At 45.6% G+C, this 72,089-nt stretch overlaps 1 protein-coding gene across 2 annotated transcripts; it reads right to left on the bottom strand.

The window, feature by feature from the left end:
- Positions 1-34,678: 34,678 nt before the first annotated feature.
- On the bottom strand, positions 34,679-57,071 carry INTS5 (integrator complex subunit 5). Of its 2 annotated transcripts, XM_068260183.1 has the most exons (4): positions 57,000-57,068; positions 53,370-53,483; positions 50,225-50,304; positions 34,679-37,516 (listed from the first exon to the last, which is right to left on the bottom strand). In XM_068260183.1, the coding sequence occupies exons 3-4, from the start codon at positions 50,263-50,265 to the stop codon at positions 34,741-34,743; spliced, it is 2,817 nt and encodes a 938-aa protein (XP_068116284.1). In that variant the 5' UTR covers positions 50,266-50,304; positions 53,370-53,483; positions 57,000-57,068; the 3' UTR covers positions 34,679-34,740. The 2 variants fall into 2 exon arrangements, with proteins under 2 accessions (XP_068116284.1, XP_068116283.1); XM_068260182.1 differs by lacking the exon at positions 53,370-53,483 and having other exon boundaries at positions 57,000-57,071.
- Positions 57,072-72,089: the final 15,018 nt, after the last annotated feature.

Raw genomic sequence — 72,089 nt, 5'->3', positions numbered from 1 at the left:
TTGAGCGCAAGAGGAAATTGCCAGCAAATGACCCCCGGGCCGTGGCACTAACAGCCAGCATAGCCAAGCTTCTGGCCTGCGAAATGCTGCCATATCGAGTGGTGGAGACAAACAGCTTCAAGGGCATGATGTCAGTGGCCATCCCACGTTACGTGGTTCCCAGCCGCTACCACTTTGCGCGCTCTGCAGTGCCTGAGTTGCATGAGCACGTGGTCAGCAAAATAACCCGAAGCTTGAAGAATGCCGTTGCCTGCAAGGTTCACCTCACCACTGACACCTGGACGAGTGCGTTCGGCCAGGGTCGATACATCTCCCTTACCGCGCACTGGGTGAACCTTGTGGAGCCTGGCAGCAATTCCTCACCTGCTACGGCGTGGGTGTTGCCCACGCCGCAAACAGCTGCACCGCCGTCCCTCCCACTGGATAACAACAGCAGCACCTACCTCTCTGACTCCTTCTCCTCCAACGCATCTCAAAGCTGTACCTCATCCGGAAACGCTAACCCAGCAGCAGTAGGATCGTGGAAGCAGTGCAGCACAGCTGTTGGCATGCGTCAGCAAGCGTTGCTGAAGCTGATCTGCCTTGGGGATAAGCAGCACACATGGGAGGAAATTTGGAGGGGAATAAAGGAACAGATGGATTTGTGGCTGGCACCGCTGGACCTGAAACCGGGCATGGTTGTGTGTGATAATGGGAGTAATCTCATTCGCGCTTTAAGGTTGGCTAAACTGACACACATCCCTTGCCTGGCGCACGTGATGAACCTAGTAGTTCAGCGGTTCCTGAGGACATACCCAGGCGTGGCCGATCTTCTGTTGAAGGTGCGACGAGTGGCCAAACATTGCAGAAATTCCAGTACTGCTTCGGGGGCACTCGCCAAGATGCAGGAGCGCTTCAATCTCCCCCACCATCGCTTGCTGTGTGATGTCCCTACGCGCTGGAAATCTACGCTGCACATGCTAGCCCGCTTTTGCAAGCAGAAGAGTGCAGTGGTCCAGTACATGATGGCGCAGTACCGAGGCGCATCCGGACAGCTGCCAAGCTTCTGTGGATCCGATTGGGCCAACATGTTGGACCTCTGCCAAGTCCTCCAAAATTTTGAGCAATCCACGTTGCTTGTGAGCAGTGACAACTCTTCAGTCAGCATTACCATACCACTGCTGTGTTTACTGAAGAAGTCAATGTTGAAAATCAAGGAAACAGCTGTCATGATGCAACTGGGGGAATCTGAAGGAGAAAACAATCAGCGTGATGATACCAACATCAGGCCATCTGCTTTAGGAAACGCTGGCCCCAGCAGCTATGACGAAGAAGAGGAGGAGGAACAGCTGGAGTTGGAGCAGGAATTTCATGCCACCACTGACGAGGGCCAGAGCGGTGCACGTTGGACTTCCACAATTCAGCGCGAATGGTCAGCAGAAGCAGACCAGGAAGAAGGTGACGACTATGATGCATCACAACAACTATCACAACGCTCACAAGAGGATGATGAGGATTCTGGCAGGACTCTGGCACACATGGCTCAATTCATGCTAGACTGCATTGAACGCGACCCACGCATTGTGCGCATTCTGGACAACACCAATTACTGGGTTTATACCCTTCTGGATCCACGGTACAAACACAATGTTCCAAAACTGCTTGAAGAAAGAGTCAGACAGGTCAAAATGGAAGAAAACCAGCAGGCCCTTGTGGAGATTTTAGAGAGGAGATTGACATCCTCCCCCTCCTCTAGCCAGTTGTATGCCGACAGACTGACTTCCGCAAACCCAGGACGACCAGGAGGGCAGCAAACAACACAAGCCGCAGCTAGTGCCCAAAAGGGAATGGTATCGGCAGTGTCCTTGGAGTGGGAAAATTTTCTGACACCCATGCAGCAGCCCACAGAACAGCAAGCGTGCAGATCCACCTCCAACACCGATCGCCTGGAGAAGATGGTCAAGGACTACATGTCAGATGGCGTAGCTGTGTTGAACAATCCATCTGCACCCTTCAACTATTGGGTATCGAAGCTAGACACCTGGCACGAACTGGCAATGTACGCAATAGAGGTGCTGGCTTGCCTGGCAGCCAGCGTTATGTCGGAACGCTGTTTCAGTGCTGCCGGAGGCATCGTCACAGATCGGCGTATTCGCCTCTCCACAGAAAATGCAGACCGTCTGACTCAAATTAAAATGAATCAATCCTGGATTGGAAACGACTACGCAACACTCCCGGACCCCAACCAAGTAACATGAACAATGAACATCTGTGATGGGTTAGCGTTTCCGGTCCCTGTTTATTGAACCTCTCATCTGTATTACATTTATGACTGCATGGCGACAAAAAGCAAATTGCTATCCGCATGCTTCTTGTCCGCATGCAAGGCCTGGGTTGTTGTGTCTCAAAGCGTGGCCTTCTCCTCCTGCGCCTCCTCCTGTTCCATCACGTGTGCTGCTGCTGGGTTAGCGTTACCGGTCCCTTTTTACGGAACCTCTCATCTGTATTACATTTATGACTGCATGCCGACAAAAAGCAAATTGCTATCCGCACGCTTCTTGTCCGCATGCAAGGCCTGGGTTGTTGTGTCTTAAAGCGTGGCCTTCTCCTCCTGCGCCGCCCTCCTCCTGTTCCATCACGTGTGCTGCTGCTGGGTTAGCGTTACCGGTCCCTTTTCCTGGAACCTCTCATCTGTATTACATTTATGACTGCATGCCGACAAAAAGCAAATTGCTATCCGCACGCTTCTTGTCCGCATGCAAGGCCTGGGTTGTTGTGTCTTAAAGCGTGGCCTTCTCCTCCTGCGCCGCCCTCCTCCTGTTCCATCACGTGTGCTGCTGCTGGGTTAGCGTTACCGGTCCCTTTTCCTGGAACCTCTCATCTGTATTACATTTATGACTGCATGCCGACAAAAAGCAAATTGCTATCCGCACGCTTCTTGTCCGCATGCAAGGCCTGGGTTGTTGTGTCTCAAAGCGTGGCCTTCTCCTCCTGCGCCTCCTCCTGTTCCATCACATGTGCTGCTGCTGGGTTAGCGTTACCGGTCCCTTTTCCTGGAACCTCTCATCTGTATTACATTTATGACTGCATGCCGACAAAAAGCAAATTGCTATCCGCACGCTTCTTGTCCGCATGCAAGGCCTGGGTTGTTGTGTCTCAAAGCGTGGCCTTCTCCTCCTGCGCCGCCCTCCTCCTGTTCCATCACGTGTGCTGCTGCTGGGTTAGTGTTACCGGTCCCTTTTCCTGGAACCTCTCATCTGTATTACATTTATGACTGCATGCCGACAAAAAGCATGTTACCTGTGCAAAGAAAACAGACATTTCCCGCATTTAAAAGACAGTTTTCCCTTTGAAACTTTAAAATCGATTTTCTCAAAAACTATAAGCTCTTTTTGCAAAAAAAATTTTTTCCTCTTGTACCCACTCCTAAGGTGCAAATACCCTGTAAATTTGGGGTATGTAGCATGTAAGGAGGCTTTAAAAAACACGAAAGTTCGGGTCCCCATTGACTTCCATTATGTTCGGAGTTCGGCGCAAACACCTGAACATCGCGGCCATGTTCGGCGAACGTTCGCGAACCCGAACATCCAGGTGTTCGCCCAACACTAAGTCCAGCAAGCTCCATGACCACCTAACGAAAATGATTCAGCTGCGGCCTCTGGGTGCCACTAGTGCAGAGCTTGCTCAGGAATAACAGCAGACGGGTGTGAGTGCATGCACAGTGAGGAGAAAACTTTTTGAGGATGGCCTGGTGTTAAGAACGGCAGCAAAAAAGCCACTACAGTCCAAGAAAAACATCAGGGATAGGCTGATATTCTGCAAAATGTACAAAGATTGGACCGCAGAGGACTTGGGTAAAGTCATTTTCTCTGATGACGCCCCTTTTTGAGGCCTTGTTCACATTGTGTTCCGCTCGCAAGACCGTCCGCGGTGGACTTTTTTTTTTTCCAATTCCCGGCGCTTGGGTGGGTGATTCGTATTTGTGGTTAGCGGTATCCGACGCGTTTTTCCCGAGCGTTTTGGTAATTCACTCCCTGACGCGAGTCAGGAAATAAACTCTTTGATCCAGAAAATAATAAATACAATGTATATATTCTTAAAAACGCGAATGCAATCGCTCCACAAAGCAATTTTGTGAGCGTTTTGCGTTTTTTCTATACCTTCCATTGAGTGAAATCGCCTCAAAAATGGCTCAAGCACGGCTTTACAAAGCGGAGCGCAAACGAGCCGCTCATATGTGAACAATCTCATACAGAATCATTGTGTAAGCGCTTTCAGGGCGATTTTGAAAAATCGCTTCTTCCAGCCCCTAAAAGTTTTCTGGTTCCCTCGCCACAGCTCCGGTGATCCCTGACGGCCGCCCATAAGGCCAGCCAACCCACCGGCGGGATAGCGCTTCTTCACATGCACCTGCTCGCAAACGTGCCCAATGCCCATGCATGCGAAGAAGCACTGACATGCCAGTACAGGCGGCCAGCAGGAAACCCCGGAGCTGTGGCAAGGGAACCAGAAGACTCCTATGGGCTGGAAGATGCCCCAGGTAAGTAAAGATACATGTCCTTGCTCACCTCGCTTGCGCTTTAAAAGGAAATTAATATGGTATCCTCCATATCCCTGTCATCACAGTTGTCCTTTAACTGGCCATTTGTGCTTGCGACCTTAAATAGGAACTTCAGCCTAAACAAACATACTGTCATCAAGTTACATTAGTTATGTTAATTAGAATAGATAGGTAATCTAATCTCTTACCCACCCTGTTTTAAAAGAACAGTCAAATGTTTGTGATTTCTTGGGGGCTGCCATCTTTGTCATGGGGGCAGCCATATTTTTGGTTGAAAGTAGGTGACAGGGAGCATAAGACACAGTTCCAACTGTCCTGTGTCCTGATCACCCCTCCCAGCTGCACACACTAGGCTTCAAATGTCAAATTCAAAATGTAAGAAAAAAAAATTTGCACCAAAACAGCAGAACGAGAGCCACAACATCAGAAATCCCATCATGCTTTGCACAGCATCAGGGGAAAATTGCCCGGGCAGTTTTCTTCTGTGCAGCTAAAAATGAGGCTTGTATAAGAGAAACAAAGTTCTGATGCTGTGAAACTGTTAAAGAAACACCAGGCCTTTTCAGTGCTGCTGAGTCGATTTTTAGTCTGGAGGTTCACTTTAAGAACACTTGAGGATAATTCTCTATCAGTGGGGAGTGGCAAATAAATATGGTTCTTACAACAATTGCCACTTTGCATTTATTCGGGCAACGGAGCATGCAGATTTCCATTGGAGGTCAAAAGTACGGTTACGACCATAACTTTGAGTTGGTATAGGTCTGCTGTGACGGGAGGAATACACGAGTTAAAGCAGAATTGTCAGCCACAAAATCAAATTCCATTTACCCACTACTCTGTGTTTATTATGTAGCCTGCATGCAGTCTGCATCGCAAGCATTCCAATATAATCATATATGTTTCTGTTGTAATCCATCCTATCTCAGTCAGCCTGGCTCTGTTCTGGTACATTGTCGAGGACAGGGAAGCTTGTTATCTCCCCTCCCACATTCCTGCTCTTCACTGATCGCCTGAGGGCAGTTCAGTTTGACAGGCTGAGAAGGGAACTACACCTCACCCCTTCTGCAGAAGCTGCTGGAATACGTCCGATGCTGTGCTCACATTTGTTTACAAAGAAAGCTAGATATGACAGTGCAATTTCTAGCACATAAAAAGAGTAAGGGGGAAATTACATCAGGATTGGCTTCAGTCAGAGACAGTAAGGAAGGAAAATGCCTGGAACAGTTTTCTCTTTATGTACTATGTAAAATTCACTGAAATTAAAATGTGGACTGTACAATACATATGTAAGTATAGAACAAGTAATTATCTACTTATATATGTTTTTATCCCTGGGATAGTATGGTTGTTGCTGCTGCTTTAAAGGACAACTGTAGTGAGAGGTACATGGAGGCTGACATATTTACTACCTTGTACACAATATCAATTGACTGGCTATCCTGCTGATCCTATGCCTCTAATACTTTTAGCCATAGACCCTAAACAAGCATGGAGCAGATCAGGTGTTTCTGACATTATTGCCAGATCTGACAAGATTAGCTGCATGCTTGTTTCTAGTGTAATTCAGACACTACTGCAACCAAAAACTGTAGATCAGCAGAGCTGCCAGGCAACTGTTATTGTTTAAAAAATAAATAAATATGGCAGCCTCCGTATACTTCTTACAATAGTTGTCCTTTAAAGAGACTCTGAAGCGAGAATAAATTTCGCTTTAGAGCTCATAGTTAGCAGGGGCATGTCGCCGCTATCCCGCGGCTAAACGGGGGTCCCTTCACCCCCAAACCCACCCCCGCAACACTTGGTTGTGAACTTGGTCGTGAATTTTTTTCTTCCTGGAGGCAGGGCTAACGGCTGCAGCCCTGCCTCTAGTCGCGTCTATCAGACGCGCATCACCGCCTCTCCCCCGCCCCTCTCAGTGAAGGAAGACTGAGCGGGGCGGGGGAGAGGCGGAGGTACGCGTCTGATAGATGCGCATGAGGCAGGGCTGCGGCGGTTAGCCCTGCCCCAATGCGGAAGCGCTCCCCGGCTGTACGAAGGGGATTTGGGGGTGAAGGGACCCCCGTTAAGCCGCGGGATAGCGGCGTTTTAGCAGGGGCACACATGCCCCTGCTAACTATGAGGTCTGAAGCGAATTTTTTTCTCGCTTCAGACTCTCTTTAAGCCGATACACACTTTCAATTATGATTGGCCAATCACTGACCAATTTTACCACCTCTATGCAGTATGAGGGCCAACCGATATTGAATACTATGAGCAGATTGTGCAAGTAAACCCTCATTCTACATGGAGGTGGTAAAATTGGTCACTGATTGGTCAATAACTGAAAGTGTGTATCAGGCTCTAGGCCTCGTTTCCATTGCGTTCCGCCCGCGTGTCCATTCGCGTTGGTTGTTTTTTTAAGCAATTTTTTTGTTCTCTGGTTTCTGTGCGCTGGACGGTTTTGTTAAGCGCTTTTCTAAGCGCTTTTGCAGAGCGATTGCAATTTTTCACTTCCTGAAGTCAGTCAGGAGGTGAACTCTTTGATCCGGAAAATAATAAATACAATGTATTTACAAAGCGATTTTTTTGTGAGCGTTTTGCTTTTTCCTATACCTTCCATTGAGGTGGAATCGCCTCAAAAATGGCCCATGCACTGCTTAGCTGAGCGGATCGGAAACGAACCACTCAGATGTGAACTTTGTCATAAAGAATCATTGAACAAGTGCTTTCAGGGCAATTTTGAAAATCATTCGGGAGCGCTTAAAAAATCTCAAAAACGCCCCTAGTGTGAATGAGCCCTTAGGGTGTGTACACACATCCAATCATTGGTAATTTTACCACTTACATGTAGTACTTGAGCTTATCTACATAATCTGTTCATAGTATTCAAAATCTGTAGGCCCTCATACTATATGGAGATAGTAAAATTGGCCAGTGATTGGCCAATCAAAATTGGATGTGTGTATGCATTCTTAATCAACTTCATACAGACCAGTATGAGGGAGTGAGATCAACACTCTAAAGCCTGGTACACATCCAAATTTGATTGGCCAATTGTACCACTACCATTTACTATGAGAGCACACCTACACAATATATTTGTAGTATTCAAAATCTGATGGCCCTGGTACTCAGGGCAGTTTTTAGGTAAAGCATTCCAGGCCATCGCCTGGAATGCAATTGGTCCTGGGTGGGCGCTATGCCCCTGGAATAAGCCCTGCATGAAGCCACACCCCTGGACTAAGCACCACCCCCACGGATGTTATATCAGCGTGTGTGCAGCAGCAGGAAGTTTGGTGTCCTGATCTGCAGCAGCATCACAGGTTTCTGGAGAGGAGACATCACAATGTCTGGATAGTGCAAGTTGCAGGCAGCCGCCACTGTTAGTGGGTCCCAGGCCTAACACGCTAAGCTGGGGGAGTGCAGGAAGGGGGTGTGCAACAAAATGCAACAGGATTGCTTGTGTGTTTTATTGTTAGGGGGGGGGGCTGGATAGTGTAACCATTACACTATCCAGCATTGGCTGGATAGTGTAATAGTTAAGGGCTTTGCCTCTGACACAGGAGACCAGGGTTCGAATCTCGGCTCTGCCTGTTCAGTAAGCCAGCACCTATTCAGTAGGAGACCTTTGGCAAGTCTCCCTAAGAGCTCGTTTCCACCATAGCGAATCCGCATGCGGCGCGGACATGCGGATTCGCTTCGTACATTGAAGTGGCCGGGGCTGTTTCCATATGTGCGGCGTGCGGGAGCGATTTGGCAGTGGGGCAAATCTGCACGACGGGACCCACAGAATTCGCCTGCGTCAGGAATCCATGCGAATCGCCGCTAATGTATTTAATAGGAAAACCGCATGCTTTTTTACCCGCGATTCGCGTGCGATTTCGCACCTTTTTCAATGTTATTTTGCCCTGGCAGAGTCATGGTTAAATCGCGGGTAAAAACGCATGCGGAAACGCATCCGCATGCGTTTTTACAAGCGTCGGGATGCCGGCGAAATCGCGTTGCAACAGTGGAAACGGGCCCTAACACTGCTACTGCCTATAGAGCGCGCCCTAGTGGCTGCTGCTCTGGCGCTTTGAGTCCGCCAGGAGAAAAGCGCAATATAAATGTTATTTGTCTTGTCTTGACTTCATGCCTGGAGTGACAAAAAGGCTAGAAACTGCCCTGCTCACACTGCATGGAGGTGGTAAAATTGATTGGTGACGGGCCAATCAAAATTAAATGTGTGTATGCAGCCTTATGCTCCATCTACACGGAGCGATCCAGCGGCTCGATTAGCCGCCGGATCGACTCTTCCGCACCCCCCCTTGGTACCCGCCGCGTTGCCGCTGGCGCCGCTTATCTTCCGCTCGATTCCCCGCTATTGTCCGCTCGCGGGGAACGAGCGGGGAATCGACCGCAGCGAGATCGGACCTGTCGGATCTTATTAATCGAGCCGCATCAGCGGCTCGATTGATAAGATACATCGGCACGTGTAGACCCAGCTTTAGGCTGTGTGGAGATTTTCTGTTCATTGGTTTGGCAAAATCCGCCAGGGGGCAGCAAATACGTTGTTTTTTTTTTTGTTTGTTTTTTTTTCATGTAGCGAGACGAGGTCTCGCTACATGATAGCCGCTGCTCAGTGGCATCCCCCCAGCCCCTCCGATCGCCGCCGGGAGATCTCCTGGAGGGCTTCCCCCGTCGCCATGGCGACGGGGCGGGATGACGTCACCGACGTCATCGACGTCAAAGGGGACTCCGATTCACCCCACGGCGCTGCCTGGCACTGATTGGCCAGGCAGCGCACGGGGTCTGGGGGGGGGGGGAGGGGCGGCTGCGGCGACGCGTATAGCGGCGGATCGGCGGGTAGTGGCGGCGATCGGGCACTGCACGCAGCTAGCAAAGTGCTAGCTGCGTGCAGCAAAAAAAAAATTATGCAAATCGGCCCAGCGGGGCCTGAGCGGTGCCTCCCAGCGGCATAGCCCGTGCTCAGCACGGGCTTACCGCCAGGGAGGTTAAGTATCTGCTTGACGACCTGAGTAATTAGAAAAATAAAGATTTGCTGGTTTACTTCAGAATTTTAGGAGTGTTGCAAAAGTCTGTGTATATACATGCATATGTACTGTGTGCATAAGCACTGAGTTGTGGTGTATTCACTGTAGATGTCGTATTACTATGTGTTTGGTAAAATGTGTGCATATCCTTCACAGGCCTTCTTTGGTCTTGATTATCTATGCAGAATTACAGTGCTGGCCATAATTATTCATACCCCTGGCAAATTTTGACTTAAAAGTTACTTTTATTCAACCAGCAGGTAATTTTTTTTGATGGAAATGACATAGGTGTCTCCCAAAAGATAATAAGACGAGGTACAAGACGCATTATTGTGGAAAAAAAAAAAACTTTTATTTTTTATTTATATTTGAGCAAAAAGTGTCCAGTTCAAAATGATTCATACCCTTCTCAATAATCAATAGAAAAGCCTTTATTGGCTATTACAGCAATCAAACGCTTCCTTTAATTGCAGACCAGCTTTTGCTTGTCTCCACAGGTCTTTTTGCCAATTCATCTTTAGCAATGAGCTCCAAATCTTTCAGGTTGGACGGTCTTTTTGCCATCACCCTGATCTTTAGCTCCGTCCACAAATTCTCAATTGGATTCAAGTCAGGACTCTGGCTGGGCCACTCCAAAACCGTAATGATGTTGTCTGCTAACCATTTCTTCACCACTTTTGCTGAAATGTCCATTGGTGGCCAAAGCCAAGTTTCTCTGCAGACTGCCTGATGTTGTCGTTGAGAATCCTCATGTATTGCTCTTTTTTCATGGTGCCGTTTACTGTGATTAGGTTTCCTGGTCCATTGGCTGAAAAACACCCCCAAAGCATTAGGTTCCCACCACATTTGACAGTGAGGATGGTGTTCTTTGGGTTGAAGGCTTCTCCTTTTTTACGCCAAATTAAAGAAGCATCATTGTGACCAAACAATTCAATTTTCGTTTCATCTGACCATAACACAGGAGACCAGAAGTCTTTTTCTTTGTCCAGATGAGCATTTGCAAAGGCTAAGCAAACTTTTGTGTGCATTATCTGGAGAAGTGGCATCCTCCTCTGCATCCGTGGAACCCAGCAGTGTGCATTGTCTGTTGGATTGTCTGCTTTGAGACATTTCCACCAGCAGAGCCCAGATTCACCAGGATGGCCCTGGTGGTGATCCTTGGATTCTTTTCACCTCACTATCATCTTGGCCAGCACAGGTGTCCCTTTTGGCTTCTGACCACCTCCTCTGAGTTTTTCCACAGTGCAGAACATCCACTGGAACTTGAAAACATTTAGAAATGGCCTTGTAGCCCTTTCCTGAGTTGTGAGCAAAACTTCTGTTTTTTACCTGTTGAATTGATTTAATTAACCACTTGAGGACCTAGGGCTTTCTACCCCTTAAGGACCGGCCACTTTTTTTCCATTCAGACCACTGCAGCTTTCACGGTTTATTGCTCGCTCATACAACCTACCACCTAAATGAATTTTGGCTCCTTTTCTTGTCACTAATAAAGCTTTCTTTTAGTGCTATTTGATTGCTCTTGCGATTTTTACTTTTTATTATATTCAGCAAAAAAGACATGAATTTTGGCAAAAAAATGATTTTTTTTAACTTTCTGTGCTGACAGTTTTCAAATAAAGTAAAATTTCTGTATACATGCAGCGCGAAAAATGTGGACAAACATGTTTTTGATAAAAAAAAAAACATTCAGTGTATATTTATTGGTTTGGGTAAAAGTTATAGCGTTTACAAACTATGGTGCAAAAAGTGAATTTTCCCATTTTCAAGCATCTCTGACTTTTCTGACCACCTGTCATGTTTCATGAGGGGCTAGAATTCCAGGATAGTATAAATACCCCCCAAATGACCCCATTTTGGAAAGAAGACATCCCAAAGTATTCACTGAGAGGCATAGTGAGTTCATAGAAGATATTATTTTTTGTCACAAGTAAGCGGAAAATGACACTTTGTGAAAAAAAAAAAAAAAAAGTTTCCATTTCTTCTAACTTGCGACAAAAAAAAATGAAATCTGCCACGGACTCACCATGCCCCTCTCTGAATACCTTGAAGTGTCTACTTTCCAAAATGGGGTCATTTGTGGGGTGTGTTTACTGTCCTGACATTTTGGGGGGTGCTAAATTGTAAGCACCCCTGTAAAGCCTAAAGGTGCTCATTGGACTTTGGACCCCTTAGTGCAGTTAGGCTGCAAAAAAGTGCCACACATGTGGTATTGCCGTACTCAGGAGAAGTAGTATAATGTGTTTTGGGGTGTATTTTTACACATACCCATGCTGGGTGGGAGAAATATCTCTGTAAATGACAATTTGTTAATTTTTTTTACACACAATTGTCCATTTACAGAGATCTTTCTCCCACTCAGCATGGGTATGTGTAAAAATACACCACAAAACACATTATACTACTTCTCCTGAGTACGGCGATACCACATGTGTGGCACTTTTTTGCACCCTAACTGCGCTAAAGGGCCCAAAGTCCAATGAGTACCTTTAGAATTTCACAGGTCATTTTGAGAAATTTCGTTTCAAGACTACTCCTCACGGTTTAGGGCCCCTAAAATGCCAGGGCAGTATAGGAACCCCACAAATGACCCCATTTTAGAAAGAAGACACCCCAAGGTATTCCGTTAGGAGTATGGTGAGTTCATAGAAGATTTTATTTTTTGTCAAAAGTTAGCGGAAAATGACACTTTGTGAAAAAACACAATTAAAATCAATTTCCGCTAACTTTTGATTGAGTGCCCTAGGGGCAGATAGGGGTCTAATCTGATAGGTAGCAGTGACAGGGGGTGATTGATGGGTAATTAGTGGGTGTTTAGGGTAGAGAATAGATGGAAACACTGCGCTTGGGTGGTGATCTGATGTCGGATCTGCGGGCGATCTATTGGTGTGGGTGGGTGATCAGTTTGCCCGCAAGGGGCAGGTTAGGGGCTGATTGATGGGTGGCAGTGACAGCGGGTGATTGATGGGTGGCAGTGACAGGGGGTGATTGATGGGTGGCAGTGACAGGGGGTGATTGATAGGTGATTGACAGGTAATCAGTGGGTTATTACAGGGGAGAACAGATGTAAATATTGCACTGGCGAATTGATAAGGGGGGGGGGTCTGAGGGCAATCTGAGCGTGTAGGCGGGCGATTGGGTGCCCGCAAGGGGCAGATTAGGGTCTGATCTGATGGGTAACAGTGACAGGTGGTGATAGGTGGTGATAGGGGGTGATTGATGGGTAATTAGTGGGTGTTTAGAGGAGAGAATAGATGTAAACAATGGATTTGGGAGGTGATCTGATGTCGGATCTGCGGGCGATCTATTGGTGTGGGTGGGTGATCAGATTGCCCGCAAGGGGCAGGTTAGGGGCTGATTGTTGGGTGGCAGTGACAGGGGGTGATTGATGGGTGATAGGTGATTGGCAGGTGATTGACAGGTGATCAGTGGGTTATTACAGGGAAGGACAGATGTAATTAATGCACTGGCGAATTGATAAGGGGGGGGGGGGGTCTGAGGGCAATCTGAGCGTGTGGGCGGGTGATTGGGTGCCCGCAAGGGGCAGATTAGGGTCTGATCTGATAGGTAACAGTGACAGGTGGTGATAGGGGGTGATTGATGGGTGATTGATGGGTAATTAGTGGGTGTTTAGAGAAGATAACAGATGTAAACAATACATTTGGGAGGTAATCTGACGGCGGGTTTGCGGGCGATCTAATGGTGTGGGTGGGTGATCAGATTGCCCGCAAGGGGCAGGTTAGGGGCTGATTGATGGGTGGCAGTGACAGGGGGTGATTGATGGGTTATAGGTGATTGGCAGGTGATTGACAGGTGATCAGTGGGTTATTACAGGGAAGAACAGATGTAATTAATGCACTGGTGAATTGATAAAGGGGGGTCAGAGGGCAATCTGAGCGTGTGGGCGGGTGATTGGGTGCCCGCAAGGGGCAGATTAGGGTCTGATCTGATAGGTAAAAGTGACAGGTGGTGATAGGGGGTGATTGATGGGTGATTGATGGGTAATTAGTGGGTGTTTAGAGAGAGAGAATAGATGTAAACAATGGATTTGGGAGGTGATCTGATGTCGGATCTGCGGGCGATCTATTGGTGTGGGGGGGTGATCAGATTGCCCGCAAGGGGCAGGTTAGGGGCTGGCTGATGGGTGGCAGTGACAGGGGGTGATTGACGGGTGATTGATGGGTGATTGACAGGTGATTGACAGGTGATTGACAGGTGATCAGGGGGATAGATGCATACAGTAAACAGGGGGGGTGGTCTGGGGGGGGGGTCTGGGGAGAATCTGAGGGGTGGGGGGTGATCAGGAGGGGGCAGGGAGCAGGGTGGGGGATAAAAAAAAAATAGCGTTGACAGATAGTGACAGGGAGTGATTGATGGGTGATTAGGGGGGTGATTGGGTGCAAACAGGGGTCTGGGGGGTGGGCAGGGGGGGGTCTGATGGGTGCTGTGGGCGATCTGGGGCAGGGGGGGGGGGGAAATCAGTGTGCTTGGTGCAGATTAGGGTGGCTGCAGCCTGCCCTGGTGGTCCCTCGGACACTGGGACCACCAGGGCAGGAGGCAGCCTCTATAATACACTTTGTAAACATTACAAAGTGTATTATACACTTTGTATGCGGCGATCGCGGGGTTAACATCCCGCCGGCGCTTCCGTATAGCCGGCGGGATGTTGCGGCGGGTGAGCGGCGCCAGGCGGAGGCGGAGGATCGCGTCACTGATGACGCGATCGCTCCGCCCATGCCCCTACAAGGACCGCCGCCAATTGTCAATACGGCGGTCCTTGCGGGGTGCACTTCCCGGCCGCCAATTGTCAATACGGCGGTCGGGAAGTGGTTAAATAGCTGTACCAAATTAATCAGGGAAATTAGGATACTTTAGAACAGCTTGGACTATTTGGAATGGTATAGAACTTTGGATTTTCCCACAGACTGTGACAGTTTGTGAAGGATACGAATAATTTTGGACTGGACACTTTTTGCTCAAATGTAAATAAAAGCTGAGAAATGTTTTATTTCCACAATAATGCCTCTTGTACATCGTCTTATCTTTTGGCAGACACTTATGTCATTTCCTGTCAAAAAAACTTTAAGTCAAGGGGTATAAATAATAATGGGCAGCACTGTATGTGAACCCTTTGGTTTTTAACTTTTTCCTGGTGTTTTTTTTTTCAATACATTATTCAGTGTCTCTTTTCATTTCTAACCTCAGATGCTTTTACTAGTTGCTGGCTTTTGTCATTCTTTGCTGATGAGTAGTTTTCTCTCTTACACCCCCTTTTTTTCTGAACACACGAGCATGTTCGCTCCTCCTTTTTTGAAAAAAAAGTACTTGTTGAAGTCCGAAACAGACTAGTGCTTTTTTTTTTTTTGTTCTGAAGCAAAACAGATTGTAGTAATCCTTTGCTATTTAATCTCATAGGCGTTGAGTTGCACCGACATTCAATAAACATTTTTCTTAGTTATACTCTTCTTTTGTGAGCCCTGCTTTATATTTATGAATGCATTATTGCAACACTGTCTCAGTTGGCTTTCTTATTATTACAGATTTATAAAGCACCAACATATTCCGTAGCTGTCAGGATTTTTCCTGTAGCACGTTCTGCCGCTTGCAGTGGAGCTGCAACTGGGCAGTTCTGACTTGTCTGCTTGCATTTGGTTGCGCATTCACAGTAAAGGTGCGTACACACATGCGACTATTGTCGTTTGTAACGATCGTTCCCCGATCTTTACCAACGACGATCGTTTCAAAAAACGAACCACTGACTATTAAGGCAAACGACGAACGAGCCAAATCTCTACAAAAGAAAGTTTTGTCTCGGCGGATTTTAGCCAACGACGATCGTTTGCAAAAGTAGTACATCGTTGGAAACGGTCGTTCGCACTAGGCTTCACATGCGCATTTCACTATTTCTCTGTGAAACTTCTCATTTTTATGCGCAGGCGCAATAGTTGCTTTACGTGATGTAACGTTCGTTCTAACGATCAGATCGTTACACACATTTAAAAACTATCTTTACATAGGTCGTTCTTTCATCAATTAAAAGTTTGTTCGTCGTTCTCAACGAACGATCGTTGTCGCATGTGTGTACGTAGCATTAGGCTAGATTCACAGTGGTCAATTGCATATCACATGCCTTAAAATGTGTGTGAACTGCAATGGAGAGTGGACATAGACTTTAATGCAAAGTCTGCATGCAGCAAGTTAGAATAACGCGATCTGTTACTGTGAACAGGCCCATAGAATTGTATGGGCAGTAAGTTGACATGCAGAATTTTTCTGCAACGCAACTGAGCACTGTGAACCTAGCCCATACACACTTGAGATAAAAGTCTTTGGAAAGGCAAGATCACAGACCAATTATACCCCATTCCATGTAGTATGAGAGCCATACTCTACACAGTCTATTCTATGGAGCTGCACTCCCCATCAGATAAAATCTTTACAAGATGCTGCACACAAAGATGCCCGTACACATTCAAAAGATCATTATCTGCAAAAGATCTCTTCCTGCAATAGATCCATTCCTGCAAAATGCATTCATAGTCTATGAGATCTGCAGATCATCATACACACCTTGTTTAACAGGCAATCATCTGCAGATCAGATCCACCAGGATGGATTTTCAGATCTGCAGATGATTGCCAGATATGCAGATGAAGTCTGTTAACCCCCTTGGCGGTATGAAAAATCCCGCCAGGGGGCAGCGCAGCAATGCTTTTTTTTTTTTAAATCATGTAGCGAGCCCAGGGCTCGCTACATGATAGCCGCTGCTGAGCGGCATCCCCCCGCCCGCTTCGATCGCCTTCGGCGATCTCCGATCAGGAAATCCCGTTCATAGAACGGGATTTCCTGGAGGGCTTCCCCCGTCGCCATGGCGACGGGGCGGGATGACGTCACTGACGTCGGGACGTCATTGGGAGTCCCGGGCCACCCCTCGGCGCTGCCTGGCACTGATTGGCCAGGCAGCGCTGGGGTCTGGGGGGGGGGCCGCGCGCCGCAGCAGATAGCGGCGATCGGGCGGGGGCCGGCGGCGATCAGAGTGCTGGCGCAGCTAGCAAAGTGCTAGCTGCGTCCAGCAAAAAAAAAATTATGAAAATCGGCCCAGCAGGGCCTGAGCGGCACCCTCCGGCGGCTTACCCCGTGTCCAGCACGGGGTTACCGCTAAGGAGGTTAAACAAGGTGTGTATGATGATCTGCAGATCTCATAGACTATGAATGCATTTTGCAGGAATGGATCTATTGCAGGAAGAGATCTTTTGCAGATAATGATCTTTTGAATGTGTACGGGCATCTTTGTGTGCAGCATCTTGCAAAGATTTTATCTGATGGGGAGTGCAACTCCATAGAATAGACTGTGTAGAATATGGATCTCATACTACATGGAATGGGGCAGTGGCGTTCCTACCATAGGGCGGCATGGGGCGCCCCGCACCGGGTGTCGGGTGCCCCAGGGGGTGTCACCAAGGCCTCCCACAGAGGCCTGGGCACTATGCAGGCAGGACAGGAGGGGGAAGCAACCCGGAAAGGAGGGGTGGCGGGGAAAGCGGCGGGGAGGGGGGCCGGACCCCCCACCTCCCTCACCTGGGTCCCCTCCTTCTGGCGCTTCCCCCTCCTAATTAGCAGCAGCTTGATGAGCGGGCAGGAGCGGGCCTTACTCACCTACTTCCTGCGTTCCAGGCGATGGCGCATAGCGTCATCGTCACCTGACGCTGGTCTCCACCTTCTCCACCGCCCACTGTGCTTCCTGATTTGCGGAAGCACAGTGAGCGACAGAGAGACCAGCGTCACGTGAGGATAACGTTATGCGCCATCGCCTGGAGCAGGTGAGTAAGTCCTCCCCGCCCGCTTCGCTAAGCTGCTGGCTGCTGCTAATTAGGAGGGGGAAGCGCCGGAAGGAGGGGACCCCGCCACCCCACCTTCCAAGCTTCCCTCATACCGGGGGCACCTTGGCTACACCGGGGGCCACTATGCTACACCGGGGGCCACTATGCTACACCGGGGGCCACTATGCTACACCGGGGGGCACCTATGCTACACCGGGGGCACCTATGCTACACCGGGGGCCACTATGCTACACCGGGGGCCACTATGTGTACACCGGGGGCCACTATGCTACACCGGGGGCCACTATGCTACACTGGGGGCCACTATGCTACACTGGGGGCCACTATGCTACACTGGGGGCCACTATGCTACACTGGGGGCCACTATGCTCCACTGGGGGTCACTATGCTACACTGGGGGCCACTATGCTACACTGGGGGCCACTATGCTACACTGGGGGCCACTATGCTACACTGGGGGCCACTATGCTACACTGGGGGCCACTATGCTACACTGGGGGCCACTATGCTACACTGGGGGCACCTATGCTACACTGGGGGCCACTATGCTACACTGGGGGCCACTATGCTACACTGGGGGCCACTATGCTACACTGGGGGCCACTATGCTACACTGGGGGCCACTATGCTACACTGGGGGCCACTATGCTACACTGGGGGCACCTATGCTACACTGGGGGCACCTATGCTACACTGGGGGCACCTATGCTACACTGGGGGCACCTATGCTACACTGGGGGCACCTATGCTACACTGGGGCCACTATGCTACACTGGGGCCACTATGCTACACTAAACTATACTGGGGCCACTATGCTATACTGGGGCAACTATACTAGCTATACTGGGGCAGTGGCGGTGCCAGGGGGGTGGTTTGGGTGCTGAAGCACCCCCAGCGTGAACTGCTATTCGGCGTCTAATAGACGCTGTGTCAGTTCACTGACAGCAGCAGCCCGCAGCTCCAACAGCGGCAGAGCAGGGCTACAGTAAAATGGCGTCCGAAGCCCTGCTCTGGAGACGGAGTCTGCAATGCAGGGCTTCGAGCGCCATTTTCCCGTAGCCCTGCTCTCAGCGCGGGAGTTTCAGTTGCTGGCTGGCTGCAGAGGATCGTGAGAGCTGCGCGCCGGACGGAGGCCGGGACAGGAGGTCTGCTGCTGCTTCAGGTGAGTAAACTTTTATTTAATTTATATTAGCAGGTGTATCGACTGTTCTGGCCAGGTCTGCTACATGATTGAAGTGTTTTCTGGCCAGGTTGGCCACATGATTGCATATATTTTCTGGGCAAATCTGCCAACATGATTGCATGTATTTTCTGGGCAAATCTGCCGACATGATTGCATGTATTTTCTGGGCAAATCTGCCGACATGATTGCATGTATTTTCTGGGCAAATCTGCCGACATGATGGAACGTGTTTTTTGGGCAAATCTGCCGACATGATTGAACGTGTTTTTTGGGCAAATCTGCCGACATGATTGAACGTGTTTTTTGGGCAAATCTGCCGACATGATTGAACGTGTTTTTTGGGCAAATCTGCCGACATGATTGAACTATTTTCTGGTCAAATCTGTTCACATTACGTGTATTTTCTTGAGAAAACCTGAACAATTATGTGAATTTTCTGGGGAAAGGCCCACTGTCTTTGTGTTGCACTTTTAAGGGGAACCCGAGGTGAGAATAATATTGGGCTGCAATATTTATCTCCTTTTAAGCAATACCAGCTGCCTGGCTGCTGTGCTGGTCCTCTGCATCTAATTCTTTCAACCATAGACCCTGAATAAGCATGCAGCAGGTCAGGGGTTTCTGACAATATTGTCAGAACTGACAAGATTAGCTGCATGGCTTGTTTCTGGTGTAATTCAGTTCACTACTGCAGCCAAATAGATCAGCAGGGCTGCCTATTGTTTAAAAGGAAATGAATATGGCAGCCTCCATATCACTCTTATCCCGGGTTCACTTTAAATTAGTTAGCTCTGCCCTCATCCGGTCATGGCCACGCCCATTTTTCGCCGCGGCGCGCAATGCGCGCCGCATGTTATAGCCGCACCCATTTTTTGTTAGCTATACTGGTGCCACTATACTATACTAAGGACAACTTTAGGGGGGGGAGCGAGCCTACACCTGGCATTACCCGCCGTGTCACGTTTAGCATGCCACATTTGCTGTTTTTTGGTTTTTTTATGGGGGGGGGGGGGGGTGTCTTTTTAATACCCAGCACCGGGTGTCAAATGCCCTAGGTACGCCACTGGAATGGGGTAAAATTGGTCTGTAATCTTGCCTTTTCCAAAGACTTTTATCTCAAGTGTGTATGCAGCATTATTGTCATTTGCAATCATTCTGCAGTTCAGGATGCTGTCAGGATTACTCCTATAGTTTGCTGCAATTGAACTGCAGCCAGATAGCCCTGGATGTCCTGCATGCATGTTGTTGCATTGTACTGCATGCATTTGTTATGTTCATCTTTCAGCTAGCAAATGGTAATCAAGCCAGCTCAGGCTTGAATGATTACCATTCAGCTGTATGGGAATTTGCATACCTGCATCCATTGGCTGATGCCAGCATAAAAGTCTGCCTCCTATTTCAGACCCCGCCCGACATAGCGTTCAGCTCTCTGAGTTGTCATTGGGTCTATGCTGTGAAAGTTATTGTAAATGTATAATGCCTTGCTCTGTATTGTCATGTCTGCTGGATGTTTGCTGACCTGCGGGGGTCAGTGAAGTCCTTCTGATCCTGATAGTTAGATTTTGCCAGCACTACGTTGGTAACTGGTAGTATTCCTTCTAGCCTTGTTCTTGAGGATGAACTAAAGCAGCAGTTGTGATTAGTTCGCTCCTACTTGTTAGTCTTGCCTATCTCAGTGTGAATGTTGCCGTCGCTGAAACAGCGACTAGATTGGCTGAGCATTCAGTCTGTCTGTTTTGTTAATTGTCATTACTTGTGCTTTAGCTAGTGAGTTATTTGAGAGCTACATTTCATATGTTGCACATCAGCACGATATATATGTACTCTAGTCAGTCAGTATTGTATTTTGTATTGTGTACCGACCTTTGCCTGCCTCTCGACTACGAATCTGCCTAATCCTTCAAATACGACTGACTTCTGTTCTGAATAAACGTGTATGACCCAAGCCTGTTACCGACTACGTCTGTTGTGTATTGTATCACATAGCATCTAGCCTGATAGGCTATCTTGCTCCCTTGTTCATTACTCCTGTGTTCATCTGTGGAGCCTCTTCCATTATCCAGCTACTTAGCCTAGTTGCGCTGGGTGGACAAAGTATGACCCCCCCCCCCCCCCCAGCATTACAGTAGCATTGTACAAAGTAAGAAACAAACATGGGGAACATAATAATACAAACAATGGTATACACCAATATACAAAATAAATAATTAGTGACAAAATACAGAATTGATAACAGTGACAAAAGTAACATAATGAATAAAATGTATAATGAATTCCAAGACACAAAAAAGGGAGAGGGCCCTGCCCTTGCCAGCTTACAATAGAAAGGAATAGGGTGGAAAAAGAGGTGAGGTAGTATACAATAAACATACCTAGAGGTAGTGTGTTTTAGGATATCTAGTAGGAGTGCAACTTGGCTTTAGGACAAAGGGGAAGTGGCCTAAGGTAGCGCGTATGCTTGACAGAACAAGTGAGTTTTGAGAGACCATTTAAATGTAACAAAGGTTGGAGAGTAATGGATGTGTTGTGGGAGGGCATTCCAGAGGAGGGGTTAAGCACATGTAAATTCTTGTATGCTTGAATGCGAAGAGGTAATTTTAGAGAGCAGCAGGTCATGTGCAGATCTGAGATTACTATTGGGTTGGTATCTGAAAACTAGCGAAATGTACAGGGGAGAAAGATTGTGGACAGCTTTGTAGGTTAGGGTTAAAGAGGAACTCCAGTGAAAATAATATAATAAAAAAGTGCCTAATTTTTACAATAATTATGTATAGATGATTTAGTCAGTATTTGCCAGTTGAAAAATCTTTTAAATCCCTGATTTACATCATGACATTTATCACATGGTGACATTTTTACTGCTGGTAGGTGATGTAGCTGCTGCTTGCTTTTTTTGGCAGCTGGAAACAGCTGTAAACAGCTATTTCCCACAATGCAACAGGGTTCACAGACGGGAAACTGCCAGGACCATGGTCCTCAGAGTTTCTTGTGGGAGACGTTTCACCACAATATCAGCCATACAGAGCCCCCCAATGATCCATTTGTGAAAAGGAAAAGATTTCTCATGGGAAAGGGGGTATCAGCTACTGATTGGGATGAAATTCAATTCTTGGTCACGGTTTCTCTTTAAGAGTTTAACATGGGTCCTCTGGTTAATTGGAAGCCAATGAAAAGCTTAAAGGGAAGGTCCAAGCAAAAAAAAAAAATGAGTTTCACTTACCTGGGGCTTCTACCAGCCCCATGTAGCCATCCTGTGCCCTCGTAGTCACTCACTGCTGCTCCAGTCCCCCGCTGGCAGCTTTCTGACCTCGGAGGTCAGGGCCGCATTGCATACATTTTTACGCATTCCAGCTAGTGCAGGAACAAAAATGTATGCGTTGCACCACTAACGCGTAAAAATGTATATGTTAATGTTCCTGCACTAGCGGGAATGCATAAAAATGTACACAATGCGGCCCTGACCTCCGAGGTCAGAAAGCTGCCAGCGGGGGACTGGAGCAGCAGTGAGTGACTATGAGGGCACAGGATGGCTACATGGGGCTGGTAGAAGCCCCAGGTAAGTGAAACTCATTTTTTTTTTTTGCTTGGACCTTCCCTTTAAGGCCTCTTTCCCACGGACAGTTGATAGGCAGTGAAATGCCTCCCAAACTCTCACAACTGCTTGCTGCTGCCTGTAACTGCTCACTGCTGCCTGATAACTGCTCGCTGAACACACAGTTCCACTGTCCGTGGAAAAGAGGCCTGACAGAGAGAAGCAGCAGAGGAAGACCAAGAAGAAAGATGAATGAAACGAGCAGCTGAGTTCAATACAGATTGGAACGGTGCCAGTCTGTTAGTTGGTAGTTCACAAAGTAGTGTTACAATGTGTTACAATAGTCCAGATGAGATATTATAAGAACATGTATTAACATTTTAGTTGTGTCTTGAGTGAGAAAAGGTCAGATGTACGATATGTTGGAGAGTTGGAGATGGGTAGGGAATGAACGTGAGGAATAAGAGAGAGAAGAATCAGATATTACCCCTAAAGGTGCATACACACATCAGACTATAGTCTTTGGAAAATGAAAGTTCACAGACCAATCTTACCACCCTTCATGTAGTATGAGAGCCATACTCTACACAGTCTATTCTATGGAGCTGAACTCCACATCAGAAAAAAAATCTTTGCAAGATGCTGCACACACAGATGCTGCACACACCCAAAAGATCTGTAGCTGCAAAAGATCTGTTCCTGCCAAAAATCCATTCCTGCAAATTGCAATGATAGTCTATGAGATCTGCAGATCATCATACACACATGATTTAACTGACATTCATCTGCAGATCAGATCCACCAGGATGGATTTTCAGATCTGCGGATGATTGCTTGATCTGCAGATGAATGTCAGTTAAATCATGTGTGTATGATGATCTGCAGATCTCATAGACTATCATTGCAATTTGCAGGAATGGATTTTTGGCAGGAACAGATCTTTTGCAGATACTGATCTTTTGTGTCTGTACAGCATCTTTGTGTGCAACATCTTGCAAAGATTTTTTTCTGATGTGGAGTTCAGCTCCATAGAAAAGACTGTGTAGAGTATGGCTCTCATACTACATGAAGGGTGGTAAGATTGGTCTGTGATCTTTCATTTTCCAAAGACTATAGTCTGATGTGTGTATGAGCCTTTGGCAACGTGCTTAGGGAGCTGATGTTATGGGAGTATTAACATTTATTGTTATTTCAGGCAGAGTGGTGGACAGGTGCCAATAAATAAATAAAAATTAGTTTTGCCATGTGTCCCCTGACCAGCAGTATAAAAATAAGTAGTAAACAGACCAGATTATACCCTTTTCATCTATTTTTAACTTTGCAAATTGCCTTTGCATACATTTCAATCAGGGATGTCATCGAGATCCAAATTATTTTGCATTGATGCAGAATTTATTATGCTTTTTTTTTTTTTTTTTTTTTTTAATAGAAATATATGCAGCTTCAAAATAAACCAGTGGAATCCCACCTCAATTTCATTTACAAATGAAAAATTACTAGGGATAAGCGAGAACGCTCTCACCAAAAGCGAGAGCATCCTGCAGAGTGCAGGAGGAGAGAGTAGAGGCAGAGACTCAGCAGGAGGACAGCCAAGCAGTCCGCATTGTTTAGAGGGAAATAAATATAAGTCAGCCTTAACCACTTCACAACTGAGGGATTTTACCCCTTGAGCACCAGTGCAATTTTCACCTTTCAGCGCTCCTTCCATTCATTTGTCTATAACTTTATCATTACTTATCACAATGAAATGAACTATATCGTGTTCTTTTCGCCACCAATTAAGCTTTCTTTAGGTGGGACATTATGCCAAGAATTATTTTATTCTAAATGTGTTTTAATAGGAAAATAGGAAAAAATGTATTTTTCAGTTTTCGGCCTTTATAGTTTTTAAATAATACATGCTACTGTAATTAAAACCCATGAAATTTATTTGCCCCTTTTGTCCCGGTTATAAAACTGTTTAAATTATGTCCCTATCACAATGTTTGGCTCCAATATTTTATTTGGAAATAAAGGTGCATTTTTTTCAGTTTTGCGTCCATCCCTAATTACAAGCCCATAGTTTATAAAGTAACAGTGTTATACCCTCCTGACATGAATATTTAAAAAGTTCAGTCCCTAAGGTAACTATTTATGTATTTTTTTTAATTGTAATTTTTTTTTTATTTACAAAAAAAAAAAAACCATTGGGGAGTGTAGGAGGTAATGAGTTAATTTTTAGTGTAAAAGTAATGTATTTGTATATGAAAAATGCTTTAGGGTGTAGTTTTACTATTTGTTTATGCGACCTGCAAGCGTACAGGAAGTACGCTTGCAGGAAGGGTTAGGAGGCTGGGACACTGGTTTTTACCCTCGCCATCCTCCCGAGTGCCTCCGTTAAGCCACAATCTTCTCTGGTATAAGGCTCAGTGACATCAGCGGGGGGCCTTTTGCGCAAGCGCAGAAGACCCTGGCTGACGTCACTCAGTCAGACTGAGCAGAATACCGGGTGTGTATTGTGGCTGAAAGGATTCTGTGAGGACTGCGGTAGGAAGGCAAGGGACGCATCCATGCTTTTTAAGGATGAGAGAGAACGCTCCTGCAAAAAGCGAGAGTTCTGCAGAGTGCTGCGGGAGGCGAGAGAAACTCACCTTGCTTCCACCTGGTAATGGGAAGGATGGAGGCGCCCAATGTGTGTTCTATTTTAGTGTTTTAAAATAAAAATAAAAGAGAGGTAATCGCTTACCTCTCCAGAAGATATAGACACCAATACAACTGGAAAAAAAGTTTTTATTCAAAAAACAATCTGACAACGCATTTTACAGGTCATGGCCCGCCTCCTCAGGTCAATACAACATGCCTTGATAGCATAGGGGATAGAGTGTAGACCCCTCTAATATCTAAGGTATCAGATATTACTGGTTCGAATCTTGGCTCTTCCTGATCAGTAAAGGTGCATACACACATCAGACTATAGTCTTTGGAAAATGAAAGATCACAGACCAATCTTACCACCCTTCATGTAGTATGAGAGCCATACTCTACACAGTCTTTTCTATGGAGCTAAACTCCACATCAGAAAAAAATCTTTGCAAGATGCTGCACACACAGAGGCTGTACAGACACAAAAGATCAGTATCTGCAAAAGATCTGTTCCTGCCAAAAATCCATTCCTGCAAATTGCAATGATAGTCTATGAGATCTGCAGATCATCATACACACATGATTTAACTGACATTCATCTGTAGATCAAGCAATCATCCACAGATCTGAAAATCCATCCTGGTGGATCTGATCTGCAGAAGAATGTCAGTTAAATCATGTGTGTATGATGATCTGCAGATCTCATAGACTATCATTGCAATTTGCAGGAATGGATTTTTGGCAGGAACAGATCTTTTGCAGATACTGATCTTTTGTGTCTGTACAGCATCTGTGTGTGCAGCATCTTGCAAAGATTTTTTTCTGATGTGGAGTTTAGCTCCATAGAAAAGACTGTGTAGAGTATGGCTCTCATACTACATGAAGGGTGGTAAGATTGGTCTGTGATCTTTCATTTTCCAAAGACTTTGATCTGATGTGTGTATGCACCTTAAGTCAGGGCCTATTCAGTAAGGAGTCCTTGGGCTAGACACCCTAACATTGCTACTGCCTACTGAGTGTGCTTAGTGGCTGCATTGAATACGCCAGGAGAAAAGCACAATATAAATGTTATTTGTCTTGTCATGTTTCCGTGCTTTGGTATTGGACTGCACTAATATGCTATAGGGGAGCATCAGCAGCTTGCCACACAGCTTCTTTAGCCACATTTCCGGTAGAAGGGTGAAAAAAAAGAGCAATGCAACTATGCATTAACTTTCTATTCTGCAGAAGACACAGAAAAAGTTGCACTAGAGTCCTTATTGCTCGCCACTGGAAATCACAATCTGTGCCTTCAATAAGGGAATGGATTAATGAGATAAAGTTTGTCTATCAGATGGAGTCTTTGACCCACACCTTACACGATAGGGATGAGGCCTTCTCACGTACATGGATTCACTGGGATATGTTTCTAGAATCAGAAGAATACCTACAAATTCCCCAGGATGCATAAATATTTTACATTTTCCCCTTCGTAATGGGGTGATTCCACATTTTTCCTCATAAACTTGAGTTTTTTACTAGATCATGTGAGGTCTATTTGGGTTCGGCCCGGCGCGGATCTTTCTATAAATCTTTCCTTCTTTATTTCACTCTAATGGGTTCTCTGGATCTGGTCTTCAGAGGACCCATTCTATTTCTCTCCTTTCCTCTGGTTTTCTTTGCTTCCCCCTCTTTCTTTCTTTCCCCTTACCCCTCTTTATATACTCCGTTTAATAGTGGTAACACTACAGTTTTACTCTTTAAGCATTAATAGTGGGGGAAGGGATAGGCCCCTGGGCTTAGGATTTTAACTGTTGTGCACAATAGTTTGGAATGTTATATCTGACCTGTGGCTAGGAATGCCCCTCCCCACTAAGTGCTATTGTTATCTGTATTTATTTTGTTCAAGACTGTGATGAACCACTTGTTGTTGTTTTGTTTAAAATGCTTTTTCTTCTTCAAAATAAAATAAAGAATCTTTAAAAAAAAAAGAGAAAAAGTTGCACTTACAATGAAGCATTCTGAGAGTGTAGTAATGGAGCAGTGGCTGAATGGAGTAATGGTTAAGCGCTCTGCCTCTGGCACAGGAGACCAGGGTTTGAATCTCGGCTCTGCCTGTTCAGTAAGCCAGCACCTATTCAGTAGGAGACCTTGGGCCAGTCTCACTAACACTGCTACTGCCTATAGAACGCGTCCTAGTGGCTGCAGCTCTGGCGCTTTGAGTCCGCCAGGAGAAAAGCGCAATATAAATGTTCTGTGTGTTTTTTAAGTAAGGCCTCCAACTTAAAGATAAGGCTTTCCCCATCCTCCTCTGCCCCTTACCGTCCCCACAGGCGAAGTAGCAGCTTTCCAGTTGGGTCCACTCTACTGCACAGGCTCAGCTATTTCCACCTGATCCCGATCAGAAAGCTGCTATTGCGCCTGCACTGGATCGCGGTAAGTAAATATTTACCTCTACAATGTTCGGGCGCTTCCAGCACTGTATTGCTGAGGCCTAGGAGGAAGACGAGGGAAGCCTCATTAGGATCCAGAGGCCCCCTCCCCCCCACCCAAGGCAAGTATCCCCCAGGAGGGTTTTTGCAGATTTTCTTTAAAGGACAACTTTAACTAGAGATATGGAAGGTGCCATATTTATTTCTGTTGCTAGGGAGTGGTGAGAAGGGATGTCACAGGACACACAATGGAGTGGGAGGGGCAAGGAGAACAATGCCCTCCGCCGTAACGATCCAGATATATTGGCGACACAAGAGGGTAGTGTCCAGAGCTGCCATACACGATTACATTTCTGGCAGAGGCAACCTGAATGGCTGTCTCAGGCAAGAACCATTTAGCATGTGTATGAGGCTTTACATTACAAAATATTCAGTTGCCCATCCAATGGGATGTATGGTCCTCCTGTTGGACACTGCACAACTTCTCTAACCTTGTGGCACGGTGGTGTGGTAGGTAGCACTCTTGCCTTGCAGCACTAGGGTTGCTGCATAGAGTTTGTGTTCACCTTGTGCTTGTGTGGGTTTCCGCATCTATTGAATAGAAGAGGTGGGAGAGCATAGTAAGGAGGCCGGGCAGAGCGTTTCTCCTACCCGGAAATTGACTTTAAAAGGGAACCTGAAGCGAGAGGTATATGGAGGCTACTTTATGTATTTCCCTTTAAAAAACACCAGTTGCCTGGCTGTCTTGCTGATCATTCTGGGTTCACAAGTGTCTGAATCACACACCTGAAACAAGCATGCAGCTAACGTATGGTAGTCAGATTTGTGTCAAAACAATGTGCATGCTTGTTCAGGGTCTATGGCTAAACATATTACAGAAAGAGGATCAGCGGAACGGGTATTGTTTAAAATTAAATAAATAGGTCAGCCTCCATATCCCTCTCACTTCAGTTTCCCTTTAAAGGATACACGAAGTGACATGATGAGATAGACATGTGTATGTACAGTGCTAAGCACACAAATAACTATGCTGTGTTCCTTTTTTTCTTTCTCTGTATGTAAGTGGCAGACTCAGTCCTGATGAGACTGAAAGTGACTACAGTGTGACCCTCACTGATAAAAAAAAATTCCCCTTTTTATCTCTTTCTTGCTCTCAGAAGCCATTTTCTGCTAGGAAAGTGTTTTATAGTTGGAATTTCTTATCAGGGAGGGTCACATTATAGTCACTTCCTGTCTGAGTCAGGACTGAGTCAGCCACTTACATACCTGATATTTAACTCTTTCAGGTAGAGAAAGAAAAAAAAGGAACACAGCATAGTTATTTGTGTGCTAGGCACTGTACATAACCCCTTGTTCCCCTGTAGGCTGATACTGACAGAGCATCCAAGATGGCCAGCTTGGGATTCCGCAACTTGCACAATACCACTCCACATGGTCCATGACATGAGGAAAGAGCTATCACAGAGAGAAGGGAGCACCGACATAAATCATCTTTAAATTTGCCACTAAGACCCCCACACTTGTCTATTGATCTCACTGGTCCAATCAATAGACCAATGGGGAACCAAAACAGGGGACACAAACATGATTTTGCTAGTACTGCAATCGTATTTGGCGACTGGGGAATGACTTTCTAATAGTATGGATTTTAGTGTCAACTTTTATTTCAATTTAACGTTTGACCCGGGGGGTGGGAGGGGGAACTTACTTCGGGAGGGGGAAGCCTCAGGGTCCCAATGAGGCTTCCCCCATTTCCCCTCATTAGGATTCAGAGGCTTCCCCCTCCCGAGGTAAGTATCCCCCACAGAGGTATTTTTTTTATTACAGGTTTTCTTTAAAGAGGAACTCCAGTGAAAATAATGTAGTAAAAAAAAGTGCTTCATTTTTTACCATAATTATGTATAAATTATTTAGTCAGTGTTTGCTCATTGTAAAATCTTTCCTCTCCCCGATTTACATTCTGACATTTATTACATGGTGACATTTTTACTGTGGGCAGGTTATGTAGCTGCTCCTAGCTGTTTTGGCTGTTAGAGACAGCTGTAAACAGCTAATTCCTGTCTGTGAACATTGTTACATTGTGGCAGTTTGCCCAGAGTACCACGGTACTCAGAGCTTCTTGTGGGAGGGGTCTGTTTGTGAAAAGCATTGTATTTCTTATGTAAAAGGGGGTATCAGCTACTGATTGGGATAAAGTTCAATTCTAGGTTGGAGTTTCTCTTTAAGTTTGACACCTGTGATATAGGCTTTTCAGTTCACACTCTTGTTTTAGACCCTGATGTACTTTATATAGTATTTGGCGTTTATGTTTATAGAACAGTGAGCTCACCTGGGTGATTGGCAGTCCTTACTCTATATTGATGTGGTTTTCATTTTATGATTTAACTATGCATGCACTTTTTTGTAGTAGTTTATATTTGTTTTTATAGGCCTTGATATATACTGCACCTTTGTGATACTAAATGGCAGCATTTTCTACAGTGTAGTTTCTCAACTATGCATTTTGTTGGTATTTAATTTTTCTTTGGGGGGGGGGGGGGGGAGACATAATCCTGAATAAAATCATATCATTATTATACCCAATGCAGTGGTTGGACACTATTGGGTTAGCATCTTTTTTTCTATATTATTAGAATCTTATGTGCACTGCAGCACAGTGCATACTTTATGTTTGGTGACTAAGGAGTAGATTTACTAAGCTGTGATGATAAAGTCTTATAATAGCAAATGTGTCTGCACCACCAGGATTAAATTTATAATTGGATCATCTGATTTGATAAATCGCCAGGCCAGCCCTTAATGCTGGCTGGATGGTGTAATGGTTAAGGGCTCTGTCTCTGACACAGGAGACCAGGGTTCGAATCTCGGCTCTGCCTGTTCAGTAAGCCAGCATCTATTCAGTAGGAGACCTTTGGCTAGTCTCTCTAACACTGCTACTGCCTATAGAGCGCGTCCTAGTGGCTGCTGCTCTGGCGCGTTGAGTCCGCCAGGAGAAAAGCGCGATATAAATGTTATTTGTCTTGTCTTTGTCTAATGCTGGGCATACACGGGAGTTGTGCAGCCTTATCAATCGAGCCTGATGGTATCAATCGAGCCTGATGGCTCGATTGATAATATCCGACAGGTCCGATGACCTGCCGGATAGATTTCCTGCTCGATCCCTGCCGGCGGACAGTCGATCCGGCGGCTAATCGGCCGCCGGATCGGCCCGTGTATGCCCAGCATTACACTATTGATTGTTTCACTGAAACAGGCCCCTGGTGTAAGCGCATCAGGAATGCCCTCTGTGTCATATTTTGTTAAAGCACACCTGAACTGGGATTAAAGGGAACCTAAACTGAGGATATGTATTTTTCCTTTTAAAAAAATACCAGTTGCCTGACTCTCCTGCTGATCCTGTGTCTCTAATACTTTTAGCCACAGCCCCTCAACAAGCATGCAGATCAGGTGCTCTGACTGAAGTCAGACTGGATTAGCTGCATGCTTGTTTCAGGTCTGTGATTCAGCCACTGCTACAGCCAAAGAGCTTAGCAGGACTGCCAGGTAAATGGTATTGTTTAAAAGGTAACTTCCATATCCCTCTCAGTTTAGGTTCCCTTTAAAGAAAGACCTGATCTTCTGTTGGCTTAGTCTGGTCTTTGATGCCCCTCAGCGTCAATTGGCTCCTTTATGTTGTGTCCCTGTCACCCCTAACTAAAAAAGTTCCTACCCAGCTGAGGTTGCAGCTAATCTGCCCATTTCTGTGTTTACCCTCCTGCGGCCATTGCATTCTGCGCATGCACCATTTATAAAGAATTGTATCTCCCCCTTCCCCCCAGCTAGGCTAACTTCTATCTAGGAGTGACCCGGAGGACACCAAGGGGTCTCTAAGTAAAGATCAACTTTTTTTTTTATTATCCCAGTTCAGGTGTGCTTTAACCACTTCGCCATATCTGGACGCATATATCCGTCCAGATAGGCAGTGGTGCTGCAGCCGTGTGGTGCGCGCGATCGGGCGCGCACCCGCGCGCGCTCCCGCTGCCTCCCCGATCAGTGAATGGGAATATAATTCCCATTCACCGATCTAAGTCCCCGGCAGAAATACCGACGCTTTCTCATCAGAGAGCGTGGTATTTCTGCCCCCAGGAGACTTCTTCTCTTCATTTTAGTTCCTAGATGCGACATCGTTCGCATCCAGGAATTTTTTGAATGTGGCCATCTTGTGGCCAAATAGTAAACTGCACCCACATACCTGTATTGAATAAAAAAATATATTATATTACATCTTAAATTAGCTATTTACCTCCCAAACTAAAATTACCCAAATACATTTTGTATTAAAAAAATAAATAAAAAAAATTACAATTAAAAAAAAAAAAAAACTACATAAATAGTTACCTAAGGGTCTGAACTTTTTAAATATACATGTCAAGAGAGTATCTTATTAAATTTTTTAAAATTATAAGCTTGTAAATAGTGATGGACGCAAATTGAAAAAATGCACCTTTATTTCTAAATAAAATATCGGCGCCATAAATTGTGATAGGGACGCAATTTAAGCGGTGTAATAAGCGGGACAAATGGGCACATACAATGCATGGGTTTTAATTACTGTAGCATGTATTAATTTTAAACTATAATGGCCAAAAACTGAGAAATAATGATTTTTTTCCATTTCTATCTTAAACTTCCTGTTAAAATGCATTTACAGTAAAGTGGCTCTTAGCAAAATGTACTACCCAAAGAAAGCCTAATTAGTGGCGGAAAAAGCGAGATATAGATCAATTAATTTTGATAAGTAGCGATAAAGTTATTAGCGAATGAATGGGAGGTGAACATTGCTCGGATGCATAAGATTTTCGAAGCTGTAGGCTGAAGATGAACTCCAGGTATGTTTTAAGAAAACCTTATGCCAAGAGTAAACATGTGGTGTGAAATGTGTCATGGTAAAGCTGGGTACACATGTATGGCAAATGTCACCCAGCAGGGATCAAGACTTGATTCCCTAAGGTGACAGTTCGGACAGAGTCCTGTACAGACCTGTCACCAGCCTGTAGGCTAGCAACACGTTCTTTTGCTATGGAGGGGGAAGGAGGGAGGACGGAGTGGAAAGGGAAAAAACAATGCCCTAGGCAGAGAATCTGCTACAGCGGATCAACCACCAGCACATCAAGGGGGGGGTCAGGTGCTGCTATACACACACTAGATTGTCGGGTGAGGAGGCCCTCAGCAGCTGCCGCTGTGAAGAATCGTTATACATATATATGCAGCTTTAAAAACTTACATAGTCTGATTGAAGAAGGAGGAAAAAAAACAAAAACAAAAAAACAAGCATACACCCATCGAGTTTAACCAGAAAATATGGTACTACACTAACCTGCACCTTAGATAAAACAGTCAATCCAGAGGAAGGTTCTGGATCAACATATCCCAGTTGATCCGAGGTAATGACTAGCAGAAGTAAATATTGGCAGATTGATGTCACTACTAAGGACCATGAAATGTAGACAGGCAGCTGATGCAGGATTCATTTTTTTTAAAATGTTAAAGTGAACCGAGATGAAAATAAACTGATGAGATAAACAATTGGCTCTTTTCTTCTACTCCTAAAAATGACCTTTTTTAAAAAAAAAAAAATATAGCTCATATAGCTAGTTTTATTTTATGTATAAACATTTACAAAGCAGACAATGTTTTATAGTCTCTGCTTAATTGCAGTTTTTAAAGGGTCCTATACACTGGTCGATTTCAGCCCTCAATCAATGCAGCAGGAAGCATGATTGATCAGCCGATTGATCAATTTCGATTTGCTTGATCGGTCCGGATAGAAAATCTAGGTCGATCGGCTGCTGGCAGCAGATCGATGGCCCATAGAACTGCATTGGATTGAATGCTGCAATAATGCATTGATTGATTTTCAATAGATTTCATTCTGAAATATTTTAGAAATCTGTTCCTTGTGTGTGGCACACATCAGATAGATTCCTGTAAGATTCGACCCGAAAGGCATCTGACAGGAATCTATTTGATGGTCGAATTTGCTGCAAATCTATAAGTGTATGGCCACCTTAAAGGTAGCCATACACTAGTCGATTTGCCATTAGATCGACCAGCTGACAGATCCCTATCTGATCGAATCTGATCAGAGAGGGATCGTATGGCTGCCTTTACTGCAAACAGATTGTGAATCGGTTTCAGCCTGAAACCGATCACAATCTGTTGAGCTGCTCCTGCTGCCTGTCCCACGTCACTGCAGTGACGCAGGAAGTTAATGTACGCCGGGATGGAAGCAGGAACAGAGCGGTGCGGTGCAGCGCGGAGAGGATGCCCGGGAGCCAGCGTCAGGTAATGTATACCTGATCGGATCGGCCGCCGCTAGCGACGCGCTCCCTACCCGCAGGCGATCGACGATACTTTTCCGCACGGCGCGAATGACGGACTGATCTGATTCCGGGAGGAAATCGGATCGGCGGGTGCGTTTAGTGCGAACGATTGGCAGCAGATTCGATCCCAGTGATCGAATCTGCTGTCGAAACGGCCGCAAATCGGGCCAACTTAAGAGTCCCAGAGCGAAAATAAATGAACTATTTACCTTTTTAATCTTTCCCTGTTCAGTCAGAAGCCTAGTTATTTGCTTAAAGGGAAGGTCCAAGCAAAAAAAAAAAATGAGATTCACTTACCTGGGGCTTCTACCAGCCCCATGCAGCCATTCTGTGCCCTCGTAGTCACTCACTGCTGCTCCAGTCCTCCGCTGGCAGCTTTCTGACCTCGGAGGTCAGGGCCAAATTGCGTACATTTTTACACATTCCCGCTAGTGCAGGAACATTAACACATACATTTTTACGCGTTAGTGGTGAAACGCGTAAATTTTTGTTCCTGCACTAGCTGGAATGCGTAAAAATGTATGCAATGTGGCCCTGACCTCCGAGGTCAGAAAGCTGCCAGCGGGAGACTGGAGCAGCAGTGAGTGACTACAAGGGCACAGGATGGCTACATGGGGCTGGTAGAAGCCCCAGGTAAGTGAATCTCATTTTTTTTTTTTTTGCTTGAACCTTCCCTTTAAGGCTCGTACACACGTCTGATGAAAGGCAACGACGGGTCCGTCGTCACCTTCCGCTGGGGGGGGTTTTCAGCAGACAGTACAGCGTGTGTACAGTCTGTCGATGGACAATTTCTTATCAGTGAGGCAGACTGAGTCCTGACTGGAGAAAAACTGTCAGTTGCATAGCTGAATATTATTTCTTTCAGGCAGGAAAAAAGAAAAAAAAAAAGAGCACAGCATAGGTGTCTGTATGCTTGCCACTGTATATACACATGTCTATCTCATCATGTCACATGTCATCTTGGGTACACTTTAAATGAGGGTCAGAAATGTGTATGGAGGATTTCTGGACTTCCAAAGTTCCTTTTTAAATCCCCACTCCTTTGTACTTTTGACCCCAGCCTGGCACAAACTGGTGTGGGCAGACTAAAACTTTCCTCTTTGCTTGAATTATAATATCCAGATTTGTGAATGCTTAAATTGTCTCAACAGCCACATTAAAAGTTCACAGAAAATATATTTGATTTTTCTCATCCCAAAGCTTTATTTGCCTTTACAAAATGCAGAGGTGGTGGATGTTTTCACAACTGATAGCGCCCAGAAAGAAGCCCCAGGCGGTCAATATTTCGATGTAACACACTGTGTACAATGCCCATATACTTGGCAGGATCTCCTTCTCGGTTGAAGTCTCTGTTGAAAACTGCTTGTTCTGCCTGAAAGACAAATCTCTGTGGAAAAGGTCCATTTTCTCGTACAAAGTCCCAAACACTAAGCAGCAGTAAGCGGACTTCATATGGTGCAAGCAGCGAGAACATCTCATGCATATTAGCAAGTGCTGGGGGAAGGAGTTGTCCCTCGCCCATGCAAGACACCAACTCACAAGAAGCCATTAGATGCCATGAAGAGTTGACGGAAGATGAGTCACGTGATGCTTCCCAATGTGCCAACAGTGTGGCAAGAAGACCTCTAAGTAGTACTGAACAATAGCAAAGTGCAGGGCGACCTTGTGCCACAAGATGGAGGAGTTGAAAAAGTAAAGGATTCTTTTGGAAGCACCTGTATATAAGTAAGTCTCTTTGAACTGTGGATCTTGCATGATCTTCAGGTGGCCATGCAAGCTCACTGTTTGTTACATCAGGGCAAGCACATTCAGTAATAGTCACTGCTAAAGTCTTGGCTGCTTCAGGGTCTAAAGTTGCCAGCTGCCCATTTTCTTCTTTTTTGGCACAACAGCAGCATAGTAAGGAGAGAAGATTCTGTGTATTTTCAGCACACTCCTCTTGCCCCCTTTGTTGATTTTTCTCCACAGGCTTTAAACCTGATCCAATCACACCTGCATGAAACACAGACCACACACTTCCTGAAAAATCTACAGTTGATCCAAGGTGGCTGTTAATCTCTAAAAGAGAGCCAGTGGCTTTGTCTGATTTTTGGGATACAGGGATGCTACTTTGTCCACCAAATAATCCTGCATTGCCCTGATGCAGTGCTCCCTGTACAAGCTGATGCAACACCGCTTTTCTACCAGCATGAGAAACTTTACTGAGCCGTAAAAGCAGTTTGGAGGCACCGCTTACACCAGAGCTGCTATGTATGTGCATGGAATGGAACAAAAGATGTGAAGATGAGCGAATAAGGTGGTGGAGCTGGGCAGGAGTTAGAGATAAGGGAAAGGGGCAACAGCATAGTAGGAGACAAGCAGCCTCACAAAGTCTAAGGTTGCTGTGCAGAAGCAGGTGACCAAAATCAGACACGTGCTCAGAAAGTGCCATACCTATTTCTCTACCCATTCCCCCTTCTTCACTCTGAACAACTAGAGCTAAGTTTTGCAACAGCTGAAGGGCTTTCTTATCAGTTAGAGCACCAGCATGTACCTGAGCCACGCATCGAGTTACTGCTGCAAATGTTAGATTTTGCATTGAGGAAGAAAGTACTGCATGAAGCTGGACTGCTAGCCCAAGCTCCTCTGAGCTCTGGGCCAACGTGAGCAATAGACAGAGTGCTTCTGGGGCACATGGTGGATTACTATAGATGCAAAGTAATCCCAGGAGCTGATGAAGCCACAAATGGCGCTTCCTCTCTAAGCGTAGCATTTCCGCACACAATTCTGGAAGATGGTCCCTCATAGCATCTAAGAAAGGAACTGCTCTTGGCTGAGCTTCACCTATTCCCCTCACACTGGTCTTTCCATAAACTTGCTTTTGAAGACTGAGCAGCAGTAGTCTCACAATACGATCACAAGCCTCCCTGACAGAATCATGCACAGCCAACCCTGGTGTAGTTATAACAGATGCAGGCATAGCTGTATCCAGAAGAAATCTGAGGAGACGAGGGGCACCTACAGATGTCTGACACGCTAGGTGCACACTTAGATTCAGCATGTTGTCCAGCTCCTCCCGGGGAAGAGTAGAACAATGCTGCTGCAGCTGAGCTAATGTGGCAGGTTTCAAAGAATCTACCAAATCTTGACATACGGTTCCCAACAAAGAAGGTGAAAGAGCTGCCAACTGCAAAAGGTAAGGTAGAGTTGACCTCTGCTGTTTGCTTCCAGGTCTTAAACTTTCATGAAACATCCTCAGTATCTCTTGACGAATGCTGTTCCCATGGCGTGAGCTTAAATGCCCTAGAATGCCCACCACAGAGCCCAACTTTGGCACACGCTTTTCAAGGGTTTCATTTGGAGAACTGTGTGCACAAAAGTCCTTTAGGCCACATGAAAGCACTCTGCTTATTATTGTGCTTGGGAATGAGTTTCCAATATGTGCTACCACCCAGTCAAAATGTGGAGTGTGCTGCACTGAAGTATCAAGCAAAGCATCCACACAGGCATCTGGGCAGCTGTCTATCATTGTGGACAGGCATAGTGTGTATATGTCCATAAGTACTCGCGTAGCTCCACATGACATCCACAATTGTAACAATTCATTCAAACTTGCAGAGTGTGGCATTCCTTGTCTGTTGGCATGTTTACTGCTCAGCTGTCCCATAAGCTCTATAGACCAAGCAGAAATAAGAGGTGCCCATGCACGGGGATTAAGTTTAATAAAGTCTTCCAGCACCTTCTGAACTTCCTGCGTCACTTCATCTAAGCACGGGGTGACTAATGGAGGAGGCCCTCGACGCTGAGATGCTGAACACTGTGGAAGAGAGTCTTGTGAGTCTTTTTCACTCAGAAATGAAGACACACTGTCATGAAACACAGAACGAAGGTGTTCCAGCACAGCATGCCGAGCAGAAGGTAAGCAACGTAGTAGTAACAAGGCACAGCGGGCATGATCACGAGGGCTCAGCTTCTGCCCATGCTGGGGATCTGAACCATTTAAGAATGACTTGATCTGTAGGGCGAGATCCTGCGAACTTTGAAAGAGAGTAGATTAGAAAAATTACAATAAATTCTCAAAAACCTTTACATTTTACATCCTCATGAATCAGAGATCATGTACTTAAGTAATTACAAGCACACTTTAAGCATATACTGTAACTTAAAGATATGAGGAAAATTGAATAAGATACACAGCAAGTGAATTTCAACATTTTTGCTACTAAGTCATTCAATCACTGCTAGCATTATCTCGTTGGGGCCTGTTGTGGTAGGCCGGCTGCTCATTTAGCATTAAAACATACATACATCTCCTGTACACTATATAGTAACCAACGTGCGTACATACGCACAATTAGTTGCCACAGATATCAGGACTCAACCTTTTGGGCAACAGTTCGGGGCCAAGTTCTGTACAGACGTGATGCCAGCCGAAAGAGTAACAATGTGTTTTGTTGCTATGGAGGGGATTTGCAGGACAACATGTGGCACCAGACGAAGAACAAGCTACAAGGCTTTACGGTTTTGAAATGAAGCTTGAAACAATCACGAGTTAAATGACTGCTTTAAGCTCAAATGCAATGAAATACCATACCTTTGTTAATGTTCAATCTCAGTTTCCCACACTCTGATAGGATTACTGCAGACACCCAGTGCTCAATACAAACACCCAGGGCCACATGAAATTCACTTTTTCACCCAGGTGATATTTTCACACCTTGTAAATAAAATGCCCTTTACACCACCAGCAAGCAAACAAATACTCAAAATAATTTTAACAGTACTTTTTCACCTACATTTTGGTATTTTTTCCATTGCAAAGTGCAAAAAAGTTATTTTAAATCGAAGATGAAAAATTATATCCTAGCTTTTTAAAGACCACACTCTTGCTCATCAAAGTGCAAAACCGGTCGGGAAGGAGAAAGAATTGTCAGAAATAGCGTCCTTTCTCCTTCCTAACCAGTTTCAGGCTTCCACCATCAATGGAAGGCCAAAACCAGCTGGAAACGAGAACGGGCGCTAGCACTTTGATGTGAAGGAGTGTGGATTTTAAAAAGGAGTTATATGCAACAGGGTCCAGTGTGCATGGACCCACAATGTGAGTTTTACCATGCTTTTTATTGAGACTCAGGCCCATATGTAATTAATTTTTTCACTTGAGTTATCTCCTAGGAGATAACTTTCATCTTTTCTTTAAATTAACTTTTAAAGGTAGCCTTAAGTCATACAAAAAAAAATGACTTTTACTCACCTGGGGCTTCGCTCAGCCCCCTGCAGCCGATCGGTGCCCTCGCCGTGTCTCGGAGATCCTCCCGTCCTCGCCGGCGACCACTTCCGGTTTCGCCGTCAGGACCCGACAGGCTGGGAACTGTCGCCCCCTATGCTGCTATTGCGGCCACCTGGCCGCATAGGTGCGATATTTTGGCTGGGAACGTGAAGAATCACTCGCATTCCCAGCCTGTCGGGTCCTGACGGCGAAACCGGAAGTGGTCGCCGGCGAGGACGGGAGGATCTCTGAGACACGGCGAGGGCACCGATCGGCTGCAGGGGGCTGAGCGAAGCCCCAGGTGAGTAAAAGTCATTTTTTTTTTGTATGACTTAAGGTTACCTTTAACCACTTCCCGACCGCCGTATATACAATTGGCGGCCGGGAAGTGGACACCGCAAGGACCGCCGTATTGACAATTGGCGGCGGTCCTTGTATGGGCATGGGCGGAGCGATCGAGTCATCCGTGACGCGATCCTCCGCCTCCGCCTGGCGCCGCTCACCCGCCGCAACATCCCGCCGGCCATACGGAAGCGCCGGCGGGATGTTAACCCGACGATCGCCGCATACAAAGTGTATAATACACTTTGTAATGTTTACAAAGTGTATTATACAGGCTGCCTCCTGCCCTGGTGGTCCCAATGTCCGAGGGACCACCAGGGCAGGCTGCAGCCACCCTAGTCTGCACCAAGCACACTGATTTCCCCCCCCCCCCCTGCCCCAGATCGCCCACAGAACCCATCAGACCCCCCCCTGCCCACCCCCCAGACCCCTGTTTGCACCCAATCACCCCCCTAATCACCCATCAATCACTCCCTGTCACTATCTGTCAATGCTATTTTTTTTTTTTATCCCCCCCACCCCTCAGATTCTCCCCAGCCCCCCCCCCCATGTACTGTATGCATCTATCCCCCCTGATCACCTGTCAATCACCTGTCCATCACCTGTCAATCACCCGTCAATCACCCCCTGTCACTGCCACCCATCAATCAGCCCCTAACCTGCCCCTTGCGGGCAATCTGATCACCCCCCACACCAATAGATCGCCCGCAGATCCAACATCAGATCACCTCCCAAATCCATTGTTTACATCTATTCTCTCCTCTAAACACCCACTAATTACCCATCAATCACCCATCAATCACCCCCTATCACCACCTGTCACTTTTACCTATCAGATCAGACCCTAATCTGCCCCTTGCGGGCACCCAATCACCCGCCCACACGCTCAGATTGCCCTCTGACCCCCCCTTATCAATTCACCAGTGCATTAATTACATCTGTTCTTCCCTGTAATAACCCACTGATCACCTGTCAATCACCTGCCAATCACCTATCACCCATCAATCACCCCCTGTCACCCCCTGTCACTGCCACCCATCAATCAGCCCCTAACCTGCCCCTTGCGGGCAATCTGATCACCCACCCACACCATTAGATCGCCCGCAAACCCGCCGTCAGATTACCTCCCAAATGTATTGTTTACATCTGTTATCTTCTCTAAACACCCACTAATTACCCATCAATCACCCATCAATCACCCCCTATCACCAACCGTCACTGTTACCTATCAGATCAGACCCTAATCTGCCCCTTGCGGGTACCCAATCACCCGCCCACACGCTCAGATTGCCCTCAGACCCCCCCCCTTATAAATTCGCCAGTGCATTAATTACATCTGGCCTTCCCTGTAATAACCCACTGATCACCTGTCAATCACCTGCCAATCACCTATCACCCATCAATCACCCCCTGTCACTGCCACCCAACAATCAGCCCCTAACCTGCCCCTTGCGGGCAAACTGATCACCCACCCACACCAATAGATAGCCCGCAGATCCGACATCAGATCACCACCCAAGCGCAGTGTTTCCATCTATTCTCTCCTCTAAACACCCACTAATTACCCATCAATCACCCATCAATCACCCCCTATGACCACCTGTCACTGTTACCCATCAGATCAGACCCTAATCTGCCCCTTGCGGGCACCCAATCGCCCGCCTACACGCTCAGATTGCCCTCAGACCCCCCCTTATCAATTCGCCAGTGAAATATTTACATCTGTTCTCCCCTGTAATAACCCACTGATTACCTGTTAATCACCTATCAATCACCCCCTGTCACTGCCACCCATCAATCACCCCCAGTCACTGCCGCCCATCAATCACCCGCTGTCACTGCCACCCATCAATCAGCCCCTAACCTGCCCCTTGCGGGCAATCTGATCACCCACCCACACCAATAGATCGCCCGCAGATCCGACGTCCGATCACCTCCCAAGTGCAGTGTTTACATCTGTTCTCTACCCTAAACACCCACTAATTACCCATCAATCACCCCCTGTCACTGCTACCTATCAGATTAGACCCCTATCTGCCCCTAGGGCACTCAATCACCCGCCCACACCCTCAGAATGCCCTCAGACCCCAGCCCTGATCACCTCGCCAGTGCATTGCTTGCATCTATTCCCCCCTCTAATCACACCTTGAGACACCCATCAATCACCTCCTGTCACCCCCTAGCACACCTACCCATCAGATCAGGCCCCAATTTGCCCCGTGTGGGCTCCTGATCACTCGGCCAAACCCTCAGATCCCCCTCAGACCCCTTCCGATCACCTCCCCAGTGCATTGATTGCATCTATTTTCCCCTCTAACCACCCCCTGAGACACCCATCAATCACCTCCTGTCACCCCCCTAGCACTCCTATCCATCAGATCAGGCCCAATACAACCTGTCATCTAAAAGGCCACCCTGCTTATGACCGGTTCCACAAAATTCGCCCCCTCATAGACCACCTGTCATCAAAATTTGCAGATGCTTATACCCCTGAACAGTCATTTTGAGACATTTGGTTTCCAGACTACTCACGGTTTTGGGCCTGTAAAATGCCAGGGCGGTATAGGAACCCCACAAGTGACCCCATTTTAGAAAAAAAGACACCCCAAGGTATTCTGTTAGGTGTATGACGAGTTCATAGAAGATTTTATTTTTTGTCAAAAGTTAGCGGAAATTGATTTTTATTGTTTTTTTTTCACAAAGTGTCATTTTTCACTAACTTGTGACAAAAAATAAAATCTTCTATGAACTCGCCATACACCTAACGGAATACCTTGGGGTGTCTTCTTTCTAAAATGGGGTCACTTGTGGGGTTCCTATACTGCCCTTGCATTTTAGGGGCCCTAAACCGCGAGGAGTAGTCTAGAAAACAAATGCCTCAAAATGACCTGTGAATAGGACGTTGGGCCCCTTAGCGCACCTAGGTGTCAGAATCTCATATTAATGCAGAGAACTGATCATCCCTCTTGCCCACATCGTATACAAATGTTGAATGGTTTGCAGATAAATTGAGTGAATTTCAAGATTAGTGAGTACGGGCAAAATCAAAATTAGATTGTGTACTTTTCAATGTTATTATTGGAAGTGAGCTGTTTATTCCTACAAGGTTAAAAGTGAGATAGTATTGAAGAAATGTTCACGTTATGTAGTATTGTTGTGTTAGTAAATTTAACCGTCTAAGGTCAAGATATACACTGCTTAAGCTAAGCCTATTTTATACGCAAGATGTTAATCACATAGTTTTCACACATATCTAATATGCTGATCACTAATATACACTTTATTTCAGATTGTATAAAAACAGTTAGGCCATAAGCCTTGTGTTGGCCATTACCACTTATAACCATAGGGGGCATCTCTTGTGCCTGCTACTAACACTTATTAACCACAAGGGGCCTCTATAGAACTCTATCTAAAAATAAAGGGTGAGGTAAATGTTATAAAAAGAACATGACTTCATGTAAAATCCCCTACCCCGACGCCATATTGGAAAAATCACAATAAAAAGGCCTGGCAGGCTAGCACATTGGGAGCATCAAGCCTGAAACTCCACTGAGATGATTGAGGCCTAGCAAGAGACTACCTTCCATTGTGATTCTGAAACCCAAGAGAGGTAATATGCAATTATTCTTGGTGAATTCTTTGACAATTAGTCTATATAAAAGTTAAAGACTTGTCTTTTTAAACTTCAGCAGTTTTTTGAGTTTTTAGATAACTTTTTTCTATGCTATAAGTTTTACTTATTATAAGTTTTACTATTCAAACGCAATTGCAAGCTTAGAAGCAATTAACAAGCTTTGAAGGATTAAGATATATCTACTTTAAGTTCTTCATATAAGAATAGAACTTCATAAATCATCTTTTAAGGATAAAGCTATATTGTGTGTAACATACACTGTTCAATCTCGAGACAACAATTATCGATGAAGGATAAAAGCTACAGCAGAATATTTGCTATATTGAAATTGACTGGTTTAATTAAAGGAACTTTGAAAATGTATTTTTGGATGAAAATGTATTTTTGGAATGATTGACAACAACTGGAGAGATGTATATTCCTGTATATAAGCTTTATCAATTTTTTAATAACAAGATAATTTTATAAAATTCAACAGCTGAGTGTTGCGTTTTTCTTTCAGAGGTAAAACTGTTAACCTATAAATATTCTGTTTATAGTGAGCACGCACCCACTTCTGTCTAATTTTGGTTATGACGCTTTAAAGGCTGGTCCTTTACTGAGTTGGTAATCATTTTAAGCAGATATCGATCAGATATTTGACATAGGCTGCAAAAAAGTGTCACACATGTGGTACCGCCGTACTCAGGAAAAGTAGTATAATGTGTTTTGGGGTGTATTTTTACACATACCCATGCTGGGTGGGAGAAATTTCTATGTAAATGGACAATTGTGTGTAAAAAAATCAAACAATTGTCATTTACAGAGATATTTCTCCCACTTAGCATGGGTATGTGTAAAAATACACCCCAAAACGCATTATACTACTTCTGAGTACGGCGGTACCACATGTGTGGCACTTTTTTTTACACCCTAAGTACTCTAAGGGGCCCAAAGTCCAATGAGTACCTTTAGGATTTCGCAGGTCATTTTGCGACATTTGGTTTCAAGACTACTCCTCACGGTTTAGGGCCCCTAAAATGCCAGGGCAGTATAGGAACCCCACAAATGACCCCATTCTAGAAAGAAGACACCCAAAGGTATTCCGTTAGAAGTATGGTGAGTTCATAGAAGATTTTATTTTTTGTCACAAGTTAGCGGAAAATGACACTTTGTGAAAAAAAACAATTAAAATCAATTTCCGCTAACTTGTGACAAGAAAATAAAAACTTCTATGAACTCACCATACTCCTAACGGAATACCTTGGGGTGTCTTCTTTCTAAAATGGGGTCATTAGTGGGGTTCCTATACTGCCCTGGCATTTTAGGGGCCCTAAACCGTGAGGAGTAGTCTTGAAACAAAAATGACCTGTAAATTCCTAAAGGTACTCATTGGACTTTGGGCCCCTTAGTGCAGTTAGGGTGCAAAAAAGTGCCACACATGTGGTATCGCCGTACTCGGGAGAAGTAGTATAATGTGTTTTGGGGTGTATTTTTACACATACCCATGCTGGGTGGGAGAAATACTTCTGTAAATGACAATCTTTTGATTTTTTTACACACAATTGTCCATTTACAGAGGTATTTCTCCCCCCCAGCATGGGTATGTGTAAAAATACACCCCAAAACACATTGTACTACTTCTCCCGAGTATGGCGATACCACATGTGTGGCACTTTTTTGCACCCTAACTGCGCTAAAGGGCCCAAAGTCCAATGAGTACCTTTAGGATTTCACAGGTCATTTTGAGAAATTTCGTTTCAAGACTACTCCTCACGGTTTAGGGCCCCTAAAATGCCAGGGCAGTATAGGAACCCCACAAATGATATGATGTATAGAAAGAAGACACCCCAAGGTATTTTGTTAGTAGTATGGCGAGTTCATAGAAGATTTTATTTTTTGTCACAAGTTAGCGGAAATTGATTTTAATTGTGTTTTTTCACAAAGTGTCATTTTCCGCTAACTTTTGACAAAAAATAAAATCTTCTATGAACTCACCATACTCCTAACGGAATACCTTGGGGTGTCTTCTTTCTAAAATGGGGTCATTTGTGGGGTTCCTATACTGCCCTGGCATTTTAGGGGCCCTAAACCGTGAGGAGTAGTCTTGAAACGAAATTTCTCAAAATGACCTGTGAAATCCTAAAGGTACTCATTGGACTTTGGGCCCTTTAGCGCAGTTAGGGTGCAAAAAACTGCCACACATGTGGTATCGCCGTACTCAGGAGAAGTAGTATAATGTGTTTTGGGGTGTATTTTTACACATACCCATGGTGAGTGGGAGAAAGATCTCTGTAAATGGACAATTGTGTGTAAAAAAAATTAACAAATTGTCATTTACAGAGATATTTCTCCCACCCAGCATGGGTATGTGTAAAAATACACCCCAAAACACATTATACTACTTCTCCTGAGTACGGCAATACCACATGTGTGGCACTTTTTTGCAGCCTAACTGCGCTAAGGGGTCCAAAGTCCAATGAGCACCTTTAGGCTTTACAGGGGTGCTTACAATTTAGCACCCCCCAAAATGTCAGGACAGTAAACACACCCCACAAATGACCCCATTTTGGAAAGTAGACCCTTCAAGGTATTTAGAGAGGGGCATGGTGAGTCCGTGGCAGATTTCATTTTTTTTTTTGTCGCAAGTTAGAAGAAATGGAAACTTTTTTTTTTTTTTTTTTTCTCACAAAGTGTCATTTTCCGCTTACTTGTGACAAAAAATAATATCTTCTATGAACTCACTATGCCTCTCAGTAAATACTTTGGGATGTCTTCTTTCCAAAATGGGGTAATTTGGGGGGTATTTATACTATCCTGGAATTCTAGCCCCTCATGAAACATGACAGGGGGTCAGAAAAGTCATAGATGCTTGAAAATGAGAAAATTCACTTTTTGCACCATAGTTTGTAAACGCTATAACTTTTACCCAAACCAATAAATATACACTGAATGGGGTTTTTTTAATCAAAAACATGTTTGTCCACATTTTTTGCGCTGCATGTATACAGAAATTTTACTTTATTTGAAAAATGTCAGCACAGAAAGTTAAAAAAATCATTTGTTTTGCCAAAATTCATGTCTTTTTTGATGAATATAATAAAAAGTAAAAATCGCAGGAGCAATCAAATAGCACCAAAAGAAAGCTTTATTAGTGACAAGAAAAAGGAGCCAAAATTCATTTAGGTGGTAGGTTGTATGAGCGAGCAATAAACCGTGAAAGCTGCAGTGGTCTGAATGGAAAAAAAGTGGCCGGTCCTTAAGGGGTAGAAAGCCCTAGGTCCTCAAGTGGTTAAGCATTCTACAATTCAAAAAAGTACCCAAAAGTTGGTTAAAAGGTACTATCAAAATTATTTCGAACATTTTCTTGCTTGTTGGTGGTATAAAAATAATTTTATGAAAGCGGTACAAAAATATCACCTAGGAGCAAACTCAGGTGAAAAAGTGAATTGCATATGGGCCTCAGTGTTTATTAATAAACTGCACCCCTCTGATTTGATCAAGCACGTTTTGACTCCAGTTTATGCATTTTGGTGGAGGAGGCCACTTGTCTTTGGATTGAGCATTGGGTGTTTACAGGAATCCTACCAGAGTGTGGGAAACCAAGATTGAACATTAGCACCGAGGAATGTTTGCATCTGGTTGATCCTCCATTTGTGGAGTGGAATCCTCTGGCAGCTTACCACTACTGATGGCTTACTTTTTGCTACAACAGCAATTGTATTACATCTACTGAAGTGATCTGCAAACTTGGCTCTCCAGCTGTTAAGGAACTACAAGTCTCAAAATGCATTGCAAGAGTCTGACAGCCACAGTCATGATTCATAAAGGCAAATGCACCCGAGGTGGGTTTCTGCCATCAATATTAGGACACAGAGGCACATTCTGCATACATTGCCCTGCCTCTGTGTCCTTACAGTGTGCCCCCACTCTCCCCCTGTGCTCTGCTGTCCCCCAATATAAAAACCGCCAGGCTAGCAACACACAGATTGTCGCTAGCTGGCCGTTTACTTTTAGGCTGCCATTCAGTGCTGCTCCCCCACCTCCTCTATAGCGCGGCTCCCTGCAGGTGTCCCTTTCCTCCACACCTCTGTAAGCGGATTTGAGGAAGCTTACGGAGGCGGGGAGGGAGGGGACACAGGCGGGGAGCCGCGCTATAGAGGAGGCAGGGAGCGGAGCTGAATGGCAGTCTAAAGGTAAACAGCCAACTGGCGACAATCTGCGTGTTGCCAGCCTGGCGGTTTTTATATTGGGATACAGCAGAGCACGGGGGAGAGTGGGGGCACACTGTAAGGACACAGAGGCTGGGAAATGTATGCAGAATGTGCCTCTGTGTCCTAATATTGATGGCAGAAACCCACCTCAGGTTCTCTTTAGCAGCTGGAGAGCCAAGTTTGCAGATCACTGATCTACTGCATTTGTTCCTCTAAGTGGGTGGCGGAGATGATCAATCATGTGCAAATAATTTTGGCGTGCATGCAAATGTAATAAAAATTGTGTGCAGCTTGGAGCCTGGCTAATCAAATACACTTCTTGCATCTGGATTGTTCCTATTTCTAGGTGCATTTAAATGGCATTAAATGTATGTGCAATCCATAATTATTAGCATCTCATTGACCATGTCTAGTATTAAAAGAAATCAGAGCTGTGGAAAAACAAAGAATCAATACTTACCCGGGGCTACCTCCCGCCCCATAAATACGTGAGTCTCTCACCATCCTCCTGCGGTCTGCCGTTCAGCCTCGGTAACTGGCTCAGTCGCGTCAGTCGTGGTCTTCTGCGCAGAAGACCATGACAGAGCCAGTTTATTGTGTTTATGGGGCTGTAGGAAGCCCGGGTAAGTATTAATTCTTTGTTTTTCCACAGCTCTGGTACCCTTTAAGGCACTGGTAAAACCATGTGAATTTGGTCCATTGAATGGTCTAGGCTGATGGAAAAATAGTTTTAGTACAATTAAATTTAAATACTGTATAGTAGAATACTATTTGTATCCTTTTTAAAACATGAGAAACAAAAGTTTATTGGAAAAAAAAAAGTCAAGTTACACAAGCAGTAAATACAGAATACAAAAATAAGCACACACAAAAATAGATAAAAATGTACATTATTTTATTCTTATATCAAACCTCTGTTGCCAATTTTTCTTTTTTTTTTTTGCTTGCCATTTCTTACCCTCAAAAATTCCATATTTTAGGTTTATTTTTCTATGATTATGTTGCATCCATCAGCATTCTGATGCCATGTTATTGAATGTTTAAAATAAGTGTTCCTATAAGTGGGTCATTGTGTACCTATCTGCCAGGCAGCACATTAGGCAGTGAATGTAGTTTGAGCCTCAGTAAATCCCCATAGCTGGATGAAAACACCCTCCTCAAATGACAGCTGCCTGGCATTGGTACTGATGCAGATGCCAGGGAAAATCATGACCGGGAGCTGAAGGGAGTGTGACCAACGCAGCAGTTGTATGACATCATTCATTGTGTTCAGTCTTGCCATCACTTTACAGTCTTCTACCTCCAGGTAGCTTTAAAAACAAAGCTAACTAGTAGCCCTAGACGACCGGAGTGCTTAATAATAATGGTACACACAGATCGACTATTTCCAACATGTCCAATCTGATTTCCGATCACTTCTATGGAAAAAAAAATTTATTGGAAAATCCATAGAAGTGAATGGAAAATCGATCGGAAATCATATCGGACAAGTTGGAAATAGTCGATTTCACAGAAAATCTGGTAGAAAATTGCATTGTGTGTACCTAGCATAACTCATGGGAGCAACATTCCCCAAAGGCTACAAACGCTACACAGTGTAGGGTGGTTGCAGTTTAGTTTGGCCATTATTGAAACTGAATTGGTAAAAGAGCTGGAAACTAAAAGCGCCCTTTTTATTTAAAATACTGTAAAATTGCTTTTAAAGGGACCCTGAGCTGTTCTTAAAAATCAAAATTGTTTCTCTAAACACTGCACCGCGCATGCGTAGGAGGCTGACATTGCCCGGCGTGATGACGCAGCGGGCTCGCTTTTTGAGTGAGCGCAGGCAACTTGCTTGGAAGTCGTCAGATTACCGGGCAGCGGGACCACAGGAGAGGCCGGGGACCTCGCAGGCTACGGGGGGCTGGAGGAAGCCTCAGGTAATTCCCATTTTTGATTTTAAGAACAGTTCAGGGTCCCTTAAAACACAAAAGGAAAATTTGGATATGTACCTCTTCCTCCGCCAGGCCATTCCAGTGCCGAGACTCCTGAAGCTCGGGGTCACATGGCCCCACTGCGAAGCAGCACAGACCCACTTGGGTTTTGTCGGAAAAAGCTAAGCATGACTGGTTTCGTGCTACTGCGCTTGTGCGAGATGTCGATTTTGCACAGGGGACAGTTCTGAAAAGGCCCAACGAAGGAGGACGGGGAAGTGATCCAGAAGCTTCCCTCTACTGAGATGAGCACCCCTTTGGGACACTTTTTCCCTTACAGGTACACTTTGATAAGTCATAACTGAATTCTAGACATATGTAAAAATACACATTGCTTGACTGTCAGGGTGGCAATTGGATAACTGCACTGTAGCTAATTTTTAATGAAGAACTCTGAATACCATACGCTGGTTAACCACTTCCTGCAAAACTGACTTTTTAAAAACGGCCATTTTTTGCACTTTTCAGTGCAAAACGGCCATTTTTTGCACTTTTCAGTGCAAAACAGACATTTTAAACCGATCTGTTTTACAGAAGAGAGGATTGCAATACACCCGCGGTGGAAGGAAACTTTACGCCACCTATGGGCAGTTGGGAAGAGGTTAAAGTTCACCTGAACAGATAGGGATATGGATGCCATATTTATTGGTGCTAGTATGGTTGAGATGAATCAGTGAGGAAGTCCTTCGGGAAATTCTGCTAATGTGATTGGGTGGACAGCACCCTTTCGACCTGCTAGGTTTCAGATAGGTGGGCATAACATTACTACAACCTATTTTCCCAATTAGAATTTCAAGTTGTAGACATTGCTTGGTGAACTGTTGTCTGGACTTTTACACTGGCTCACCTCAACCATACTAGCTCCGATTTATTTCCTTTTAAACAATACCAGCTGCCTGGCAGTCCTGCTGATATCTTTGGCTGCAGTAGTGTCTGAAATCACACACCTGAAACAAGCATGCGGGAAATCCAGTCAGACTTTAGTCAGAAACACCTGATCGGCATGCTTGTTCAGGGTCTACAGCTAAGAGTATTGGAGACAGAGGCGCAGAAGGACAGCCAGGCAATCTGCATTGTTTAAAAATGATTAAGGCAGCCTGTGCTTTAAGAATAAAATGTGTGAACATTACTGTGCCCAAGGCTTTATATGGTTGCTAAGTGGAGTTCTGCTTTAGTTTGTCAACTGCAAACAGGGATCAAAAGTTCTAACATTTCACTTCTCATTCTATACATCCATGGTTTTCCAAATCCGTATTGAGACAATCATTTCATGGTAGGCAAAACACAACTACAGTGACTGTCTTGCATAGCAGAATTAGATCAAATATATTTACCTGAGCTGGGGAGTGATGACTTGTGGTTGGGAAGAAATCATGGCTAGTGATTTCAAATCCTTCTCATACACTATTAGAACCTGAGAAAATGAGACAACATTTTCATAAAAAAAAAAAAAAAAAAACCAAAAAAAAGCACTACCTTTAATCATAACCACTGCAACACGGAATGATATCAGTAAATTCATGTTTTATCAGCAATGCTAATGTGCTTAGAGAAAGTGTATTTACTTCACAGCAATGGGAAGAGTATTGGATTTTGGGGGAAAAAAAGTCAATTTAACCACTGTTGCTTATTCCTATAGTAAGTCTATGCGGCATTTAGAGTGTAAATGGTACAATGCTATCCATCAAATTACAGTGTCCCAACGCAGTGCAGGTAGTGTGTTACCGCATAACACATGGTGCAGGACACTGCACCATTCTGCGACAACTGGAGCACGTCAGGTGAAGTTGGGGACATGACCATAATTTGTGGAAGATCAAGGTGGCGACTGAGTACGACAAGGGAGCTACAAGGCCAGAGGGGGCTGGAGGAAGCCCGGGGTATGTATAAATTTTAACTTTGGCCCCATCTCAGGTTTACTTTTAGGCTACTTACACACTAAGACGTTGCGTTAGGTGCTACGTTAAGGTCGCATAACGTGCACCTAACGCAACGTATGGTGGTGTTGAAGTTGGACGTCAGATTGAGCTGCGTTATGCAGCTCTCAAAGCAGCCGCTCCAGGTTAGTGATAGGAAGTCCGGATCTTTTTAAGGATTCGGATCATTTGAATCGGATCATTGAAAAGATCCGGATCTTTGAACCAAATCATTTGAATCATTTTACTAGGGAAGCAGACTGGGTGAAATGACTAGCAGGACAGGACTTTCCCTGCACTGTACATTCTGTATGTTCCTGTTTCTTCCAGACAGACATCCACTGTGAACCAAATCTTTCATTGTGATGATCCAGATGATTCGACTCACAAAAAAGATCCGGATCAAATGAACGATTCGTTCATGATCCGGACAACACTACAGTCCCACCAGGAGTATCTGCAGTGCAGTGAATATTAACTAGCCATGTGGCTGGCCGCGGAGGAGGAGGGGAGACCTCCTCCTCCAACATTACTGAGCATGTGCAAGCAGTCTAACGCTGCTTGGCCCAGTAAACCGTACAGCATGCAGCACTTTGTTTAAACGTGCTGCGTTACCATGTAACGCAACGTGGGCACTGTGAACAGCACAATTGATTTTACAGTGCTGTGAGTTAGGCTGCGTTACAGGCTGCTGTAACGTGGGACTTTAACGTCCCACTGTGAAACCAGCCTAAAAGGACATCCATGGCTAGAAATACTAAGTAATCACACAACAGTGTTGATCCAGGGATTTTTTTCTGATTGCCATCCATTGGGATGAATTTTTCCCCCCTCTTACGGCTAATTATTCCAAGCCTTATAATGGTTTTCTGCTTTCCTGTGGATAAAGTGGGATATGCGAGGGTGCAGGCTAGATTTTTTTCCTTACTCAAACTAACTATGAAACAGTGGAATGCTGCATAGCTGACCTCTGCATCTGGCATCCATTGCAGTGTGTGGCAGTAAGAGTCGGTGGAACTGCTGGAAAAACTGGTGATACGTTATGTAGCAGTGTACATTTTTGTGTCAACCTATAATAATGGCCAGTTCACACTTGAGCGGATGCAGAACAGAAACAGTAAGCGCATCCGTAAGGCCGTACGCATCACTGCTGACCTGTCCCATCACCGCCATTCGGTCCATCTATTCAGCCAGAAGGCCAGCAGAAGCATGGGGTTCTCCATAGTGGTGGTGGTGGCGCATAGGTGTATCATTTGGCGGCGATCAAAATGGGCGACGCGGAAGCGGCGACTAGCCTAGTGAGAACAGACAGTGTCCATTCTCATAGGCTTTCATTGGACACATTTTCCCGTCTGGTCCAGGAAAATGTGCCAAGATGCGTTCCATCTCATGGATTCATGTTTTTTAAGTGGAAGCGGATCCTATTTTTAACATAGGATCCGTTCGGTCTGGGAAAATGTGCCAAGTTGGGACTCTGGGCTCTGTCTCTTGGATACGTGTTTTCAAAGTGGAAGCGAATCCAATTTCTAAACATAGGATCCACTTCCTGCGTTTAAGTGGAGCTTAAAAAACATCCTGATGGACATGAAAACAGATATTATTTATTGTATTTATAAAGCACCAACATATTACGCATCGCTGCACAACAGATAAATGGGTTAACATACAAGGTATGACATACAAGGAGCTTACAACAAAACAAGATCATGCAAATGATTTGATAACAGTATTTCAGTGTCTTTGGTAAAAATAGAGACAGTTCTAGTCCACAAGAGGGACCGTAAGATTGCTTAATCAAGCTGGAAACAGTTGGGAGGAGGGTTCTGCCAGAGGCTTACAGTTTCAGGGCCCATTCACACTAGAGCGTTTTGCCACGATTTTGGCAAAACGCTCAAACGCTAGCTCTTTTTAAAAACGCTAGTGTAATAAAACCCTATGGGCCCGTTCTTACCTGGGCGATTTGCGCTAATCGCCGCAAAAAGCCCATTTTCAGGCGATTTTCTGGCCATCGCGTTTCAGTGCTATAGAAGTGATAAACGCGCTCGCGGAAAAATCGATGCAGTGTTCAGTGATTTTTCCGCGTGAAATCACGGAAAAATAACTCCTGCAAAACGCCGGCAAAAATTGCCAGCGTTTTGAAAACGCAAGTGTGAATGGGCCCTGAAGGGTGGAGGTAGAGAAAATAGGTACGTCTGTTGAGATGGTGCCCAGCAGAGCATATTATGGTGCTAATGTAGGGGGGTTTGCGAGCATGAAAAGGTGAGTCTTAAAGGCTCATTTAAAGGTATTAAGGGGGGGGGGGGGGGGACGAGTCTGATGGCTGGTGGGAGTGAGTTATGGGAGCAGCCCTAGTAAAGTCCTGCAATCATGCATGGGAGTAACATATGTGCAGTGTGACCAAGTGCAGGTCGTTGGATTACCAGAGGGGGCAGGCCGGTACGTGCATGAAAACAAACACAAAAAACATTGTTTACACAGAGCTTATGGTTGAAAAGTATGAATATCTGCTTGTCAATAACAATAAGCCATGTTTCCTGTTTTATTTTATTTTCTCTGTGCTTACCAAACTGTCTGCTGTTACTAATGAGACCACATAGCTGCAGCTGGTGATGTCATAATCATGGGTTGCTGTCAAGTTTGGAAACAGGTGCCAGAAAGCAGGAGACCAGAGACCAGGCTGGAAGCATATGAAAAGCAGGTAGGTTTCAGCACTACTCATTGGTCCAGCAGCAAAGGGGAGGAGTCCATTCTGGTCACAATCTCTTCTAAGGTTTGATTTACATCTAAAAAGGTGTCTAGTCCAGTCCTGTCAGTTTTAGACACCAATTTTGAATGTTTTTCTATGGCTGTGTTCACACATGAAATCTGTATATTTCTGGTCCAGTCCAGTCAGTTTTATTTGTAGCTGTGCTCATGCATAAAAGTATACATTTCCAGTCCTGTAAGTTTTGTATCAGTTTCGTGTATGTTTCTATGGGTGTGTTCACACATAAAAGGTGTACATTTCCAGTCAGGTAAACTGATAGATAATGGATGCAAAACTAACAGGATAGTACTGCATCGGACCGGAAATATGCAGATTTATGTGTGAACCAGTCCTAATGCTGCAGGCCCAGTTTCCCACAGCACCAGGTATGATAGTAACATTAATTTTCAAGGTTTACAAATGCCAAGTAAAGGTAGGGATCATGGGTTTTCGATAGGGAGAATGGCCAACTATACCAGGAATGTGTATTCCAGGTAATTTCGTTCATGTTTATTAGTTCTGCCTGATTGGCTATTAGTAATATATATATATATATATATATATATATATATATATATATATATATATATATATATATATATATATATATATATATATATATATATATATACACACATATAGGCGCCGGTAGACTTGGGCGCAGGATACAGCGGTATATGGCTGATCCTGCTTCTGCACAAGTCCGGGCCGATTTAATTACTATTCCCCCTCCAGGCCGCCATGGATAGTGGGGGAATGAAATAATTTGGCTTCCAGCGATTGCTGAAGGCCAAATTATTGTGTTTTTTAAGCAATTTCGGCTCCGTCTTCTGACGGAGCCGACGTTACTCACTGAGCACCGCTATAGACTGATTCCCAATACAGTCTATGGCTGCGCTGGCTGCGCCCAAATCTAGCAGCGCTGAAAAGCACTGCTCCGCTCCACAGGCAGGACTTGGCACTCTCCTCTCTACTCTCCTTAGTTTTTCAGTGAGTAAGCCCGCTATGATCTGCACTACAAGTGAAAGTAGCTGGTACTGCGCTACACACTCTACCAGGAGCGTCATTGCTAATAAGGGAAGAGATGCCCGGGAGTGCGTACAATCCAGTGGGAGGACTGTGGCAATACTTTCATTGGTGATTGCAAAGTGGTAGTGGTAACACTGCATCCTCTAATTTATGTTCACAATATTCTTCATTTTCCCCAGGCTGCCTATTTGTACAGTATACAATTTTCTGTTAGATTTGCCTGCCAAATAGATTTTTTCCAACATGTTGGAAAAAAATCTAGCTGGCAGGTAAATGTAACAGAAAATTGTATGGTGTGTACCTAGCATTACAAATGTTTCTAAAGAGACCCTGTAACAAAAAAGTCCCCTGGGGGTACTCACCTTGGTAGGGGAAGCCTTGGGGTCCCAATGAGGCTTCCCCCCTCCGCTGTAGCTGCAGGCAGTCCAGCGCTGACTCCCCCAAAGTGTCCCGGAATCCTCCCTCGACAAGCGCTGATAAGTGTTGGTTTATGTACCTTTCCTGGCTCCAGCGGGGGCGCTGTTGCGGCTCTCCGCGCGGAGATAGGCGAAAATAGCCAATCTCCGTCGGGTCCGCTCTACTGCGCAGGCGACTTGCGTCTGTGCAGTAGAGCGGCCCGACAGTGATCGGCTATTTCCACCTATTACCATGGCGGAAGACCCGATACTGCACCTGTGCTGGAACCCGTGAGGTAAATATTTACATCCCCGCCGTTCCAGGAGGATTTTCTCCGCCGCCGAGGGACCCAGGAGGACGGGGGAAGCTTCAATAGGATCCGGAGGCTTCCCCAACCCGAGGTGAGTACCCCCCAGGGGAGGTTTTTCTCGTTACAGGTTTTCTTTAACCTCCTTGGCGGTAACCCCGAACATAGTTCGGGGTAAGCCGCCGGAGGGTGCCGCTCAGGCCCTGCTGGGCCGATTTGTTTAATTTTTTTTTTGCTGGACGCAGCTAGCACTTTATCAAGTACACTCCAGTAGAGAAAAACACTTGGCACACAGCTGATTAACTGTGGGGTGCAGCTAGCTCCAATGTGTCTGCATTAAGCTTCACCCATTCAACAGCACCCAAAAGTCAGCTCACAGTTCAACATTAGGAAGTGCAGCAAGCTTGAGTAGTGCAGAGCACAAATTCAGATACAAAGTACACAAAGAGAATGCTGTGCACCTTCCTTTTGTATGTTTATTCCTTCCATCCTTCAGCCAACAACCAGCGTAAATGACATATAGAAAGACAGTGCTGTCAAACCTGGATCGATGGGGGTGCCGAGGTGAGCAGGGAAGAGGTGACCGGGGGATGTATGGACGGCACACAGCCGTTTCACGCCGTCTGGCGCTTGTTCACGTGCGTGTGTCCGATCAAGACACACGCACGGACACACGCACGTGAACAAGCGCCAGACGGCGTGAAACGGCTGTGTGCCGTCCATACATCCCCCGGTCACCTCTTCCCTGCTCACCTCGGCACCCCCATCGATCCAGGTTTGACAGCACTGTCTTTCTATATGTCATTTACGCTGGTTGTTGGCTGAAGGATGGAAGGAATAAACATACAAAAGGAAGGTGCACAGCATTCTCTTTGTGTACTTTGCAGCTAGCACTTTGCTAGCTGCGCCAGCACACTGATCGTCGCCGCCACGCGCACGATCGCCGCTATCCGTCGCGCCGCACGCCCCCCCCCCCCCCCAGACCCCGTGCGCTGCCTGGCCAATCAGTGCCAGGCAGCGCCGAGGGGTGGCCCGGGACTCCCAATGATGTCCCGACGTCAGTGACGTCATCCCGCCCCGTCGCCATGGCGACGGGGGAAGCCCTCCAGGAAATCCCGTTCTTTGAACGGGATTTCCTGATCGGAGATCGCTGAAGGCGATCGAAGAGGGCGGGGGGATGCCGCTGAGCAGCGGCTATCATGTAGCGAGCCCTGGGCTCGCTACATGATATAGGGGGGAAAAAATTTAAAAAAAAACTGCTGCGCTCCCTCCTGGCAGATTTGTTTATACCGCCAGGAGGGTTAAGCATCAACTCACTTGCAACCAGCCTGAAGAGAGCAGCCGACCATGGGTTTCTCACTGACATATGACACATGCTCCACCCACTGTTTACTATATCCAGAGTCAGTGTCACAGAAGGGCCAAAAAAGTTAACTATAAACAGAAGTTTTATTGTATCAAAGTTTACCATGCCAGGCGTTGCTCCCATAGACTTATAATGGAGATTGGCCGGGATCTGGAGAGGTAGTTTATTATACCCAAATGTTTACTATACCGGAGTTTATTATAACGAGATTACACTGTATGTGTTTACTTGGGGACTGGGGGGAATGACACAGACTTCTTGACTGGCGTGGGGAAAAAAAAGCTAGGAATACCTTTTAGTTAGCATTGCATAGTGCATTCCGTGGTCTGTAAAATCAAATATGTATTACCTTATCTGTACAGGATAGTGAGGTATTAAATTGTCCCGAGTACGGTGATCCGGACGAGCTTCTATCGTTGAGGCAGAAGGAAGTGACGAATGCTTTCCAGCGTGGAACGCATTAGAGAATAGCAGTCAGGGGGTCACGTGTGGGTAAATGGGAAGTAGAAGATCACGTCATGCGGACAGTTCATTCATAATGGCATAATGGCACATGCGATTGCGTTCTGGAGGCACATAGAGCGCAATATTGGTCGACAAAGTAGTGCCCCATTACCTAAAATGAAATGTGAAGCTTGTAATAATATCGATAGAAGTTAGTTTGGCGTCCAGAAAAAGCTAAACGTTTCTCTGGACATTGTTGCCACTAGGTGGTTAAAAAAGAAATTGCATGCATCAGAACTGATGATTATTGGTATATACAGTATGTAGAAGGAGATATTACTGTATTAATGAAATAAAAATTCATAAATTATTATCACAGTCTGTGATTCACATGCGGAGGAGGCATAGTTAAGTCTTTAAGATTAAAATAGTGATTGTATATCATATATATAAATATGCACGTACGCACAATGAGTATAGAGCATCAGTCCAAAGTTTTTTGGACTTCACTGTGGAAGTATAAACATATAAACACATATATCCAAAGCTGGAATTCAAGAATTATAAATAAAAAAATCTTCAATACATCAGCTGTCAATTATCAGAGGGCTGATATGTTCATACACTAAATTGTATGAATCTATACACATATTATAACAGAATAAAACTTATTATAAATAAAGAGAGTGGCTGAGATGTACACACGGGGGATGACGAGGAGGATTTAAAAGATCTTTTCAAGCTCTTTGTTGAGTCCATCAGGTACTAATTGTGACATCACCCTCCAGTTCTTGATCCCTTTGCCACAGCCTACCATTCAGCCTCAGACCCTGAGGAAATCCTGAAGGCATTCAGCACTGCAAGCAAAGTAACCTTTTGGATTGGTTGGCGAGTCCACACACAGTACAATTTCAATTGTATGTACAATTCATACATTCTGCGATCTAATATAGAGATGGGGTCGCTTCCACCAATTTGCATTTTAGCGTGCAAATACGCAAATCTAACTCTAGCTAATCCTGTAGGAAAAAGGGTTAATTCAACATCCTTTCTAGAGATAGCAAAATATAACAATGTCAATAAAAACAGTTATGGTAACGTTCTCTTAGGAAATGTGGAACTCTGTGCAGAGATTTCAGAACAAGAACAAGACAAATTATTTTTAATTGTTTATTTTATAGGAAATATTGCATAAACTAAATATAGAAAAGGAACAGATTGATACAGTAAAAATGATAGGGATTAAAAGTGAAAAATCACTGGATAATGTCTGAGGCAGCCTGTAGAATTACCTTGTCCTTTGAAATTGTAAGTCCAAAAGGAAGTTAGAAAGTTCAGTTATGGAAAGTTCTGTAGGTAATAGTCCATGGATAAACAGCCCATATCGTTGATGATATGGATAGGCTGGCTGGGACTCTCCTGACAGCCTGGGTCCAGCAGTTTTAACTCTTTCTCTGCTGTAGGGTGGAGATGGTAATGGGAGATGGGTGTCAGACTTGGCAAGTTATCAGCTCACAGCTCAGCTCCTATGCCCCAATCTATCCCCACCTTCTTCACCCTATGTGGCACCACCCGCTTGAAAAGGAGGTGAGGAAATAACACCTGCCTGACTTCGGTTACACCCAGGCCTTGTAGATGCAAGGTATAGGAGCTGAACGTAGAGTGAATTATGGAACTCACCAGAACCTAACAGGAGATAAGCAAATGTCCAGTAACAATCCGAGGTCATACACGTATTATCAGAAGTATCGAGGTACACAAGGGGCAGGCAATATCAGGGGCAGGCAATCCGAGGTCAGTTCAGGCGGCAATCAAGAGTAGTCAAATATCAGGCAGAAGGTCAGTACAGGCGGCAGACAAAGAGTAGTCAAATTCCAGGCAAGGTCAATACAGGCGGCTATCAGAGAGAGGTCGGTTTCCAGGCAAGGTCAGTACACAGGTAATCCAATAACAGTCAATATCACACCCAGCAAAAGCACACAGCCAAAGCTATCACGAGCAATAAGTGAATGAAGCAGACAGACTAAAATATCAGCATCCACCAATAACTAACATCCACCAATAACTCACTCTCTGCACCAATCAGCACATAACAGCCCTGCCTGAGTGTCAGCTGACTAACAGATCAGCTGACACTAAATACAAAGCCTACCTATGTGTCAGCTGACTAAAACTGTCAGCTGACACTAACTCTTCCTTTTTCTTAAAGAGGAACTTCAGCCTAAACAAACATACTGTCATTAAGTTACATTAGTTATGTTAATTAAAATAGATAGGTAATATAATCTCTTACCCACCCTGTATTAAAAGAACAGGCAAATGTTTGTGATTTCATGAGGGCAGCCATCTTTTTGGTTGAAAGGCAGTGACAGGGAGCATGAGACACAGTTCCAACTGTGTGCTGATCACCCCTCCCAGTTGCTAGGCAACGTGAATAACAACATTGGAAATCCCATCATGCTTTGCAAAGCATCAGGGGAAAAAAAGCCCGGGCAGTTTTCTTTGATGGGTGGAGCTTAGCTAAAAATTCAGCTAAAAATGATGCTTTGGTAAGAAAAACAAAGTTCTGATGCTGTGAAACTGTTAAAGAAACACCAAGCCTTTTCAGTTCTGCTGAGTAGATTTTTAGTCCGGAGGTTCACTTTAATGAATAGGACAGACATTTGCTCCAAAACGTCCGTCTCCTTCCAGCGCTGGAACGCACGGAGTGAGGAGTGGCACCAAGCCTTTTCAGTTCTGCTGAGTAGATTTTTAGTCCGGAGGTTTACTTTAATGAATAGGACAGACATTTGCTCCAAAGCGTCCGTCTCCTTCCAGCGCTGGAACGCACGTTGCTAGGGGCTGCGCGGACAGATGCGGAAGAAGACGGAGCGGCCTGTCTCGCTGCGGGAGCCCTCATCGTGGGAGCATTCAGGTAAGTCACTGACAATGGGCAAGTGTCTGCTACATGCTCCAGCTCCACCCTGTGTCATGAGAGGCAGAAAGAAATATTAAATACCTGAAATGATCATATCACTGCGTCAGTTGATCAGAACACGACCGGTGATCTGGTTTCTGACCCCTGGACTCTCCTTATCGATATTCTTTAAAGTACACCCAAAGGATATGAGGTGGTTCTGCTTTAGGATTTATTGGCCTCTCTGTAGGGGAGAATAAACAAACAAACATTTCCCCCCAGAGCAGAGGCCTGGCCTAAAGGAAACACGTTTTTTTTAAAAAAAAAAACAGGCTACAAAGTTAAAGGGGCACTCTAAATCATGCTTTGTGTGCCTGATTTTGTGCGATCGTGCCAGTGGCGCAGGCAAATCCATGACACTAATGTTTTGAAGGTCTGTATCCAGAACATCTTGCAGGATTTTAGTGTACTTGTGTGTGTCTGTGTGTCTGTGCGTATATCTATTTGTGTGTGTCTGCGTATTTGTGTCTGTTTGTGTATATTTGGTGTCTGCATGTATCTTTGTCTGGCTGTGTGTTTGTGTTATGCGTGGATCTCTTTTTGCTTGTCTCTGTGTGTCTGTATCTGTATGTGTCTGTCTGTGCCTGTTTCTGTATGTGTCTGTTTTTGACTGTCTGTATGTGTGTGTGTGTGTGTGTGTCTGGGGTTTGAATGCGTCTGTGTGTGCCTGTGTATCTGTTTGTGTGTGTGTCTGTCTGTCTCTCTGTGTTTGTCTGTGTGCATGTGTCGGAGTGTGTGTCTATATGTATGTATGTGTCTGTGTGTATGTCTGTGTCTGTCTCTGTGTCTGTCTCTGTGTCTGCCCATATGTGTTTACTGTGTGTCTGTATGTGCGTATCTGTGTCTGTCTGTGTTTGTATCTGCATGTGTGTGTCTGTCTGTATGTGTGTGTCTGTGTCTCTCTGTATCTGTTTTTATCTTTGTGTGTGTGTCTATGTGTTTGTCTATATGTGTCTGTGTGCTTGTGTGTGTTTCTGTGTCTGTGTATGTATTTCTGTGTATGTATGTGTCCATATGTCTGCATGAATGTCTGTTTGTGAGTGTCTGCATGTTTGTGTCTGTCTGTGCCTGCCATATGTGTTTATCTTGGTGTCTGTGTGGATCGGTATCTGTCTGTGTTTGTTTTTATGTGTGAGTTGCTTTGTGTCTGTATCTGTGTTTGAGTGTCTTTGTGTCTGCATGTATGTGTTTCTCTGTGTGTGTGTCTCTGTCTCTCTGAATCTGTTTTTGTTTGGGAGTGTGTGTCTGTGTGTTTGTTTTTGTGTATGTCTTTCTGTGTGAGTCTGTCTGTGTTTGTGTCTGTGTGTGTACTGTATGTGTTTCTGTGAATGTCCGTGTGTATCTGAGTGTTTGTGTCTGTTTTTGTCTGCACATATGCATTTATATGGGTGTCTGTGTGTATCTGTGTCTGTCTCTGTGTGTGTGCTTTTGAGTGTGGGTCTCTTTGCGTCTGTCTCAGTGTGTCTGTATCTGTCTGTATCTATATGTGTGTATGTCTGTGTGTGTGTGTGTGTTTGACTGTCTGTCTGAGTTCGTGTATTTGCGTGCGTTTGTCTGTCTGTCTCAATGTGTTTGTGTCTGTCTGTGTCTCTGTGTTTGTCTGTGTGTGTATGTATCTCTATGTCTGCGTGTGTGTCTGTCTGTGTTTGTTTGTGTCTCTGTGCCTGTGCATATGTGTTTACCTGTGTGTCTGTGTGTGTGTGTCTCTGTGTTTGCATGTGTCTGTTTCTGTCCGTGTGTGTCCGTGACGCTCTGTATATATTTCTGTCTTTGTGTGTGTGTCTCTGTCTGTTTGTGTGTGTCTGTGTCTCTGTATTTGTATGTGTTCTTGTGTGTGTCTCTCTGTCTATGTGTATGTGTATGTCTGTCTGTCTATGTGTGTGTCTGTCTGTGTGTCTCTGTCTGTGTGTCTCTGTGTCTGCGCGTATGTGTTTCCCTGTGTGTCTGTCTTTGCATATCTGTGTCTGAGTGTGTCTGTATGTGTGTTTCTCCTTATGTCTGTCTGTATCTGTGTGGCTCTGTGCCTGCATGTGCCTGTCTTTGTGTGTGTCTCACTGTATCTGTTTGTGTCTTTGTGTGTGTGTGTGTGTGTGTGTGTGTGTGTGTGTGTGTGTGTGTGTGTGTGTGTAACCATCTTTCTCTCTGTGTTTTGTTTGTGTGCTTGTGTGGGTCTCTGTATCTGTGTGTATACCTGTTTGTGTGTGTCTGCATATTTGTGTCTGTTTGTGTCCGCATATATGTGCTTATTTGGTGTCTGTGTGTATTTTTGTCTGTCTGCGTGTTTGTGTGTGTGTGTGTGTGTAATGCATGGGTCTCCTTGTGTTAGTCTCTGTATGTCTGTATTAGTATATGTCTGTCTGTGTGTCTGTTCCTGTCTGTGTGTGTCTTTGACCGTCTGTGTGTGTTTGGGGTTTGAATGCGTTTGTGTGTGTGTGTGTGTGTGTGTGTGTGTGTCTGTCTGTCTGTCTGTCTGTGTCTCTGTGTTTGTCTGAGTGTGTGTCTGTATGTACATGTCTGTCTGGGTGTGTGTGTGTGTTTCTGTCTCTGCCTGTGTGTCTGTGCATATCTGTGTTTGTCTGTGTTTGTACCTGTCTGTGTGTATCTCTGTGTGTCTGTCTATATCTGTGTTTGTGTGTGTCTCTGTGTCTGCATATGTGTGTGTTTTTGTCTGTGCCTGTCTGTATGTGTCTCTCTGTATCTGTTTTTGTCTTTATGTGTGCTTGTGTGTGTCTCTGTGTGTTTATCTATGTGTGTCTGTGTGCTTGTGTGTGTCTCTGTGTCTGTGTGTGTGTAAATGTCTGTTTGTTTGTTTGTTTATGTATGTCTGTCTGTATGTCTATGTGTGTGTATGTTTCTGTGTGTCTGCGCATATGTGTTTCCCTGTGTGTTTGTCTTTGTGTATCTGTGTCTCTGTATGCGTGTCTCCTTGGGTCTGTATTTGTGTTTGTCTGTGTGTGTGTCTCTGTGTCTGCATGTCTCTCTCTCTCTCTCTCTCTCTCTCTCTCTCTCTCTCTCTCTCTCTCTCTCTCTCTCTCTCTCTCTCTATATATATCTGTGTGTGTGTCTCTGTGTGTTTGTCTGTGTGTGACTGTCTTTCTCTCTGTGTTTTGTTTGTGTGCTTGCATGTGTCACTGTGTCTGCGTGTATTTGTCTGTTTGTGTGTGTCTGCATGTTTGTGTCTGCGTATATTTGTTTATTTGATGTCTGTGTGTATTTTTGTATGTCTGTGTGTATGTTATGCGTGGGTCTCTTTGTGTTTGTCTCTGTGTTTCTGTATCTGTATGTGCCTGTCTATGTGTCTGTTTCTGTCTGTGTGTGTCTTTGACTGTATGTATGTGTCTGTGTGTATGTATCGGGTTTGTATGTGTCTATGTGTGCCTGTGTATCTGTTTGTGTGTCTGTCTGTGTCTCTGTGTTTGTCTGTGTATGTGCCTGTGTGTGTCCGTATGTATGTGGCTGCATGTGTGTTTCTGTCTGTGTGTGTCTGTCTCATGGGCGTCCGCACGTCTGGCAAAATGGGGCATGCGCACTCTCCTAGCCAGCTGCTGCCCCCCCTGCCACCCAAACCTGCTAGTGGCCGGCCACCCACCCTGTGGCAACGGAGAGAGAAAAGGGAGCATGTGGACAGCGGTGGAGAAGGGGGGAAGTCCCCTTCCCTCACCTTTGGGGCTCCCTCTCTCTCTCTCGCTCCCCCCTTTAGAAGTAAGTGATGCGGGCGGCAGCGGCGAGACACTTATGCTATTAGCAGGCGCGAGTGACTCTCTCTCTGTGAGCCGCTGTGCTGGTCTGGACGGTGCACAGATGCAGAGAGTCACTCACTCGTGCCTGCTAATAGCGTAAGTGTCCCACTGGGGGCTCCTGTCACTACCTGAACTGGGGGGCTCCTGTCACTACCTGAACTGGGGGCACTGTCACTACCTGAATGGGGGGGGGGGGGGGCTCCTGTCACTACCTAAACTGGGGGCTCCTGTCACTACCTGAACTGAGGCACCTGTCACTACCTGAACTGGGGGGCACTGTAACTACCTAAACTGGGAGGCTCCTGTCGCTACCTAAACTAGGGGGCCCTGTCACTACCTAAACTGGGAGGCTCCTGGCACTACCTAAACTAGGGGGCACCTGTCACTACCTAAACTGGGAGGCTCCTGGCACTACCTAAACTAGGGGGCACCTGTCACTACCTAAACTATCTAGGCCAGCCAGCCCAGCATCACCACCAGCCAACCAGCCCAAAATCACTGTCAAAAAGGCCACAGCATCACCTCCAGCCAGCCGGGCCACAGCATCACCGCCAGCCCGGCCACAGCATCACCGCCAGCAAGGCCACAGCATCACTGCTAGGCCCACACATCATCCCCAATTAGAGATAACAACTGGTGTTTCTCAACTCTTCCTGTACTGGAAACAATTAGACTGATGTATCTGATCTTAATGTTTTATTTCTTAGCTGTACTACACATACAAATCATAATATCATAATTTTTTTTTCGCTTCAGTGTCTCTTTAAGTTAGCAGCGTACGCTACACAGCCCTTAGCATGCCCTGAGGATTTTAACTTGCACTAAGCTGCGCCGTCTGTGCTCTGTGTTTGTGTAAGTGTCTCTGTGTCTCCGTGTGTGTTAGTATGTGTCTGTGTGTGTGTGTGTGTGTGTGTGTGTGTGTGTGTGTGTGTCTATGTCCGTCTGTGCCTATTGCTGTCTGTGTGTGTTTGTCTCTCTGTATCAGTTTTTGTCTGTGTGTTTGTGTGTGTTTGTCTGTGTGTATCTGTCTGTGTCTATGTCTTTGTGTGTGTTTCTGTGTATCTGTGTGTTTGTATGTCTCTGTGTTTGCATGTGTGTGTGTTTGTCTATGTGGTGTCTGTGACATTCTATATCTGTTTGTGTCTTTGTGTGTATGTGGCTGTGCCTTTGTCTGTGTCTCTGTGTGCTTGCATGTGTCTCTGTGTCTGCGTGTATGCTGTATCTATATGTGTCTGTGTGAGTGCAGGGTCGTACTGACCCACCAAACTACCGTGGAAAAATTTGGTGGGCCCCCTTTAACAGGTGTGATGTCACAGTCACATGACTAGAGAGGGCCCTCCTCTCCGGGCGGCCGGGCCTGCGACAGTGTGACATCATCACGCAGCCGCCCGTGTGCACCCGCCGCAGCCCGCAGACCTATAAGAGGCAGGCCTGAATTGTGGGACAAGCTCTGCCTTACGCCGTCTGGTGCCAGACAGACTGTGAGTCTGAGGCCTGTCTGGAGACAAGGGGAACGCCTGGCCAGTGCAGTAAGTGGGACACTCTGAGGAGGCAGACGCTCGCCGCAGGCCCACAGCAGCCACACACCGTCTGAGTCTGACGCCCGCCACCGCCCGCCGAGACCTGCTGCCACGCTGCCAGTCAGGCTCAGCAGAGCTGCCCTGCACACGGTGGGCTCCTTTGTGTGTGTGGTGTTGGGGGTGGGGGGGTGGGGAGGGGAGAGGAGACTCACTCAACAGCCCACTGAGCACAGCCAAACCCTGTCACCCACTACCTAATGGCCGGGGGTCCCTGTCACTCACTACCTAACGGGGGTCCAGTCACTCACTACCTAATGGCCGGGGGTCCCTGTCACTCACTACCTAATGGGGGGGATATCTGCTGCCAATCTACTTGCATTTTGTGGGGATATCTGCTGTCAGTCTAATTGCATTTTGTGGGGATATCTGCTGTAAGTCTAATTGCATTTTGTGGGGATATCTGCTGTAAGTCTAATTGCATTTTGTGGGGATATCTGCTGTCAGTCTAATTGCAATTTGTGGGGATATCTGCCACCAATCTAATTGTATTTTGTGGGGAAATCTGCAACCAATCTAATTGCATTTTGTCGGGAAATCTGCTGCCATTTGACTACTTGATGAATTATCATTCATGAGGCATGTAACTACCGTACTTGATTATTTTTACCTAAAATGTATCTGGTCGGACCTAATCTCTGTGAATAACACTGCTACTTATTTTGTGTTTTATTTTTTTAAGCCTACCTATGACCCATCATGAGCACGCCCATGTTCCAGTGCGTGGTGACACCCATCTATTTTTGCTGCGGCCGCATGTGGACATGTCCTTATTGGAGACTGTCCTCAGAAGTGCTCACAATCTATTCCCTAACATAATCATGCAAAATTTCTAGAGAACATGTGTATGTGAGCCCAAACTTAAGGGGGGGGGGAATCAGGGGGGTGGGGGTGCTGGGCCCCAGGCTGAAACTTTCTTGGTAGGCCCTTGGTGTCCCAGTCTGACCCTGTGTGAGTGCGTCTGTTTCTGTCTGTGTCTGATTGTGTATGTGTTACCAGATATCTTCTTCACATCCTTTGTCTGTGTGGGTACCTCAAAGGCTTTGGGTTTGCCCCCCCCCCCCCGCCCCTCTTTTCCATCTACAGTCTTGGCTACCTATTCATCTCATTTAGTTTTCAATACCACTTATCCTACCTAATAATCTACAAGTGTCCCTGTGTCAATCCTGCACTGACAACCGTTGGGGACAGGACACAGGACCGACCAGGGGGCGGGCCGGCCAGGCGGGCTTGTGCTTGCGTGAGACGGGCGGGTACGCGCGGCGGTGACTGACCTAGCGCCCGTTTTTAACCTCCTTGCCTGTTATCCCGAGCTGAGCTCGGGGTAACCCGCTGCGGAGGATTGCTCTGGCCCTACTGGGCCGATCTGCATACATTTTTTTTGTTACATGCAGCTAGCACTTTGCTAGCTGCATGTAACATCCGCTCGTCGCTGCCCATTCGCCGCTGCGTTAGAGGGCCCCCGCAGAGACCCCGTGCGCAGCCTGGCCATTCAGTGCCAGGCAGCGTTGAGGGGTGGATTGAGACTCCCGCTGACGTCATCGCGATCGTCGCCATGGCGACGGGGGAAGCCCTAAAGGATATCCCGTTCAGAACGAGATTTCCTTATGGGCATACGCGCCGGCGGTGATCGGAGGGGTGGGAGGGAAGCCGCAGGGAGGGGGGCATCATGTAGCTAGCGCTAGGCTAACTACATGATAGAAAAAAAATTATGCAAAAAAAAAAAACCTTCCCGCGGCCACAGGGCCGCGGGAATTAGAATGGCAAGGAGGTTAAACGGGCTTAGTTCACTAGATTGAAGATAATACACAACTGTACCTCTCAGCCCCAGCTGAAAGTGGCCAAGAGACTCAAGAATGCTCCATGGCAATTCTGCTTCCACACATCTTCTTTTCCACACGATGCAAATGAGTGTTCATTCTCTCCCCTACATGAAGTACTTCAGCCAGGGCATGTAGTAATATACTGTACTGCAGGTGTCCCCAAACTTTTTTGGTCAAGGGCCGGATCAACCGACTTCAGACTGCTGGGGGGCTGGAACATATAGTGGGATGAGAAAGTTTGGCCAACCTTGTTAATCGGCATGATTTTCCTGTATAAGTCGGTTGTTACGATTAAAAAATGTCAGTTAAATATATAATATAGGAGACACACACACTGGGTTTACAGAAAGTGCGCAATAATTGTTTAAATAGGATTAGGCAGGTGCATAAATTTGGGCGCCGCTCGCTCAGGCGCAGTACAGAGCGACCTGGAGGTCGCTCTTACGTCATCGCTGGGGACCGGGACAGAGCTGCGGTGAACGGCTGACGGCAGAGGTGCGGCGAGGGACATGCTGGGAGCTTGAGGCTGGAGGAAGCCCCCGGTAAGTAGCGTTTATTATGTTTAAATATGCCTGACGACTCCTTTAATTTTGGAATAAGGTGCTGTGGACTGATGAAACTAAAATTTAGTTATTTGGGCATAATAAGGGGCGTTATGCATGGAGGAAAAAGACACAGCATTTCAAGAAAAACACCTACCTACCTACAGTAAAATATGGTGGTGGTTCCATCATGCTGTGGGACTGTGTGGCTAGTGCAAGGACTGGGAATCTTGTCAAAGTAGAGGGACGCATGGATTCCACTTAGTATCAGCAGATTCTGGAGACCAAATCAGTGACAAAGCTGAAGCTGCGCTGGAGCGGGATTTTTCAACAAGACAACGACCCTAAACACTGCTCAAAATCCACTAAAGCATTCATGCAGAGGAACAAGTACAACCATCTGGAATGGCCATCTCAGTCCCCAGACCTGAATATAATTAAAAATCTGTGGCGTGAGTTAAAGAGAGCTGTCTATGCTCAGAAGCCATCAAACCTGAATGAACTAGAGATGTATTGTAAAGAGGAATGGTCCAAAATACCTCCAACCACAATCCAGACTCTCATTGGAACCTACAGGAAGAGTTTAGAGACTGTAATTTCTGCAAAAGAAGGATCTACTAAATATTGATTTCATTTCTTTTTTGTGGTGCCCAAATTTATGCACCTGCCTAATTTTGTTTAAAGAGGAACTCCAGTGAAAATAATTTAATAAAAAAAAGTGCTTCATTTTTACAATAATTATGTATAAATGATTTAGCCAGTGTTTGCCCATTGTAAATTCTTTTAACTCCCTGATTCACATTCTGACATTTATTACATGGTGACATTTTTACTGTTGGCAGGTGATGTAGCTGTTGCATGCTTTGTGGCAGTTGGAAACAGCTGTAAACAGCTATTTCCCACAATGCAATAAGGTTCACAGACAGGAAACTGCCAAGAGTACCAACGTCCTCAGAGTTTCTTGTGGGAGGGGTTTCACCACAATATCAGTCATACAGCGCCCCCAATGGTCTGTTTGTGAAAAGGAATAGATTTCTCATGTAAAAGGTGGTATCAGCTACTGATTGGGATAAAGTTCAATGCTTGGTCGGAGTTTTTCTTTAAACAATTGGAGAATTGGATGCCAGTGAATTACTGCTCGCTGGCTTCTACAGTATGTGGATGGGTGGTGCCAGCATGGCTATTCTATATGCGATATTTAAAAGTGCAGTGGGCCACATCTTTAAAGTGAATGGGAACCGCATTTTTTAACCTCCTTAGCGGTATGGACGGCTTAACTCGTCCATAACCACCAGAGGTCACCGCACATTTGCATTTTTTTTTAAAACACGCAATTTGCTTGCTGCGTGTTAGGGAAGATCGCCGCCGATACCCGACGCGTAACAGGGACCCCCCCGAGACCCCATGCGCAGCCTGGCCAATTAGTGCCAGGCAGCGCTGAGGGGTGGATTGGGACTCCCTGTGACGTCAAGTCGTCATTCCGCTCGTTGCCATGGCGGCGGGGGAAGCCCTAAAGGAAATCCCATTCAGAACGGGATTTCCATATGGGCAAGCGCGCAGGTGGCGATCGGAGGAATGGGAGGGATGCGGCAGGGAGGGGGGAATCATGTAGCTAGCGCTAGGCTAGCTACTTGATTTAAAAAAAAAAAAATACTGCTGCGCAGCCTCCCTGGCGATCTTAATAGAACGCCAGGGAGGTTAAAAAAAATGAAGCAAATACTTACCCTAAGGAGAGGGAAGGCTCTGGGTTGTATAGAGCCTTCTGTCTCCTCTCTCGGTGCTCTCTATCCCGTGCTGGCTCCCCCCCGTTTCAATCCCCCACCGAAAGGGTATTTGGAAGTCTTCGGGAGCCGTGTCCTCCCGAAGACATGCGGCTCCATACTGCACAGGCGTTAGTGTGCAAGAGAGCGTGCTTGCGCAGGGCCGCCCTTCTTCAGGAGCACTCGGGCTCCATGAAGACTTCTGAAGCCTCCTTCGGCCGGGTAAAGCAGTATTTTACTAAATTAGTCAAATACTGCTACTGGGCGAGCCAGCACTGGAACGAGGGGACCAGGAGAGGAGCAGGAAGGCTCTATAAGACCCAGAGCCTTCCCTCTCCTTGGGTAAGTATCTGTCTCATTTTTTTTAAATGCGGTTCCCATTCACTTTAAAGAGAACCTGAGGTGGGTTTGAAGAATATTATCTGCATACAGAGGCTGGATCTGCCTATACAGCCCAGCCTCTGTTGCTATCCTAAACCCCCCTAAGGTCCCCCTGCACTCTGCAATCCCTCATAAATCACAGCCACGCTGCTGACAAACAGCTTGTCAGAGCTGGCTGTGTTTATCTCTATAGTGTCAGTCTGCTGCTCTCCCCGCCTCCTGCAGAACTCCAGTCCCCGCCTGCATCCCTTCCCTCCCTGCTGATTGGAGGGAAGGGACGGGGGCAGGGACCGGAGCTATGCAGGAGGCGGGGGAGCAGCTGAGACTGACACTACAGATGTAAACACAGCCTCACAGCACGGCTGTGATTTATGAGGGATTGCAGAGTGCAGGGGGACCTTAGTGGGGTTTGGGATAGCAACAGAGGCTGTGCTGTATAGGCAGATCCAGCCTCTGTATGCAGATAACATTCTTTAAACACACCTCGGGTTCTCTTTAAGTTATATATTTTGTGTTTAGGGTCCAGTGAAAAATCTTCAAGTGGCCGCATTTGGCCCGCGGGCCGTAGTTGGAGGACCACTGCTGTACTGCTAGCAAATGTATCCTATGACAGAGTTCAAAGGTAATATTCAATTCCTCTTTCAGAGGCAAATCAAATACAGCAGAAGCTCAGCGCTACAGCTACGAGAGGCCAGAAGTGAGGAAGAAGCTTTTCATCCAGAGCTACAGGCAAGCAGCTCAGAAACCCAGTAGGGACGACGGAGAAGATGTGCAGTAGTGTCTCGTCTCTGCAGCTGTTCTTCAGTGTCTGCTTACCATTGCGGGGTCCTCTCTCTGCTATAGAGCAGTTTGCAATACTGGCCGGGACACCACTAGGAGCCAGAAAAAGTACCAAATGGGTGAGGAGGATTAATTACAAGAAAGATGTTGAAATGATGCTTCCTATGCTTTTGGGCTAGTCCTAGTCTGTCAGAAAATTGCAACATGAAGATTATAGTAATAGTATGGTTACAGCACACCTTTTCAAAGAATTAAAAAGAGCTATTCATTGCTAAAAATGAATACAATTTTGAATGTGAGTTTTTATTTTTGAAGAATGTTTGTGATAGATGTGAGTGAGAACCTTAAGATTTTTCTGACAAGTTTTCACTCCAGTTTTTAAGTTACTGTATTGCCTCGGTAATCTCCTCTCTACTGATTGCTGTGTAGAGTGTTTCCTTGGAAATAGAATGCTAGAAAATTATGCAGATTGAGCCCAAAATCCTCCATTTACACTGCAGTCTCTAATAACACTCTGCTAAGGCCCAGTTCCCACTTGTGTCAGATTTGCAACAGAGCACCAAAGCAGATCCATCCCAGACTTCATCAAATCTTTTCTTTACTCCGTCAAGGATCAGTCATCCACGCTGCTTGGGTTCTGCTGACAAGAGCCACAATACAAACAAGCCTATTAAACAGCTGGGATTCCCTATTGGAAATGAAACAGACCACTGTTCTGCTTCATGTCTAGTAGGGAACCTCAGCAGTTTAATACATTTTTGCCGGTCTCCCGTTCCTATTGCGAACAAAAAAATTAAATACCACTGTAGAGGAACTCTGATCCTCATTGCTCCTCGCTAGGACCCTCTTCTTCTTTGCAGCCACACTCCTCTCTGTGTACAAGCACAGCCACCAGTAGGGTTTACATCTGTGCAGTAGCACCACTTGTTACAAGGAGGAAAAAGCCATGTACTGTATAAGCAAGCAGCTCAGTGACGCTGCCTAGGTGCGGGCCGTTTATTGCACCTGCGCATTGCGGCAGCACTCGTACACGAAGGGGAGAATGGCCAAGTTCAATATTCAGGATTAATGTCAAATATTTTCCAAGAGTCCCAAGCACAGGAACAGAGGGGAGTAAGAATATCGGGAAAGTGTCTGGACTATCCAGAGGTGAAGAAAGTATCCAATATTTTTTCTGCCACTGCAGATACACTTTCAGGACTGCATGAGGTTAGTTGCTTAGTGAATACTAATGGATTCATCACCAAGGTGATTACAGGAAAAACAGCTCAGAATCCTTAATAAAAAAAAAAAGGAGATAAGTTTAGTAAATTGTGGCCAGTGGGTGTTTTGCAGGTAACCTCACATATGCACAGGTAGGTTTTTAGCAATTCATTGGATTGGATTGAGGATATATATGAATTTTAACAATGTACCATATTTCTTGGACCATAAGA

This window comes from Hyperolius riggenbachi, chromosome 11 (genome assembly GCF_040937935.1).
Source record: "Hyperolius riggenbachi isolate aHypRig1 chromosome 11, aHypRig1.pri, whole genome shotgun sequence".
Lineage (NCBI taxonomy): Eukaryota > Metazoa > Chordata > Amphibia > Anura > Hyperoliidae > Hyperolius > Hyperolius riggenbachi.
The sequence above is the reverse complement of the archived record's forward strand: the minus strand, read 5'-3'. Positions and strand labels throughout refer to the sequence as shown.

Coding starts and splice junctions, on each gene's coding strand:
- INTS5 (XM_068260182.1), bottom strand. CDS start 50,265: ATGATTTCTTCCCAACCACAAGTCATCACTCCCCAGCTCAG. Junction 37,517..50,224: donor GTCATCACTCCCCAGCTCAG/GTAAATATATTT, acceptor TCTCTTTCAAAG/TTCGCAGGATCTCGCCCTAC.